General features: G+C 34.6%; 3 protein-coding genes across 3 annotated transcripts; 1 reads left to right on the top strand and 2 right to left on the bottom strand.

Annotated features, from left to right (window-relative positions):
* Positions 1–32,262: 32,262 nt before the first annotated feature.
* On the top strand, positions 32,263–33,923 carry LOC124453418. Its single transcript, XM_047004239.1, has one exon. It carries the CDS (start codon positions 32,263–32,265, stop codon positions 33,736–33,738), a length of 1,476 nt encoding a protein of 491 aa, XP_046860195.1. The 3' UTR covers positions 33,739–33,923.
* A 4,222-nt stretch (positions 33,924–38,145) lies between these two features.
* Positions 38,146–63,405, bottom strand: LOC124453741 (serine/threonine-protein kinase MRCK alpha-like). Its single transcript, XM_047004592.1, is given in 40 exon segments — positions 38,146–38,401; positions 40,117–40,163; positions 40,946–41,012; positions 41,091–41,139; positions 42,464–42,557; positions 42,906–43,032; positions 44,019–44,052; positions 44,884–45,028; positions 45,404–45,482; positions 46,077–46,167; positions 46,873–46,970; positions 47,063–47,143; positions 48,157–48,267; positions 48,410–48,521; positions 49,863–49,987; positions 50,078–50,161; positions 51,636–51,696; positions 51,699–51,721; positions 51,870–51,932; positions 52,010–52,085; positions 53,192–53,335; positions 53,647–53,728; positions 53,827–54,025; positions 54,406–54,477; positions 54,795–54,901; positions 56,011–56,072; positions 56,144–56,233; positions 56,327–56,438; positions 57,210–57,334; positions 57,794–57,899; positions 58,555–58,598; positions 58,833–58,889; positions 59,538–59,622; positions 61,596–61,669; positions 61,738–61,848; positions 62,405–62,472; positions 62,561–62,735; positions 62,869–62,942; positions 63,022–63,105; positions 63,280–63,405. Coding segments are annotated over 36 exon segments (3,180 nt in total). The 5' UTR covers positions 62,664–62,735; positions 62,869–62,942; positions 63,022–63,105; positions 63,280–63,405; the 3' UTR covers positions 38,146–38,401; positions 40,117–40,144.
* Positions 62,863–70,220, bottom strand: LOC124453417 (serine/threonine-protein kinase MRCK alpha-like). The gene is made up of 17 exons (XM_047004238.1): positions 69,640–70,220; positions 69,452–69,543; positions 69,277–69,360; positions 68,589–68,684; positions 67,342–67,490; positions 66,475–66,568; positions 66,338–66,394; positions 65,519–65,662; positions 65,374–65,435; positions 65,196–65,302; positions 65,052–65,131; positions 64,538–64,617; positions 64,388–64,481; positions 63,857–63,941; positions 63,280–63,480; positions 63,022–63,105; positions 62,863–62,942 (listed from the first exon to the last, which is right to left on the bottom strand). The coding sequence occupies exons 1-17, from the start codon at positions 69,806–69,808 to the stop codon at positions 62,863–62,865; spliced, it is 1,758 nt and encodes a 585-aa protein (XP_046860194.1). The 5' UTR covers positions 69,809–70,220.
* Positions 70,221–72,089: the final 1,869 nt, after the last annotated feature.

Genomic DNA, 72,089 nt, shown 5'->3' with positions numbered 1-72,089 from the left:
TGTCAAAATATTGTAAGACAATTGCTTCTAATTACAATATATCAACAGGTTTAGTTTCAAAATTAATACCTACATTGCAAAATAAATACAAATACGTTTTACATTATAGAAATCTTCAACTATATTTAGATCTTGGGTTAAAATTAAAAAAAGTACATAGAGTACTTGAATTCAATCAATCTCCATGGTTGAAAAAATACATAGACTTTAATACTCAAAAAAGAACTAATGCAAAAAATTCTTTTGAAAAAGACTTCTTCAAACTCATGAATAACAGTGTTTTTGGTAAGACGATGGAAAACTTAAGAAAAAGAGTAGATGTTAGACTAGTAACTAATAAAAATAAATTATTAAAGTTGACTTCAAAACCTACTTATGTAAGTAGTAAAATTTTCAATGAGAACCTTGTGGCTGTGCATAAGATCAAAGAAACACTAACCCTTAATAGGCCAGCATATGTTGGCATGTGTATCTTAGATTTGAGTAAAGTTCTTATGTATGATTTTCATTACAACTATATCAAAAAGCGGTATGGTGATAAAGCTAAACTTCTTTTCACAGACACAGATAGTTTAACATATGAAATTGAAACTGAAGATGTCTATAAAGATTTTTGGGTTGATAAAGATAAATTTGATTTTAGTGATTACCCAGAATACCATAAATATCATGATAAAACTAATAAAAAAGTTATTGGTAAAATGAAAGATGAAGCTGCTGGAATAGTAGTTAAAGAATTTGTTGGTTTAAGAAGTAAGATGTATAGTTATATTAAAGACAATAATAAAGGAGATAAGAAAGCTAAAGGAATTAAGAAAAATATTATTAAAAACAAAATAAAACATGAAGACTATAAACAAACACTATTTGAAAATAAACAAATACATCATACAATGAAAACTATTAGAAGTGTAAACCATCAACTTAGTAGTTATGAAATTAATAAAGTATCACTTAGCTGTTTTGATGATAAACGGTATATATTAGATGATGGTATAACTACTAGAGCTTATGGTCATTATTTAAATGATAATTAAAACTTATTTTAATATACAGTTATAATGTGTAGTAAGCATGTAGCGTGGGCCTCTGTTAGAGTAAAATCATACATACCTGCTCCTCATGTTTGACTACATATCACATAACTGTTTGTAATAAGTAATTAATACAAAAGCGATATACAAAAAGATTCAAAATCCTGAAACAATTATTAAAAACAATTTTAACAAAAATTATATGACACTCGCTTGACAGACAAATTAAAAAAAACATATAGATTCCATAGTTTTGTACAACATTGTATTATTATACATGCGTTGATGAAATGTGCTATTACATTAAACAACCATTGTTAGAAACATGCACTAAGACACGCGCGCCTTGGGGTTCAAGAATTTGCTACTGATATTTTAATAACACTTGATTATTAACACTTGATTATTATACATGCGCTGATGAAATGTGCTATCTATATTAAACAACCATTGTTAAGAACATGCACTAAGACACGCGCGCCTTGGGGTTCAAGAATTTGCTACTGATATTTTAATAACACTTGATTATTAACACTTGATTATTATACATGCGCTGATGAAATGTGCTATCTATATTAAACAACCATTGTTAAGAACATGCACTAAGACACGCGCGCCTTGGGGTTCAAGAATTTGCTACTGATATTTTAATAACACTTGATTATTAACACTTGATTATTAAAGACGGTTTTTTTAAGAGCATTTCTTAAGCCTCTGTTATTCTCGAATATTCTTCGAATATTCTTCGAATGTAAGGGGGCGCTCCGAATTTTCACTTCGTGAAAATTTTCCCCACCGTCGCTTAGAATTCTCGAGGGCTCCATTCCCCTGCTCAATTTTAGCTACGCTAAAATTTGCGCTGCCGAGCCCTCTCCGAAACTATGCTTGTTAACATTTGTTTGTAAAGACCGTTTTTAAAAACATATAGATTCCAAATTTTTACCCCTTTGAAACAATGACTTTTTTCATACAGCTTTCTTACATGACCTTTTACTGAGGGACGCCTTTTGAACCATGGTCTTATTTTATGCTGTTATAAAGAAAGTTTTTACTACTATATTGAAACAAACAATTTTTTACACAGCTTTTTTACATGACCTTTTTACCAGAGGGACGTCTTTGAACTATGGTCTTATTTTAAGCTGTTATAAAAATAGTTTTACTAATTATATAGTAGTAAGTACATGGGGATTATAGCGCACTTTCGTGCGCTAGAACCCCATGTACTATACTACTATTGTCAGTGATTCACAGTGACCCTAAAGGCCTTGTCTTGCAAGAAACATAATAACATCTATCACACGTTTCAAAACTGTTTTGTTTAAAACAACTTCCTTTACGTCTTTTAACATCCCGTTGAGTCACCTGAATTTTTCAGGTTTATGAGACAATTGCTTAAATTGTCCAGCAAAGTGCGAAGATCATATCTTCATTTATAACTCCTCTGTTGTTTGTAACAAAACGCATGGTGGGTAATTTTGTATAGGTTTAAAGTAATCAAGCAAAACTCCCCCAAGTTTTGAAAATTCTTCTTGTCTGGCTTTCTTTAATCTCCGATACTCAGCACCCGACTTTTTTCTCTTCGTGGTGTTGAAAGAATTAGACATTGCAGTTAGTCTTTAACATTGCACAATGATCCATGATGTACATTAAATAATATTAAAATAGATTTCCAACACAAATGAAATTATCAAATGAAATGTTTGTTTTGTAAATTAAATCTTTATTGCCAGCAATGGAAGCTCAAAATGAGAGTTTGAGCACTTTGAGACATTAATTTAATTGGTCTTCAAATGTTGTTGTTTAAAAAATATCTTAATTTCAATTAAATATATGCTGTTATGCACATTCGATAACTGCGGATAAATGAATCTTGAACATTTACGAAGAAGCTTTAAGTGATTTAAAAAAGTTTTACCGTATAATAACTTGCTTTACTACTGAAAATGACAAATGTGTGGTTGTAACGACGAAAATGTAAATAACACAATACGAACAATGCCGTACATGCTGCGGTATCATTAAAGGCTACTTCATGTTAGACTACACATTACGATAGCAATTTACCGATGACTGCACTACTGTCATTTTTAAAAAATATATTATTACGCTGGGATTAATAAGATACAATGCCAGTAACGATTACTGTCTGTGAGGAAGCAAAAACATTGATTAAGATAGGCAAAAATTACACATTTTAGGCCTTGTTGCGACCATAAGAGGACAATTTGGCCGTATATGCATAGGCGAAACTAGAATGCTAAATGGGGGTGTAAATATTCATGTATTCAGCTCTGCCTTGCTGTTGATTTCTTTGTTGGCGATGTTAAATTCAATAGATATCAGCAGGGCAAACCTGAATACATGAATATTCACCTAATTAGCGTTCTAGTTTCTCCCTGCATAATATGTTGTCTACAGTCATAGTGACAAATCATGCAGGCGTTGTGTCCGCAAACGAAACATCTAATTCTAGAATGCTCGTCAATATCTTATTCTTTAATCGACCCCATGACAAGGTTTCATTTTGGTCTGTCTACTTCCTTTCTTCCCTAATTCCCTAAAGTTAACTTCATTCACTGAATATATAACTGTGAAAATAACTGTTCTGTCTCAAATGCGTTTTTAACTTTTTATAGCCCATATTTAAAACTTGATGACTCGTATTCAATTCAGCGCCCCCAAAATCAACAGCTAGGGGGGCCCTGGCCCCACCACCACGCCACCCCTCGTACGGTTTTTCCAGGTGATACATGATTCTCTGTTGACCACAACAGTATTAATTTCTGCCAATAACACTTAAGAAAATAAGGTCTATACTACCTCTGTAATAAATTAAATATGTATCCATTGGGAAAAAGCGCTTCCTGCATTCCGAAGTTTTATATTAAGTTTTTCTCTTAAGTTCCAGTTTTCTCGATTGAAGTAACCGAGTTTTCAAGTGTTTAAAGATAATTAGTCATGAGGTCGCAGTTGTACTAGGAAAGCTACATAGCGCTTGGTAAAGGAAGTTTCCAGAACAATCCACTTTTAAGTCTGTAATTGAATGTGGCTATTTGATGCACTTTTCTACAAGAACTCATTTTTCTAACCAATACAAATACTTATAGGCAAAAAACGAATTGCCTCTGCGATTATCTCGTCAGAGCGAATACAAGGGCTAGAGACCGATTCTACGCCTGAGTAGATACAGCTAATTATGTAGTCAAAATAAATATATTTAGTTGTTAGAAGTAAAAATGAAGATTCATTTACAACATACGATTGTATTTGTTATGTTTGTTTGTCTGCTTCTTTTTTGGTATAACATACACTCAAATTCCTCGGATGTTAAAAGCAACAACGCTCACCCTTCGCCATTGCCCAGAGCGAACCTGGATGACCAACAAATTGTCGAAGTATTCGATACAATTGCCACATACGAAGGCGGCAAAGCAGTAACTGTCAACATCAACTATAACGGAAAATACAAACTGTTCGGCGAAAGTTTCGCGTTTGATTATTACGTAAAAAATGAATCGTTTGATGTAGCCAAGAGAGTGAAGGCGGTGATGAAGGGTAGTGAAAATAAACACGCACAAAATGGACTCGCTATCTCAAAGTCCACATCTACGGAGAAAATTATCCAAGCAAATGCGAATCTTTTCGGAATGGTGAATTTTCCAGGACTTGAGAACTTTAAACTCGTCGCCCGCATTTCAAGGGCAGGTCAGCAGTAAGCAATGGTCCGGACACGTTCGAGTCAATCTACAACATTCACGATCTAAACAAAGCATTTGTTCGAAATAATTTACCGCCTGTGGTATTAGACGATGAATACGACAAGTCGTGTGAAAATGAAAAAGAAATTTATGTTCTGATCGTCATCGATCAGAATGCCGGGCCAAGATTATTCGGCTACACGAAGTCAATCGCTGATCGTCTATATAGTAAGAATAGCAAAGGTTGGATTGACTGCAGTGAGAACAAGAAAATTCTTGAACGCTTTTCTGTGAACCTCGAGCAGCGTAAGATGATATGCATTACAGGTAAGTTTAATGTATCGACAATAAGAAACACATTACTTAAAAATGCGAAGTGTATCGAAATCGGCTATTACGGTGACCATGGCCTTTCCAAACTGAGGAAATCTGGCGGTCTAAGTCCTGACGAGCTCTTTCTTTATGCTCTCAACCCAAGTGATATAATCTTAAAAAGAGGTGGACAAAATTTACCAAAATGTTTCTTCAAAGACCGTATGTTGCCATACATATGCGAACCGGCCATATAAGAGCACTTCCATCCACCGTAAATCGCTGTTTTCAACTGGCGATGAAAATCGTCGACGCATTGAAAAAGAAGAGAGATGTAAAGTCGACATACTTGTCTACAGACATGACCAAGTACGGCAGTGGTGGCGCAGCTGACCCAGGTCACGAGGAATACTTGGCTCAGATAAGTGGTGCAGTTCTGTATTCACCCAAAGCAACAGGTAAAGTTGACGCAATCTCCAAGCAGCATATCAATCACTAATGTCATGTTAATGCGCAAAGCGACTTTCATTGCCATCGGCGCAGGAGGTTTCCACAGCTTTGTCCTGTCTCAATTCATTCGGAACATTTCGAAAAGATCCCAAGATTTGGTCCGCCATTAGGATGTGTGAAAATGCAAGGAATCGGGAGAAGCTAAAGAAGGACGTAGATTATTCAAATAAAAGATTGAAGTGCCATGCAGGGAATTTTGTTTCAAATGAAGACATACAACGGATAATTTTTTATTATATCGAATTTTTGAACAATAGCGTGGTGCTTGGCTGAATGTCTCGTCGACCTTACTTATTTTAAATCTAAAATTTACATTTTAGACATTTTTGTTATATTGTAAGATAATAAAGAAATATTTGCAAGTACTATCGATTGTCCTTTGCTGATTCACACTGGCTTGATCCATGCACAATAGAATCATCAAAACATATACTTTTTTTGTAAGAAATCCAAAAATGAAAATCCGACATGAAAGACATGACTCATGAATCCACTTGCCCGGCAGTAGCAGCATTACCTAGTCAATGGTGTGAATTCAAATTTTCCAAAGACGGCAAAAATATATACAAAATAATTTTCTTACTAACTCACAGTAAATCCTTAGCCGAAAAGCAAGAATAAGTTTAGTAAACACATAAAATATTTTCAAGACGGTGAACTGTGAATGCGGAGAGCAAACTCAACTAACCTAATGTATACGAAGGAAATGATTAAACAACCCACACTACTCTCACGAAACTCTGTGCCTCAGAAGGTTTCTCTTTGAATCTCAAGCAGAATGTTAATTTATATCCTACTGCTCTTTAAGTAAACAAAACTAATTGCTTCGGTTAATCGCATAATGACAACGAAGATTCAAGTAACATATACATTTATATTCTTTGCTGTTTTTTTTGCTTATTCTGTTTTGCTATAACGTACGTTGAAATGTTAAAAGAGTTGATCGGTTTTCGCCATCGCCATTGCCCAGAAAAAAACTTGGATGACAAAGAAATTTTCAAAGAACTCGATGCAATTGATGTATACTCACATAAAATAAATACATTGAGCCATAAACGTCACTTGGTTGTATTAACAGCACCTAAAAGCTTGCGGTACAAATCACCTACCGCGAGAAGGGTCTCTTCCGCTTAAAACTGAAACGCAAAACCGCAACGTAAAACGCAAGCCATGATCACGTGATATTTCGCGGCTTACCGTTTGCCGTTAGCGCCTAAGTAAAACTCGTTATTGGAACATAAAGCCTACGATAATGAAGAACGGCAAAGTCACAAATGCCCTAAGATGCGCAATATTTCCTTTTTGTTTATTTAGATTCGTTGATAACTACAGCGATATTCTTTTGAAAATTGTGCCAAAATAAACATTTTCAGAAGAGATTTCACGAAAAAACATTCAAAATTTGCAAGCATGCATGTATCTTTCCCGATACTCTTCTTTATTCTTGGATTGCAGCTAATCTCTAGGAATTATGAGACAATGTAACCCTCCCACGTCCGCTGGTGCCAACTATAGTATTAATAAAATATTCTTTTGTACTTGACCACAAACATGGCTGACGTGACGTAACATGAAATCCACCTATAGTCCCCATACTTTGATGTAAACTAGAATATACGTTTCGATTTCAAAAATTATTGTTTGTGGTGAGAGAAAGGTCTTTGTTGGGTAAACGTGTAACTGTTTTGTGTTCATCTTCAACTGCTTGACATTCGTCAAGTGCTTGAGCATAACGATATTCGAAATCGAAATATATAGATGACTTGCCTTGTTTACGTTTTGCAGGCAAGCAAATTAATCCTAAGAGAGGTTGACCATTGTTGCAAGTGCTGTCCAAAACCACTCGACCAAATCTGCCTGCCTGCTGCAGACACACGGACATATACATGCATGCTTGCAAATTTTGAATGTTTTTTTTTTGCGATATCTTTTCTGAAATGTTCATTTTTGGCACATTTTCAAAAGAATGTCGTTGTAGTCATCAACGAATCAAAATTACCAATAAGGAAATTGTGCGCATCTTACATAATCCACCTGTAAAAAAATCTACCCGTTTACCCGTGTTTTCCTGTTAACCCCCAAAAAAAAAATCTGCCGTGTTTAAACGGATGCAACTTGAAAAGCTTCCGCCAGTAGACAACTTCTAGATATCATAGTAGCGAGCGGCTCAATGTGCAAAAATATCATGTTTAAAATCCGATTTCATATTTTCATCTTGTTACCTGTGCAGTTTATGTGTGACAGCCCTGTTTTCACCACAGCCCGCTATCGCAACAACCTGTAGACCACCAATTCATTTTTATTTTCATTTTTATAGGAATTGATGGAAATGGAGTATTTACCTTTAGTCATACAAGGTAGCCTTCCGTCGATTAATTAGTAATAGAGTTTTTTGTTTTGATGAATGTTCTCGATTTTAGGTATACAGCAATCGTCATCATAGACGTCATAAACGAAAATTTGCGTGAAACGGTGAAGGAGAACTGGTCGGAGCTGCCACCTTTTTTGTATATTTTGACTTGTATTGTGCAACTCAACCCGTTTTCTCTGAACTTCAACGTACAAACCCGTCGGAATTGCTTCCTCTCGACAAGCGAGACTACCAAAGCGACTTTAGATAAGTTTCTTTAACAAAAAATTTTCGCGATAAGCGAACGTAGTTTGACATATTATTGAGCGCAATAAAATTTACTTTAAAATTAAAAATTGGTCATGTATTTGATCGGAAAAAATTCAATCTTTAAGGTGTAAACCGATATTTGATCAGCAAACCCCCTGCATTCTTTTTGGAATTTTGTATGTGCTGGGGGTTGTTTTATACAGTATTTATGCAAACGACTATTGCATGTCATATATGGTCATATATTATTTTTATAAATGTGGTTTCTGTGATATGGCCATGGTGACTTTCATATACCATACCAGGGTATGTTTTTGATTTTAGTATACTAACCATATAACATCTATTGCAAATTAGGGTGTATATTACCTATTTTCCTATTATATATATGAGACATGTCTACTCAAAAGTAGAGAGCCTTGCGCTACATACAAGTCACCGGTTAATGACCAGTATAGAAGTTAAACAGTTCATATGGACAGAGCTGAAATTCCATGTTGAGTATACAGTAATATAATCCTATGTTAACGTTAGACAATACGTACACCATTGCCCTTCAGTGAAAGCATCCCAAATGTTACTGTATATTTAATATGGAATTCGAGCTTTGGTTATATGAATTGTTTAACATGTTTACCAACAAAAATGAACAGAAATATTCAGTTGATTAATCTATGATAAACCTTTTACCTTTTAACTCTGCTATATCGGTCACAAGCCCGGGACTTGTAGTGTAAGACTCTCTCCTTTTGAGTAAACTTGTCTTGTTCACAAGGAAGAGGATTTGGAAGGTTAACATTCAAATGTTGTTTGATGAGGTCATTATATAAAATAGTAGCGAGAGAAGTGCAGAGCGAAATCGAATTCGTATGATAAAAATTAATGCCCAACATAAAGCTTTAAATAGAGCCATTGAGATAAACCAAAAAAATGTTAAAAGGATATGAAATTGAATTTATTGGGACGTTTCGTCTTTACTCAAGACATCTTCAGACAAGTAATAGTTAACTTAACAACCAAGCGCGAGGTCTTTACGGAGAAATATCGGACCGAGGTCTTTTTGTACAGACCGAGCCCGTAGGGCGAGGTTTATACAAAAAGATACAGGTCCAATATTTCTCAGTAAAGATCGAGAAAGCGAGGTCATTAAAAGGTTTATTATATGGCATTATTGGACCTGAAACGAAGCTTTCTTTTTTTTTCGTCCTTGCTGTCTTTTACAGGTTGGCTTTCACTTTTCTAGTTTTCGTCCATAAAAAATAAATCGTTTCAAATTGTATCGTCTGGATGGTTAAACTGTTTTCCAAGTGTTTTTCCTTCGAATCACATTCGTAAATGGTTTTTGTTTCGTTTATTTTGCGTTTTGCTGTTTGCATTACGAAGTTTGTTTACATTTGACTGTAAAATTACGCGTTTTGGACCGTGGTCGATTAAGGGAAAATAATGGATCGGCAAAAATGTTTCTGAGCCAATCAAAGCGCGCCATTTTGCCGGAAGTGACACTTGCCATATAATAAAAGGTTAAGTCTAATGGAGCTTCTTGCATTTTAAGTGAAGGCTTGTGTTTATTGATTAGGATCCTCTCCTGAATGGAGAGTTCATAGGAATCATGAGGAGAGAAATTATTTTAAAGTTATCTAGGTTGAAGGTGTGTCCAGTTGCGTTAATGCGAGCAAAATGCTCAATAGGGGAATATTCCCGCTCCGAAAATCTGGTGTGTAGATTACGTGTGGTTTGACCCACATACGAGGCGTTGCAGCTTCGACACTTAAATAGACTACACCAGATCTCAGAAGTTTCGGAATTTTGTCCTTAGAGGAGAAGAAAGAAGAGATACGTTGGGAAGGGCGGAAAACAATTTAATGGATACATGTGAAAAGGCTGCAGCACAAAGGTTATTGATTGTGTGCAAATTTGAAGGGAGTGCATGCCTGTGAAATGAAGACTAAGATAGATGGGCTTTTTGGGAGCAGTTAAGACAAGTGGTTTGGGGGCAAAGGTGTTGGTAAGGAAACAACGTGTGATTTTGTCAAATATGCGTGAAGGAAAACCGTTTTTGGTGAGCGACTTTTTGGTAAAGTCGAGTTGCGTGTGAAAATTTTAGTAAGTAGAACAGAGGTTGAAGATGTGGTGAAGTAAACAGGAGACTAGTGAAAGTTTGCATAAGCTGTGGCAGTTGGTAAAGGCCAGTGAAAGTGGCTAGCGGTAAACAGAAGTGGTGAATTTTACATTCCTGCTTTGTTCGACTTCAGCTATTAATGTTATGTTCGCGTGTTGTTGGTTCAGATAGTCAAGAAAGAGGGACGTGACCGGAGGAATGAAAAGTAAGAAACAGTTGTCAATGTAGAGTCGGTAAAGTAGTGGTTTGAATGAAGAAGGACATTGATTCAGCCAGGATTGTTCGTGAAAAGACATAAATATATCAGCAAAGAGTGGGCCCAATGGACTGCCCATGGCCGCATCATCAATTTGCTGATACATCTACCCCGTTAAAGATAAAAACAGTGACAATTCATAACAGCTAGAGAGAGTAGTTTTCAAATTCAGTTGAAGTTAGTCCGTTGAAGTACTGGTGGTTGTAAAACTGTTATTGGATATTATTAGGTCATAGTTGTTTATAGTTGTTGGATAAAGCAATGTAAACCGAGGAGACCTTTGGGAGAACTCAAGAGCAGATCAGTGCAAGCCCGAGACCGAAGGTCGAGGATCGCACATGCTCGAGAGTTCTCACAAACGTCTCCGAGGTCAATGCAAACACCTCTCTACACCAATCACCGCACGCGTTTTATTGTTTTTATTTTATAATATGAAATGATTAACTTTGTGTAAATTAATTTCTGTGACTGACCATATAAAATACGGCAGTTAACTTAGAAGTCACAATAAATCACTATATGCTATTAAGAACTCAACCTCTACCTTACTTGTATTAAAATTCGAGTCGTACTCATTTTCCCTCAGCTTTAAATTCGCGCGATTTAATTTCGCGCACTTTGTTGACAATTATTCGCGAAGCTTTAAATTCGCGCGATTTAATTTCGCGCACTTTGTTGACAATTATTCGCGAAGCTTTAAATTCGCGCAAGTAGTTTTATGTGCTTGTTCTTTTTGGTTTGTTCAAAAGAACTATTAATAATTAACGCATATATATTGAGCTTTCTTTATTAAGAAATACCTCAATATTCATCAAAATAGCGATTGGGTGGCCTCAAAAATGGCTTCAAAATAAAGCGTGAGTTCACTATCCCAACAAGAACTAAAAAATGTAATAAATTATATTGCCTAATAATATACTTTATAACCAGGACAAGCAGACAATTTCAAATAATTCAAAATAAAGCAAAGTCCGAAGAGGGACATCTCGTTTTCTTGATATTCAAGATATTACAGAGTTTGAAACAAATAATTGTTTTAAGACATCATCAGACTTATGATGTCTTTGGAATAAAGACGAAATATTACACATTATTTTGTTTTATTTTGTAATATACTTTATAAGTCAAACAAAAGTTTAGCTACAGTTCAAATGGATCCTCTTTTCGTTGTGGTTCCTCCAATGCGGCGCTCACACCTGATCGTTGCCAACCTTTGACGACAATGTGCTTGTTCGATTGCATGTAATCATAGAACTGCACTATCCAATTTGCGTGAAGTGGTTTGAGCACGCTAATTCTCAAATCAACAGAAACTTTATCAGGTTGAATACCTTTCTCTATTTGGGCTTGGACTTGCTCTGAGTACCATGTTTGCGTCTGGTTTCGAAGGAAATTTGCAAGAGCGATTGACCGTTAAATCTAAGGGCTGCAGGTATGATGTCATATTATTGGGAACAGGTATCATCTTCCCATTATTGTCGGAAATGATCTTCTTTACGGCATCCGTCCTATGTGCTTTAAAAACATCGGCGATCAAAACCCATTGTTTTGTTGCGCGAAAACCAAGCTCTTCTCTAATTTGCTTAACATAGGGGATAAGAATGCGATTGACTAATTCAATTGCTTTCGTTTCATTTGACCAATGATTTTCCGTGTGGGTAACGTGGAATCCTTTTGGAAATCTGAATTTAGGCGTCTGGTCAATGTTTATAATGAGATCGTCGGGAACGTCATAAGCGGTAACCACTTCCTTAATAGAACGATGAAACGTGAAGCGAATTTCTTTTAAGAAGCCAGGTGATACGGGTTGTTTTGCAGTTGTTGCTCTACGTTTACTGAAACCCAATCTTCTGAAAATGGACTGGCACCATGTATAGTGGAATTCTAGGGTTCCTCCGTTTTCTTTCAACAAAGACCGATCATTAGCCAGTACTATCCCCTTCGCTATGAAAATAGCAATGTTGTAATTGACAACACAACCGGCCGTTCTCATGCTCTTGATCATGGCGATAACTTTCTCGTCGATGTTCTCGGGTAACAAAGTTTTTGCTCCACAATGTTTTCTTGGCATTGTTCGAGTTCAGTGCGCTCTTTTCGTTCCTTATTGTACGATTTGACAAGTCCACGAACAGTTGACTCTGGTACGGAATACTTTCTTGTCGCCGGTCTTATTCCATGCACAATTCCCCATTTTGCAATTTCTGCTCGTTGAAAAGCATCATTTGCTCCATATTTGCCCCTCCTTTTCTTTGGTTCTGGAGCGTCAAGAAATAATTGCTGTTTTACTACATTTTCTTCGGCAGCATTTAATTTGCTGTCAGACGACGCGACCGAAATATCGTCTTGGGAAACCTTTTTGAAATATTTTAACAGAGCCATGTGCGTTGATTTCCCGCACAATGTTTTCTGTTGGCAAAACTTGAGTGGTAGAATATGTGTTGCCGAAACGTTTGACGTATTCGGCAATTAGTTAATAAGGAGTTAAAATCAGTCAGTAAAATAATAATAGAACATCATATCTAACACCTAAAGAAACGTGACTCATCATTGACTATTGTGTTGGAGAAATGGAAAGCATTTGCATCGTGTGCAATGATTTGACAAAATACACTTGTCTAAAATGCAAATCATTTGTTTGTAATCGAGGAATCATGTGTTCAATCCCTGCATCTGAAAACTATCCTGGATGGAAAAGTGGTTCTAGTGTTGCTTTATGTGAAGCGTGACGCGAAAGAAAATTACGCATCTGATTGCTTGCTTCAGAAAACCCACGATTCAGGAACGGATGATTCTAATTCAGTGAAACTGAGCCCCGAGGGGACATCGTTTTCTGGCTTGCGCATCACGAGGTTTTCATGAATACAGAAAATCTGGGCTCCAAGAATCAAGCAGCAGTTAATAATAAAACCAGAACCAGGAAACCTATTCGACCCATATGCTATTGGTCTGTTTACCAAAATCAGAGGCAAGATTGAACCATTGTCACTGGTCGGACATTTGCCTCGAGAGATTTCCCGATTTTGCAAGTTCTTTTGAATATAGGGCAATATAGAAGCATGTGTGTGTGACATCAAATTTCGTCGATCCCCATTACCACAAGGAGGCTTGGAGATTCCTATTACCCTAACAGTCATGCAGAAAATGCAAGTTTTAGGATATACAGCAAAATGCAGGCATTCGTGACGGAATACTACGTAGAACCTGAGAATATCCCGACTGAAATTGTACAGGATGAAAATGAAGACATTTTTGATTTTAATGTTACCAAGACAACTAAAACATATGTCAATATGTATATGCGTTAATAAAACAACTGATTTGCATAACCAACAATGAATGTCTCATATTACACTACAAAGCTTTTCGCACGGATTATAATTCGCGCAGTACTAAAATTCGCGCACTCAGCGCTGCGCGAATTCTAGTACTGCGCGAATTTTAATACAAGTAAGGTATCTAAATGAGCACGACTAGAGTTTAGTAAAGCTAATCACTCTCTTGAGTATCACGTGTTCTGATACTTCATTTTTAAATTTTGACAAAGATTTTGCATATTCTCATAGGATACTTGTTTGTAGAACAGAAAAAGAAATCTTTGAAAGAATGCCAGAATTTTTCTAAACTCTTTATTGTTGACATAACTAGCCATAAAATGTTAAATACCCTAGTTACTAAAACAATAAAATGCCTTCGTCTTCAACTATTTCTTGAATCTGAATGGCCAAACCTCAGTCTAAACAACCAACAATAACCAATGGAAATAACTGCTAGACACATACATACGTAATTACACATATAATTACATAATTACAACATTTTGGTACAACAATGTCCAACTATGGCAAGGTTTATGGTCAAACAAATGGTTTTATCATAAAAATATGTTGCCACATTTCGCCATTGACGAACTTACGTTCGCCTACCCACGTGAACAAAGTAAAATTGTCACGAACAAGTTTAGTTCTACAAAACCTAGCAAAATACTCAAGTAATACTTCTAAATAATTCAAATTACTTTTCTACGATATAGCTTCGCCATCATGGCGTATATCTTTAGTTATTTCTCTGTGATGGCATAAATGGTTTTGATTCGGTGAAATGCAGCACATTTTTTTGAAAATGACACGAAAGAAAACGGAGCGACCGACATTTGCGAAAGTTGTCTTTAAAATTAAAAACTTTACAGACGTATACTTCATGTAAGACAACATGAAGTTCTTTCGTCAAAAATAGACTTCGCATTCAGGGCAACCTTAAAACCTCAAAGGTAACCCATCTGCCCCTCCAGTGGCGTGGTGGCATAGTTTTACTGCGGTGGCCAACCCAAATTTTGCGCCCCTTTCACCTTTTCTTATAGCTATTTTCAAGTATTTTAGTTATTTTTATTTTATAAAACACAAACATGAATCTTCATAAAAAAGAGAGTAACTTAAAAACTAAGTATCATCAAGCAATTATTTGTCTGTTACGTTATTTGTTTTTTATAGAAAAATATATTTTTATTAATGCCTTTGCAAGCGTTGGGGAGGTTTTCCCAAGTAAAGTTATGATTCTATCTTTGTTGATAGAAAGGAGAGTTTCCCTTTCAACTTCCATTAAAAGCAATGATTCCAGGCGTTCCTGTACCATCGTAGATCGAATCCTCGTTTTTACTCTCTTCAGCTAAGAAAAAGAACGTTCAGCAGTTGCTGAGCTAATGGTATGGCCACTGCAATTGAATAAACTTTGCATAATGTTGGGTATGCGTCGACTAAATGGTACTTTGGAAAACAAAGCAGCTTCAAGGCATCTAAGAATGACGGAGTTTTAGACTTCTCGGTAATTGACGCATTATTCGAAAGCTTACTTATGTCAGTATCAGAATGATTTTCATCATCACCATTACCATCATCAATAGTTTCAAAGTTCCGCTCATTATGATTATGGTCACTTTGAGTTGTAAACTGAGAACAGTGAAATTTCTTAAATGTTTCTGCAAAGCTTAACAGTTCAGTAGCGCATCTTTGGGAATCTATCTTATACACATCACAAAAGGCTTTCACTGCAGATTGAAGATCGTGAGGTGTCTTGTACTTGCTCGAGAGCTCGTCAAATTGATTAGGTACGAATAAAGCAAATGATTTCCTTAGTGGTCGATTCTTTTCAAAACGATTCTTCATTGAAGATTGAATGGAATCTAGCACTTTATAAAATGTGTCTCGCCTCCATTGTGCTTTTGGTGAATCTGCCAAATCATCTCTGGCTTGTTCTCCGTCCATTGGTCGTCGACGACGAGGTCGTGTAGACCTCCATTCGATATCTAACGCAAAAGAATCGGACATTTCAATGATTTTTTTCTGGTTTGTTACGTATGATTTGAATTCTAGAAATTGAGCTATCAACCATATCCATTGCTTTTCCAAAGTCAGCATTTACGCTAAGTAGATATCGACTTAAATGTCCAGTAATTCCAAAATTTCTTGGAAAGACAGGCAGTCGCAATAAAATGGCTTTATCTGAAAAGCTGCTTGCAATCCATTTGCTGTTGCTCGCTGACTTTCAGTGAATGATCTTTCCTCAGCCACTTTTGGAGCACTCGCATGATGCACTCGAAACTCAAAAGTACGTTTAGACAAAATTCTCTTGCATTCCATCGAACTGTATTAAGACGTTTAATTGAAAAATTTGAGGTTTTCATTCTTTTGAACCAATTGAAACAATTCGTGTACTTTATGAGAATTATTAAAGAGAACGTGCCGTTTTCGAGAGAGTCAAAAGAGTAATGACATCAATAACAACACAAGTTTAATCGGACAAAACAAGATTTAGCGTATGCGCATAGCAGTGAACAAATATGATGTGGTTTCCGATTTTCTCTTACAATTGTCTGCAAACCATGATAACATCCGCTCATACTGGATGCTCCGTCATACGTTTGGGCAACAAGCTTTTCAAATGAAACTCCATGCAATGTAATGTTGTAATAGCAGTGTAGATCATGTGCAGTTCTTCCAATTGCTTTTTGGCATGACAAAACGTGTTCAGAACACTCGCCAGTTTCATTAACAAGCCTTACATATACTCAATTGCTCTGTATGAGTTATATCGGGTGTTGTATCAGCAATCAATGCCCATGCTTTGCAGTTGCGTATTTTTGTACAATTACAGAACATTTCTTTACCAATGATATTGATTAACTTATTTTGAATATCGTTGCTCAAAAACGTTAGCCATGAGCCACGTTCTTTGATTCCTTTTCCATCAGTTTTACCACCATCCTTTGTCGATTGCTTTCACTTGGTGATCACGAACTTTCTCAAGATGCTCATTGATTGGTTGATCGTACTCTGAAAATAATTTAAGCGTTTCCAAAAAGTTTCCTGTATTAAGATAGAATTTGTAGTAGTATACATTTCTAGCGCACGAAGTGCGCTATAATCCCCATGTACTATACTACTATAACCTGGCTATTTTTATAACAGCTTAAAATAAGACCATAGTTCAAAGACGTCCCTCTGGTAAAAAGGTCATGTAAAAAAGCTGTGTAAAAAATTGTTTGTTTCAATATAGTAGTAAAAACTTTCTTTATAACAGCATAAAATAAGACCATGGTTCAAAAGGCGTCCCTCAGTAAAAGGTCATGTAAGAAAGCTGTATGAAAAAAGTCATTGTTTCAAAGGGGTAAAAATTTGGAATCTATATGTTTTTAAAAACGGTCTTTACAAACAAATGTTAACAAGCATAGTTTCGGAGAGGGCTCGGCAGCGCAAATTTTAGCGTAGCTAAAATTGAGCAGGGGAATGGAGCCCTCGAGAATTCTAAGCGACGGTGGGGAAAATTTTCACGAAGTGAAAATTCGGAGCGCCCCCTTACATTCGAAGAATATTCGAAGAATATTCGAGAATAACAGAGGCTTAAGAAATGCTCTTAAAAAAACCATCTTTAATAATCAAGTGTTAATAATCAAGTGTTATTAAAATATCAGTAGCAAATTCTGAACCCAAGGCGCGTGTCTTAGTGCATGTTCTTAACAATGGTTGTTTAATATAGATAGCACATTTCATCAGCGCATGTATAATAATCAAGTGTTAATAATCAAGTGTTATTAAAATATCAGTAGCAAATTCTTGAACCCCAAGGCGCGCGTGTCTTAGTGCATGTTCTTAACAATGGTTGTTTAATATAGATAGCACATTTCATCAGCGCATGTATAATAATCAAGTGTTAATAATCAAGTGTTATTAAAATATCAGTAGCAAATTCTTGAACCCCGGCGCGTGTCTTAGTGCATGTTTCTAACAATGGTTGTTTAATGTAATAGCACATTTCATCAGCGCATGTATAATAATACAATGGAATCTATATGTTTTTTTAATTTGTCTGTCAAGCGAGTGTCATATAATTTTTGTTAAAAGTGTTTTTAATAATTGTTTCAGGATTTTGAATTCTTTTGTATTAATTACTTATTACAAACAGTTATGTGATATGTAGTCAAACATGAGGATTATTCTTCATCTTAAGTTTTAGCTTGATAGTTATTTTTAATAAATTTTTTTAATTTTTCGATTTCATCATTTACAAATTTTTAGTTAATAGAATATTATCTTCTATAGTAACCCGAAATTTTGTGAAAACCATTAAATGACATAGATAATGTAGATTGATGTTGTGAATAAACTTGAATTTTTATTAATCCATCAAATGCTGCCAGCCATTTTTTTTTCCATTCGTCATAACCTAGTGAAACTGAAGATTTTTTTGGTTCAATAATGAATAAAATATTTTTTGAATCATCATCAACACAGTATACGTGATATAAATCTAGTAATACATTAACTATCTTTTTTCATTATCATTTGTTACTTTAATGATAAATTTTTTTTTAATCTTATCTGCCATCATATCTAATTTAATTGTTTTAGAGTTATCAGATGGATTTATTAATAAAAGTGTAAATTCAATAAATTTAACATTAGTAAAATAAATTCTGATAATATCTTGTCGGGTATTAAAATTTTTATAATTTAATTGATTGCTATGGTGTACTACTTTTACCATTTACTCTGCTATCAATCTCATTCTTTGTATAATAGTTAGTTAAATTAGAAGTCAAAGCATATTTATTATCTGTTTCATTTTTGGTATAATATTTATTTAAATTAGCAGTCAAAGCATATTTATTATCTGTTTCATTTTTGTATAATATTTATTTAAATTAGCAGTCAAAGCATATTTATTATCTGTTTCATTTTTGGTATAATAGTTGGCTAATCTTGAAACAAAAGCATATTTATTATCTGTTTCATTTTTGGTATAATAATTATCTGATAGATGTGTTTTATCTACAGGTCCTTGTATATTTACATTAATATCTGTTTTATCATGCCCATAAAATAAGCTCATTTATATTATTCCTCAGATTTTATATCCGGTTTATTATTTTTATGTTTGTAAACATGATTACCTATTATTATACAGCCAGTTAGGACTCCTAGGAAAGGTAATAGGGGTGATATTTTTTCTACTAAACTGTACACATCTCGTTTTAAAAGGTCGTCTGATTTAAGCTGTTTTGTTAATTCTTTGAGTCTTCAATAGCATCAAACCCTTTAATATATCTGAAAATTTTGATATAACTAAATCAGTTAAAACTCATTAGCTTTTTGTAATCGTTTTTTCTCGTATTCAGTGTACAATTTATCAATAATTTTTTGGCTAGCTTTTTTAATGTAAGCAACTGACTTATTTAAATTACCATCTTCAGCTAGTTTAAGTAATTGATCTCTTTTATTAAAACCCTCTTGCGATTTATCTTGCATATTATCATCACATACAGCATCTTTGATAATATCATTTGCGGAATCAATATCATTAATTATATCATCAATTGTTTCAGGCTCTTTACGCTTTGGCATATATATATTAACACATGTTTTATTGCGGAATAACTATTTTCCATTGGTATGGATATATTAGTTGAATAAATAGATGAGCAAATTTATTATTTTTCAATTTTTTGGTTATTTCTTCTATATCATCTTTCTCAACACCATAAAGATAATCATCAAATATTGTTTTCATATCATTGCGGTTTGTATTATAAAATGTAACTAAATAACTTATATTTTCGCGATAAGGCTTAGAAATACTAGTCAATTGCTGGCTAACCACAATAGTAGAAAGACCATAATGACGAGCACTGAATGCTAAACGAACTAATTCAGATGTTCTATTTTTAACTGATAAGCCAGAAGCACAATCATCAAGTATAATAAGACTATTTGTACCTTTATATACCTCACTAACATATTTTAAAATAATATCTACCTGATCTTGGTCACATTCTACTTTAATTAAATCAGAATCATTTATATATTTCCATTCTTGATAGGTTTTATTATATGATAGCGTTGGGCATAATAAAATAATATAATCAAAATGTCTATTAAAGTTTTCTTCTAACATTCTTAAAGAAAGAAGGTTTTACCGCAATTTGTCATACCTAATATAATCATATTAAAGGGTGTGTTCATTTATATATTACTGGTTATTCTAGTATTGAATACTTTGTAAATCATTATTAACAAATTGAACAAGAGCATCACTGATAACATAGATGTAACAGTTTAAATCTTTTGTATATGTTCTTTTTTTAATTTCAAGCAGAATGCCGTTTTGTGTAATGATTTTTTACCGTTACCAGCAATATTTTTTCTTGAAAGGTGCGTAGATCGATAACTAATGCAAATTTATCCTTATAGAATTTTTCAATTGTCATGAAGCAATCTATTGTTAGTTTTATCAAAACCGTCTTGCTTCTTCATAAAATACTTTTTATCCATGCCTTGTGCGAAAATACAATTGGGTAAGCCTTCAATAGTGATTTTAACTGAATCGATATTGGGATATATAAAATTTTCACTATCACTAACTGAATTTTCTGTAAATAGTAGTACAATACCTTTCATACTTTTACGAGGCACATTAACATTAATATTCTGTAATGTGCTTGATTTATCCCATTTTTCCTTTTTTAAGAGGGTTATATGATGGTAAAATAGGGTTCTTCCTATAGAATATAAATTTGTCACCTCATCAGCAAGGTCTTGGTTATCAATAGTTTCATATTCAAGTTGAATATTTTCTAATTCATAATCACCGATACTTTGGCCACTTTGAGGAATAATTATTTGATCACTTGGTGGTAATGTTATTATATATTGAGGGTTATTATTCATATTGAAAGGGCAATACAACCCGTGGTCTTTAAGAATATAGTCAATATTAATTTTTTGCCTTGTACCATAAATATCATACATTAATTTATCTGACACTTTTTGAGAATCTCCACTTGTTGAACCACTATCATCCTTTGAAATAAGTTTTCTTAAATTTTCTTCAGCTATTCCATATTCAATAAGGCTTTGTCTATCACTTTTAGGTAACCATAAGTCTTTGTATACACTTATAACATTATGTTCACTACAATCGTAAAGGGTTTCCCCACTCAATTTAATTTGTAGTCTATGCTGTAAAATCTTACTGAGATTATTTAGAAAGTGACTTTTTGTATTACTGATTTTAAAATCAAATGATAGATTAATCGAACCAGGAACTAAACAACTATTTGATTTTAATTTAGGCACATTAATATAAACTTGTTCATTCGATTTAAGACTATTAGGGTTAAAGGTTATACTATAAAAAGTACGGGTACCTTTAATTTTTGTCATATTAATTCTTTTAAAATTAGGTAAAAGCTCTTCTTGTAATCTGTTCATATATATATTAAAACATATTTTATTTTCTTCTTTGTTTATACTGGTCATATATTAACAAAGCAGCAGCAATAGCTAAAATCCATAGATTAGAAGCTACCCATGCTAGACCTTTAGCCCCCCATGATATAGCCTGAGAGATAATATTCAATAATGGTCCTAATACTGGCCATAATTTTTTTACTATATTTGCTACAGCCTTAGAAAATTTACTAGTAGCTTGAGCACCTTGCAGGATTGCTTTTCTAGCTCCTATAACAATGGTTGTAATTATCCCAGCCACAGATATAGCTAAAGCTGATAATCCTGGAATATTTTCCTTAACCCATTCTTTAAATCGTTGTAATCTAGTAATGTCTTCTTCCTGTTTCTCTCGTACATCCTCTTTTTCTAATTGATCTTTTTCTTCTTTAATTATAATTTCTAATTCCGAGGCCCTTTCGTGTAAATTAGTTAATTCATCAATATTATTGTCAATACCATTTTCATTTTCTATTTCATCTATTCTAGCTATAGTTTTGTTTAGCTCTTCAGAAAAGTGATTTATTTGTGCTTCTATAAATTGTGGGCGTGTTCTTTTATCAATAGTTCCAGATGGAGTCATTACACCTATATGTTCTCTAAGTTCTTGATTAGTTATTTGATTGAAATTTTCTGTATATTGATTATTTAATTCAACCATAGGCATACTCTCTTCAGTTTTTATAAATTCATTTTGCAACCTAATAATTCTTTTAATTTCATCTTTAAATTTTTCAACAGCTTCTTCTGATTTTTTTGTTTTATTGTATTGTAGTTCTCCTTTCTTATTACGTGTTAAAACAATTTTTTCAACACCTCGCTTATTTCTTGTAGTTAATGGTTTATATTTAATATTATTTATATCAGTTTTACTTAAATTTAATCTAAGTTTTATACCTTCATCATATGCCACACCTTTTAAATTATTAAATTTAAACTCTTGTTTAAATTTTTTTGTAATAAACTGTTCAACAGCAAAAGAAACTTCATTTTCAGGTCTATCAATATTTGTATAAATAGGAGTTGAAGTAGGAATATCAGGAAGAGTATTAGTTTTATTTGTCTTTTTTCTTATTGTTACACCGTAATTATCATCATTAAATAATGTTTCATCAATAAATTGAAAATTTTGCAAATCTTCATTATCATCGTTATTATCTTCATTATCATCGTTATTATCTTCTTGCTTCTTATCTTCTAATTCAATATAATCAAAACCTCCTTCAGCCATTATATAGATTACTCTATATTTTGTATTTCACTTTCAGGAATCCAACTGTTATGTTTATTATCATAACCTAACCATTTAACTAAAACCATCTTTTTACTTTTAACCTTCTTACGTTTTAATATCTTTTCAACTCTATAAACATCATCTTTCTTATTAACAACTGATAGTTCCTCTTCATAAAATTTACCAATTATAGGCTCTCCTTCTAAATCTTCTATCTCATATAAATTCGGGTCTCCTCTAATAACTTTAGTCACTTTAAACAGCTCTTCTGTAAAATTTGCTTCATAACCTTTCGTAAATATAGATTTATACTTTGATATTCTAACCATATCACCAATTTTAATCTTAGGTAATGGTAAATAAGGAACTTCATGACCGTATAATGTATTCCATACTTCATCTTCATTATTTTTATTAACATCTTTAGGCTTCATCAAGATTGTACTGTGTTTTGTATTGTTATAATTATATACTAAATCATCTAATATATCAATCCATTTATATGTTCCTTTACTATAGAAATATTTCCACATAGATGTTTTAAGCGTTCTATTAAATCGTTCAACAATCGCAGACTTTTTATCATTTTTAGTAGAGAAGTACTTAATTTCATGTTTTTCTAATAATGATTTGACACCTACATTAAAAAATTCTCTACCATCATCAAATTGCGCTAGTTTCGGGTAATCATTAAATCTATCTTTAAATTGACTTAATAGTTTTGCAACAGCTTTTGTCATATTATTTGTGTCTTTCCTATAAACAGGGATAGCAAATGCATATCTACTTAATATTTCAACAGCTGTTAATATCCAATAATAACCATTGTTTTTATACTTATAAGAACCCATATCAACTAAATCCATTTGTATTTGTTCCCCAAGATAGTTTACCCTTGTTTGTCTGAATTTATGTCTCCTAATAATAGGTTTATATCTAGTGTATGTATCTTGAGATATTAACCATTCTTTAACCTGTTTTCTACTAACATCTATACCTACTTCTAATGCTTTCTGATACAGCCTTTCTGCTGATTGATATCCTGTTTGTGGATTATAATAAATATCTCTTAAACTTTGCTCAATTTTAATGTCTTCATCCATTTAAATTACTCAAGATAACATTCAAGGAGAATACTGCCTACATTAACAGGAGTACCATCTTGATCTAATATATTAAATTTTAGCTCGTTAAAGGCTCCTTTTACAATTGTAACTTTAGATTCAATATCGTTATATGAATATAAATTACCAAATAACGACTGAATTGTTATTACTGGTAAAGTTAAAGCTATATTACTTTTTTTTCCTTCAGGGTTATAATTATAACTTGAATTTACAAGATTAGAAGAAATTTGTAAAAACGTTAATCCTCTGTTTATATCCACTTTAGAAACACCATTTTGTACGATACCTTTTTTCATAGTTTTTATAGTATCATTAAAGCCTAACATTTTAATAAGAGTATCAGACAATACTAATACCTCGTCATTATTATTAGTTATTTTACAAGTTCCATTGTTTTCCACCATTTCAAGCTTTACGTTAACAGACTCAAGAAACGTTTTAAGCATTTTGAAAGTCCAATAACCAGAATCTATATTATATTTTGTTGCACCTATTGTAAAAGCTAAAGTATTATTTAATTCGATATTTTTGAATTTCCAATAGATATAAGCTTTTTTGATATATAAATATGAATAATTAGTTGTAACTATACTTTCTTGTAAGTCAATTTTTTTACTATCTCCGTCTATAAAAATAGTGAACTTCATATATAATATAGCTTATATTATATGTCAGACAAACAAATTGAAGAAAATTCTATAAAATTAAGTGATGATAATTCAAAACATATACCAACATGGCCTAAAATATATTTAGAAACAACTAAAACGCCTTTGTTTTCAAATCTAATTCCTGCTATTAATGGAGATGAAGGTCATTACCAGGATTTTTTCAATCATATGCTGCATAGGTGGTCATCAAAGTTTATTGTAAAACCTACATTTCAAAGACCGGTAAATGTTAATATCTGTAACTTCAGATTGTATGTCACAGAGAATGATTATTTTATGAGTAGTTTACCACCTATAACAGCCACGTGGACAAGTGAAATTAAAAGTAAAAAAGAACAACCTACTGGTATAAGATACAATATTAAAAGTCATTTAAATTATAAACAAGAAGCATACTATGCTATGATTTGTGGATGTTATGTGGCTTCGTTTCTATCTGGTATTGGGCTTAATCATTTAAATTTTGATAAAAGTAAAATTATACAAAGCCTTGTTAAATATCATTTATATTATCAGATTAGGAAATTTATGAAACATCCATCGTTATTAGATAAATATGACTTTACGGAATTGAAAAAGCATATACCTTATAAAGGTATTTTAAAATTTGATAAAAACAATGATGGTTATTATGTTAATTTTCAATATTCGACTACTGATTATCGTAGCTTCATTGCATATCATTCGGAAGGGATTACATTAATTGGAAAAATTCTTTTGCAAGAGTCTATTGAAAGTTTTGTTTATACAATTCTAGGCAGCCAAGCCAATACTAGATGGGTAATAGTTAATCATGGAGCTAAGAGCATGCAAACACAAAAAGTTTTTAGGAAATTATTAGAGGATACTATAGTACAGAATGATACGACTGTATTTATATCTAACATGAGGAAAGCTATAAAAGACACGAATGTTATTTTAAATATGGCAATCAGCCCTGGTATGATTTTAATACCCAGCCGTATGATAATATTAGATAAAAAGATTGATGGGTATAATAATATTTTAACATTAGCTAATAAAACTATGAAATTCGGTATTAATTCTAAAATAAATTATTATGGAGTTAAAAAGGAAGAACCAAAAAAAGTACATCAAGATAATACACCATCACAACACCTAGATACTCTAGATGAAGTTCATAAAAAACCATTAGTACATAAACATACAAAAATGATAGTAAATAATCCCCATCAAACAGATATGATTACTTTACTCGGTATATCAATGCTATCATCATTTATATTAATTAAATACGTCTTATAATATAATATGAAAAAAGTTCTAGATTTTAATCATATTTCGAGTGAGTTGAGTCAAGATGAATTTCAAAAGCTGAAAAAGTTGTATTTGTACTACCACAAAATGTATACCTGTTATAAATGGAAGTATAATAAATTAAATAAAATTAAACTATCATTAAACATGGGAAGTATTTTTCTAGTCTCGACTGGTGGTATTGTTGGTAGCGTAACCCTGAATCCGATAGTTATAGGCATCCTGAGTGGTCTAGGTGCTTTAATTCAAGGTTATATGGTTAAAAGTAAGATTAATAATAACTTAGAAATGTGTAAATTTGGATATACATCATATGAAAAAATACTTATGAATATAAGGTCATATTTAAGGGGATTACCTTATGATGAAGTGATATTTCTATCAGACATAAAAGTTATCGATGATATTATAATTGACTTTTGTACTCCTATAGATAGTATAGTTAATAAATATAACAAAAAATATAAAGATCTGTGAGTTATCTATAAGATTATGTATAAGATTATCTATGAGTTATCTGTGAATAAAATCTACAGTATTATATAACATGTCTGAAGAAAACCTAAAAATTACTACAGTTAAGAAAGAGAAAGACCCTATTAGAGTCGAAGCTGGTAAACGCTTAGCTGCTATATCGAAAGTTGCTAAAGAACAAAAAATGAGAAATAAGATTGAATTAGAAAATAAAAAGAAAATTGAGGATAATAGTTGGAATATTAATTATGGATTCTTATTTGGAGCAGTTGGAGTATTAACTGCTATTGCTAGTCTCTATTATACACGGAAAAATGATAAAAGGCAGGAAAAATTAACAAACGATAAAGCAAAAGAAGAAACAACTAGTGAAAAACATGTTTTGATACAAAAAAATAAACAATATAATTTAGACTCATTTGAATAAAATATTTCCTATTATATATGAGTAATACTATGAATAAGAAACAATTTATGAATGAAGCTTTTGATGCAGTGCTTGTGACAACAACTATTGTAGGTCTTTCTATAACGTCTAAAAAACTACTAGGTCAAAAATTAACAGATACTGATAATATTAAAGATTTTGCAAAATTAGCTATTGCTATTACAACATCAACAATGCTAGTTAAATATGCTCAAAACAAAAAATGGGTCCCTGAAAATCCATTTAAATCTGCATAAATATATATGACAAGTGTTATTACTAGTGGGGTAACAACCGCTTTTGGTGCTGTTGTTAATGGCCTAGGATTTAGTCTAGCAGGCTGGCTATTTCATAAACTTGATAAAAACGGTTACACTGAGGAAATGAAAAGATACCATGATTCTTTAGTAAACTACAAAGGCTAAAGAGGCGTTCTAAAAATGAAGTCAAGCAGCATGATAAAATACAACAGTTAAGACAAGAACTTCAATATGCCGATAATGATATAGAACTTACAAACAAAGCTTTAGATGCGCTTAGAAAAGTAAAAACGATACATTACAATGGATTAACATTTCATAGAGAACCACAGTTAATGACTTTTAAAAAGATCTAAGAATATGAAAAATTATCAATCTATTACAATGGGTGGTTGGTGTTATATGGATATTTATAATAAAATACTTAAAAAAATGAAAATATAGTATATAGTATATGTATTGTAAAAGTTATTCATAAAGAGTTAGAAGATTTTTGGTTAGTAAATTGTTGCTTTTGTGATAAAAAGATTGTGATAGTTATATTAAAGATCTCTAAGCATATTATAATTTGAAAACAAGAAATTATTTCAATAACAATAAAATGGTTTAAATTGTGATTCTGTTCATTCAATACTAAGATTGTTAATGAATGGATACCAGAGATTTGGAAATGTCAAAATCAGTTCATTCAAGGAGAAAATGGTTTTATAATAAAATTAGATTAAAATAACTTTTGAATATGTTGAAATGATTAAAATGATTTTAAAAAGGTTGTTAGTACTATGATTAAACAAAGTTGATACAGAAAAGAAATGTTTCTATGTATAACTATTATATATACCTTAGCTAGTAGGAGGTACTACCATTAACTATGTTAAAATGAAAATAGTAAGACAAAGAGGATTTTGATGATAGATTATTTGGTGAAGTTATAAATTCATTGAATGGGATAAAGGTGTTAACTGTATATTATAACAATTGGATAAGGCTAAAGAAATAAAAATTTATATTAATAAATCTTAAAGATATATTAAAAGATTAAAATTTGTATTTTATGCTTGTAAAAAAACTAGTTACTAATTTTAGAAGATGTTTGAAAACAGATTGAAAAAACATTGCTAAAACAAAGATAATAAAAGCACCTTAAAAATAATTTATACTAGTATACATATGAATAAGATTATTTAAATCGAAAATACTTAAAGACAATATATATTGTAAACATGCAAAATGAATAAAGATAAAACAAAATTAAAGTACATTAAAACATAGATATTTTAATTATAGAAATATGAAAAAATATTAATCTTCAAAAGTACATAGAGTACTTGAATTTAATCAATCTCCATGGTTGAAAAAATACATAGACTTTAATACTCAAAAAGAACTAATGCAAAAATTCTTTTGAAAAGACTTCTTCAAACTCATGAATAACAGTGTTTTTGGTAAGACGATGGAAAACTTAAGAAAAAGAGTAGATGTTAGACTAGTAACTAATAAAAATAAATTATTAAAGTTGACTTCAAAACCTACTTATGTAAGTAGTAAAATTTTCAATAAGAACCTTGTGGCTGTGCATAAGATCAAAGAAACACTAACCCTTAATAGGCCAGCATATGTTGGTATGTGTATCTTAGATTTAGTAAAGTTCTTATGTATGATTTTCATTACAACTATATCAAAAGCGGTATGGTGATAAAGCTAAACTTCTTTTCACAGACACAGATAGTTTAACATATGAAATTGAAACTGAAGATGTCTATAAAGATTTTTGGGTTGATAAAGATAAATTTGATTTTAGTGATTACCCAGAATACCATAAATATCATGATAAAACTAATAAAAAAGTTATTGGTAAAATGAAAGATGAAGCTGCTGGAATAGTAGTTAAAGAATTTGTTGGTTTAAGAAGTAAGATGTATAGTTATATTAAAGACAATAATAAAGGAGATAAAAAGCTAAAGGAATTAAGAAAAATATTATTAAAACAAAATAAAACATGAAGACTATAAACAAACACTATTTGAAAATAAACAAATACATCATACAATGAAAACTATTAGAAGTGTAAACCATCAACTTAGTAGTTATGAAATTAATAAAGTATCACTTAGCTGTTTTGATGATAAACGGTATATATTAGATGATGGTATAACTACTAGAGCTTATGGTCATTATTTAAATGATAATTAAAACTTATTTTAATATACAGTTATAATGTGTAGTAAGCATGTAGCGTGGGCCTCTGTTAGAGTAAAATCATACATACCTGCTCCTCATGTTTGACTACATATCACATAACTGTTTGTAATAAGTAATTAATACAAAAGCGATATACAAAAGATTCAAAATCCTGAAACAATTATTAAAAACAATTTTAACAAAAATTATATGACACTCGCTTGACAGACAAATTAAAAAAAACATATAGATTCCATAGTTTTGTACAACATTGTATTATTATACATGCGTTGATGAAATGTGCTATTACATTAAACAACCATTGTTAGAAACATGCACTAAGACACGCGCGCCTTGGGGTTCAAGAATTTGCTACTGATATTTTAATAACACTTGATTATTAACACTTGATTATTATACATGCGCTGATGAAATGTGCTATCTATATTAAACAACCATTGTTAAGAACATGCACTAAGACACGCGCCTTGGGGTTCAAGAATTTGCTACTGATATTTTAATAACACTTGATTATTAACACTTGATTATTATACATGCGCTGATGAAATGTGCTATCTATATTAAACAACCATTGTTAAGAACATGCACTAAGACACGCGCGCCTTGGGGTTCAAGAATTTGCTACTGATATTTTAATAACACTTGATTATTAACACTTGATTATTAAAGACGGTTTTTTTAAGAGCATTTCTTAAGCCTCTGTTATTCTCGAATATTCTTCGAATATTCTTCGAATGTAAGGGGGCGCTCCGAATTTTCACTTCGTGAAAATTTTCCCACATCGCTTAGAATTCTCGAGGGCTCCATTCCTGCTCAATTTTAGCTACGCTAAAATTTGCGCTGCCGAGCCCTCTCCGAAACTATGCTTGTTAACATTTGTTTGTAAAGACCGTTTTTAAAAACATATAGATTCCAAATTTTTACCCCTTTGAAACAATGACTTTTTTCATACAGCTTTCTTACATGACCTTTTACTGAGGGACGCCTTTTGAACCATGGTCTTATTTTATGCTGTTATAAAGAAAGTTTTTACTACTATATTGAAACAAACAATTTTTTACACAGCTTTTTTACATGACCTTTTTACCAGAGGGACGTCTTTGAACTATGGTCTTATTTTAAGCTGTTATAAAAATAGTTTTTACCCAAGGTTATACGTAGTATAGTACATGGGGGATTATAGCGCACTTTTCGTGCGCTAGAACCCCCATGTACTATACTACTATTTGTCAGTGATTCACAGTGACCCCTAAAGGCCTTGTCTTGCAAGAAACATAATAACATCTATCACACGTTTCAAAACTGTTTTGTTTAAAACAACTTCCTTTTTACGTCTTTTAACATCCCGTTGAGTCACCTGAATTTTTCAGGTTTATGAGACAATTGCTTAAATTGTCCAGCAAAGTGCGAAGATCATATCTTCATTTATAACTCCTCTGTTGTTTGTAACAAAACGCATGGTGGGTAATTTTGTATAGGTTTAAAGTAATCAAGCAAAACTCCCCCAAGTTTTGAAAATTCTTCTTGTCTGGCTTTCTTTAATCTCCGATACTCAGCACCCGACTTTTTTCTCTTCGTGGTGTTGAAAGAATTAGACATTGCAGTTAGTCTTTAACATTGCACAATGATCCATGATGTACATTAAATAATATTAAAATAGATTTCCCAACACAAATGAAATTATCAAATGAAATGTTTGTTTTGTAAATTAAATCTTTATTGCCAGCAATGGAAGCTCAAAATGAGAGTTTGAGCACTTTGAGACATTAATTTAATTGGTCTTCAAATGTTGTTGTTTAAAAAATATCTTAATTTCAATTAAATATATGCTGTTATGCACATTCGATAACTGCGGATAAATGAATCTTGAACATTTACGAAGAAGCTTTAAGTGATTTAAAAAAGTTTTACCGTATAATAACTTGCTTTACTACTGAAAATGACAAATGTGTGGTTGTAACGACGAAAATGTAAATAACACAATACGAACAATGCCGTACATGCTGCGGTATCATTAAAGGCTACTTCATGTTAGACTACACATTACGATAGCAATTTACCGATGACTGCACTACTGTCATTTTTAAAAAATATATTATTACGCTGGGATTAATAAGATACAATGCCAGTAACGATTACTGTCTGTGAGGGAAGCAAAAAACATTGATTAAGATAGGCAAAAAATTACACATTTTAGGCCTTGTTGCGACCCTTAAGAGGACAATTTGGCCGTATATGCATAGGCGAAACTAGAATGCTAAATGGGGTGTAAATATTCATGTATTCAGCTCTGCCTTGCTGTTGATTTCTTTTGTTGGCGATGTTAAATTCAATAGATATCAGCAGGGCAAACCTGAATACATGAATATTCACCCCCCTAATTAGCGTTCTAGTTTCTCCCCTGCATGTATGTTGTCTACAGTCATAGTGACAAATCATGCAGGCGTTGTGTCCGCAAACGAAACATCTAATTCTAGAATGCTCGTCAATATCTTATTCTTTAATCGACCCCATGACAAGGTTTCATTTTGGTCTGTCTACTTCCTTTCTTCCCTAATTCCCTAAAGTTAACTTCATTCACTGAATATATAACTGTGAAAATAACTGTTCTGTCTCAAATGCGTTTTTAACTTTTTATAGCCCATATTTAAAACTTGATGACTCGTATTCAATTCAGCGCCCCCAAAATCAACAGCTAGGGGGGCCCTGGCCCCCCTGGCCCCCCCTGCCACCACGCCACTGGCCCCCTCGTACGGTTTTTCCAGGTGATACATGATTCTCCTGTTGACCACAACAGTATTAATTTCTGCCAATAACACTTAAGAAAATAAGGTCTATACTACCTCTGTAATAAATTAAATATGTATCCATTGGGAAAAAGCGCTTCCTGCATTCCGAAGTTTTATATTAAGTTTTTCTCTTAAGTTCCAGTTTTCTCGATTGAAGTAACCGAGTTTTCAAGTGTTTAAAGATAATTAGTCATGAGGTCGCAGTTGTACTAGGAAAGCTACATAGCGCTTGGTAAAGGAAGTTTCCAGAACAATCCACTTTTAAGTCTGTAATTGAATGTGGCTATTTGATGCACTTTTCTACAAGAACTCATTTTTCTAACCAATACAAATACTTATAGGCAAAAAACGAATTGCCTCTGCGATTATCTCGTCAGAGCGAATACAAGGGCTAGAGACCGATTCTACGCCTGAGTAGATACAGCTAATTATGTAGTCAAAATAAATATATTTAGTTGTTAGAAGTAAAAATGAAGATTCATTTACAACATACGATTGTATTTGTTATGTTTGTTTGTCTGCTTCTTTTTTGGTATAACATACACTCAAATTCCTCGGATGTTAAAAGCAACAACGCTCACCCTTCGCCATTGCCCAGAGCGAACCTGGATGACCAACAAATTGTCGAAGTATTCGATACAATTGCCACATACGAAGGCGGCAAAGCAGTAACTGTCAACATCAACTATAACGGAAAATACAAACTGTTCGGCGAAAGTTTCGCGTTTGATTATTACGTAAAAAATGAATCGTTTGATGTAGCCAAGAGAGTGAAGGCGGTGATGAAGGGTAGTGAAAATAAACACGCACAAAAATGGACTCGCTATCTCAAAGTCCACATCTACGGAGAAGAATTATCCAAGCAAATGCGAATCTTTTTCGGAATGGTGAATTTTCCAGGACTTGAGAACTTTAAACTCGTCGCTCCGCATTTCAAGGGCAGGTCAGCAGTAAGCAATGGTCCGGACACGTTCGAGTCAATCTACAACATTCACGATCTAAACAAAGCATTTGTTCGAAATAATTTACCGCCTGTGGTATTAGACGATGAATACGACAAGTCGTGTGAAAATGAAAAAGAAATTTATGTTCTGATCGTCATCGATCAGAATGCCGGGCCAAGATTATTCGGCTACACGAAGTCAATCGCTGATCGTCTATATAGTAAGAATAGCAAAGGTTGGATTGACTGCAGTGAGAACAAGAAAATTCTTGAACGCTTTTCTGTGAACCTCGAGCAGCGTAAGATGATATGCATTACAGGTAAGTTTAATGTATCGACAATAAGAAACACATTACTTAAAAATGCGAAGTGTATCGAAATCGGCTATTACGGTGACCATGGCCTTTCCAAACTGAGGAAATCTGGCGGTCTAAGTCCTGACGAGCTCTTTCTTTATGCTCTCAACCCAAGTGATATAATCTTAAAAGAGGTGGACAAATTTACCAAAATGTTTCTTCAAAGACCGTATGTTGCCATACATATGCGAACCGGCCATATAAGAGCACTTCCATCCACCGTAAATCGCTGTTTTCAACTGGCGATGAAAATCGTCGACGCATTGAAAAAGAAGAGAGATGTAAAGTCGACATACTTGTCTACAGACATGACCAAGTACGGCAGTGGTGGCGCAGCTGACCCAGGTCACGAGGAATACTTGGCTCAGATAAGTGGTGCAGTTCTGTATTCACCCAAAGCAACAGGTAAAGTTGACGCAATCTCTCCAAGCAGCATATCAATCACTAATGTCATGTTAATGCGCAAAAGCGACTTTCTTATTGCCATCGGCGCAGGAGGTTTCCACAGCTTTGTCCTGTCTCAATTCATTCGGGAACATTTCGAAAAAGATCCCAAGATTTGGTCCGCCATTAGGATGTGTGAAAATGCAAGGAATCGGGAGAAGCTAAAGAAGGACGTAGATTATTCAAAATACCTAAAAGATTGAAGTGCCATGCAGGGAATTTTGTTTCAAATGAAGACATACAACCGATAATTTTTTATCATATCGAATTTTTGAACAATAGCGTGGTGCTTGGCTGAATGTCTTGTCGACCTTGATTATTTTAAATCTAAAATTTACATTTTAGACATTTTTGTTATATTGTAAGATAATAAAGAAATATTTGCAAGTACTATTGATTGTCCTTTGCTGATTCACACTGGCTTGATCCATGCACAATGGCATTAGCAAAACATATACTTTTTTTGTAAGAAATCCAAAAATGAAAATCCGACATGAAAGACATGACTCATGAATCCACTTGCCCGGCAGTAGCTACATTACCTAGTCAATGGTGTGAATTCAAATTTTCCAAAGACGGCAAAAAGTTATACAAAATAATTTTCTTACTAACTCACAGTAAATCCTTAGCCGAAAAGCAAGAATAAGTTTAGCAAACACTTAAAATATTTTCAAGACGGTGAACTGTGAATGCGGAGAGCAAACTCAACTCTAACCAATGTATACGAAGGAAATGATTAAACAACCCACACACTACTCACGCGAAACTCTGTGCCTCAGTAAGTTTCTCTTTGAATCTCAAGCAGAATGTTAATTTATATCCTACTGCTCTTTAAGTAAACAAAACTAATTGCTTCGGTTAATCGCATAATGACAACGAAGATTCAGGTAACATATACATTTATATTCTTTGCTGTTGTTTTTTTGCTTATTCTGCTTTGCTATAACGTACGTTGGGATGTTAAAAGAGTTGATCGGTTTTCGCCATCGCCATTGCCCAGAACAAACCTGAATGAAAAAGAAATTGTCGAAGCATTCGATACAATTGCCACGTACAAAGGTGGCCGAACAGTTACTGTCAATATCAATGAAAACGGAAAATACAAACTGTTTGGTGAAAGTTTCGCCTTTGATTATAACGTTAAAAATGAATCATTCGATGTAGCCAAGAGAGTGAAGGCACTGACAGCGATCAATGCAAGCAAACATAGAAACGCACAGGAATGGTCAGGCTATCTTAAAGTCCATATGTATGGCGAAGAATTATCCAAACAAATGCGAATCTTTCTGGGAATGGTGAACTTTCCAGGACTTGAGAACTTCAAAATCGTCGCCCCGCACTTTAGCGATGGAAAGGCTGTCAGTAATGGTCCCGATACGTTCGAATCAATATACAATATCAACCATCTTAACAACATATTTGCTCGTAATCAATACCCACCTGTGGTGTTGGACAAAGAGTACGACGACTCGTGTAAGAATGAAAAAAATATATACGTCATAAATTTTATCAAACATCTAGCGGGACGCACAGTTTTCGGCTATTCGTGGTACTTTGATAAGATTCTTCAAAATGGAAGGGTAATGGCCAAAGTTGGGTTGACTGCGACAAAATGAAGCATATTCTTCGACGCTTTTCAGTGAACCTCGATGAGCGCACAATGATATGTGTTGCAGACGGTTTTAACGTATCGAAAATACGAAACACGCTGTTTAAAGATTCCAAGTGTATCGAAATAGTATATTTCCCAGACCATCGCCTTCAAAGGAAAAGAAATCCAAGTGGTTTAAGTCCTAACGAGATCTTTCTTTATGCTCTGAACCCAAGTGATATAATCTTAAAAGAGGTGGACAAATTTACCAAAATGTTTCTTCAAAGACCGTATGTAGCCATACATATTCGTGCCAACCATATAAATACACCTCCAACCACAACAAACCGCTGTTTTCAACTGGCGATGAGAATCGTTGACGTGTTAAAAAAGAAAAGAGGAGTAAAGTCGATATACTTGACCACAGATATGGGGAAGTATGGTGGCTCCATGTCATATGACCCAGGCCACGAGGAATACCTAGCTAATATAAGTGGTGCAGTTCTGTATTCACCCAAAGCAACAGGTAAAGTTGATGGAATCTCTCGCACCAGCATATCATCACAAATGTCATGTTGATGCGCAAAAGCGACTTTCTTATTGCCATCGGCGCAGGAAGTTTCCACAGCTTTGTCCTGTCTCAATTCATTCGGGAACATTTCGAAAAAGATCCCAAAACCTGGTCCGCCATTAAGATGTGTAAAAACGCGAGGGGACGCGGGATGACGTACGACGGGGTCGACTATTCAAAATACTTAAAGGATGAATGAAAATGTTTGATCCCATTTATAAAAGATTGTGAACGTAAAAAATATTTCGCGTCGTTGGTATTCCTGCGTCTTGTAATCAGTCAGAGTGTTAACCATGGTATGAAGGAATGCTACCATTAAACATGGCCGCTGCAAAACTTTCATGCAAGAAACCGCTGACAATTTCGACACTTCACTATTGCTGACGACCATAGATATAATAAAACTAGATTGCTGACGAGTGTGACGTACTATAAGACTTATTAAGACGGCAGCGTGACATTCATAGATAGTGACATTCATGATAAATCCAAGATGGCGCTGGAACAGGGCAAAAAACTTGAGGCTACTCCAATCGAGTTTTATTGGAAACAAAGCGTTATTAATAATGTTTTGAAGTCACATTGGACAATTTTATTGAAATACGGGCGAAAAATATCGCTAGAAAGTGTTGTGTAAATTGGTCGATTTATTGTTCACCAAAATAATCAAAGAAGTAAATTGCGAAAAACATCAATTGCCCCGGTTCCCGCGCCATCTTGGATTTATCATGGAATATCAATATTGTAAATAAATATTGTAATATTTAAATAATCTGCTCTTTTTGCATTGAAGATAACGTAATGTCAATGGAGAGGATTATGAATTAAGTTCTATTATTGGGATGATCTAGCACTGAGAATTGCTCTGACAAATAACTAAAATTAACCCTGTACAAATAACAAAAAGATTGTTCTCATAAAAGTTCGAAGCTGCCATGTTGATAGATGTAGATCACATCAAAGTGTCGATAGCCGAAGGTGGTAATGTGAAATTCTATGGTTGGAGCTGTTTATTATTTTCTCTGACGAACTGTCTTGGTTCTTCAAATTATTGTATCAACATATGCCAAACCACGTCCATCATCATAACTACGCGCCGCTCACCTTTATCACTGACCCAGTGCTGTAGAAGTGGGGGCGCTTGGGGGAGGAGCCCCCCTTCTACCTATGAAATGGGCAATTTTTAATTTCATGGCTTCAGCTTCGTCAAGAGAGCCCCCCCCCCATCTGAAAAATTTAGTTCTACAGCACTGCACTAACCCCTTGCTCAAAGTGTTAATGACATCTAACTTTACAATAACGTTTACTTATTGCATTGTAAAGGCAATTAAAAATGACTAAGTTAACTTCTTCTATAGAATTGTGTTATTTTACTTCTTTTCATTCCCCTGCAAAACAGCATCTGGAAATAGTAGTTTTTGTCGAAGGTTAGCATTAAAATATCAAACCGCGGCATCTTTACAAATATCAATCGATAATTGTACAATTAAATTGTTTTATTATATGGCAAGCGTCACTTCCGGCAAAATGGCGCGCTTTGATTGGCTCAGAAACATTTTTGTCGGTCCATTGTTTTCCCGCAATCGACCACGGTCCAAAACGCGTAATTTTACAGTCAAATGTAAACAAACTTCGTAATGCAAACTGCAAAACGCAAAGTAAACGAAACAAAAACCATTTACGAATGTGATTCGAAGGAAAAACACTTGGAAAACAGTTAAACCATCCAGAGGATACAATTTGAAACGATTTATTTTTTATGGACGAAAACTAGAAAAGTGAAAGCCAACCTGTAAAAGACAGCAAGGATGAGAAAAAAAGAAAGCTTCGTTTCAGGTCAAACCTCGCTTTCTCGATCTTTACTGATAAATATTGGACCTGTGTCTTTTTGTATAAACCTAGCCCTACAGGCTCGGTCTGTAAAGACCTCGGTCTGATATTTCTCCGTAAAGACCTCACTCGGTTATTAAGGGCTTAGTATTCGTGCTTTGAACATGGACGAAACAGCGAGGGTGTCAATTAGTATTTTCAATTTTGAGAATACTAATGGCGAAATGAAAAATAATACAAAAACTAAATTAGTATTCTCTACATATTCTATATAGAGAATACCAAGTAAGATTTAGAGCATGATCACGTGGGCTCTATGGGATTTAGAGCCCCAAGCATTCGACAGAAACTCACGAAGGCTGGAAAATTGATTATCTTTGAAGTGTCATATATGCTCTGTGATGTCATAACGATGTTATTTGCATGACGAATATCTCTGCGGAAAAAAGTACAATAAGTCAATTTTACTGAAGAGGTTGTTAAGTCAATTTGTGAGTTCTTTGCAATGAGATCAAATAAATTCTTGATAAAATTTCGTGTCATAAACGCTTTGATGTTAACTCGAAACATTTATACATCGTGACATGAAAAGCGTTATAAAAGAATTGCACAAATGTCTTAAAAAAGTTAAAGACCTTGATTAGCATTAGAAGTGTTAATTATGCACAACAACCTTGCTATAATTTACAGTAAATTCATACAACTACGTCCATCACTAAGCATTAATACATAATTATAAAATCGGCATAAAAATATAACTACAAGTTGGTTTAACATATATTCATTGCTTCCCACGGGGTTTACTCAGCTGAAAAATATTGATCCATCGAGGAGGAATTGCTCACAAATGAAGACGACGTACAGTTGAATTTATCTAAATCAGAAAAATCGCATGACGATGGTAAATTGAATAGATGTGTTGAAAAAATTGGTATAATCATATTTCCATAAAGTTCTTGGGCGTGTAGCCAGTCCAAAAGTTTGCTCGCGTTGTGTAAAAACTTAGGAGAAAACATCCAAAGAAATGAATAATATAATATTTTGAAATTTAAAAAGCATGAGATAAATTCTAGACTGACTATGCAAAACCGGCAGTTTCCATTCAAAACAACAATAGTTTAGGTAAGCAACACGGAACATTACGATATCACCGACATGTACATGACCACTTGCGTAGTGTAACCATATGGACATCAAATATTACTTATATTATAATCATCATTAAAAAGGGCCTTTTAATTTTTATAGAAATTGCAATAAAAAGGTTGAAAAAGCACGAAAAGAGGATAGCATACATTTCTCTATGACTGACTACGGGATAACATACATTTCTCTATGGCTGACTACAGGATAGGATACATTTCTCTATGACTGACTACAGGATAACATACATTTCTTTATGACTGACTACAGGATAACATACACTTCTCTATGACTGAGAAAAGGATAGTATACATTTCTCTAAGGCTGACTACAGAATAACATACATTTCTCTATGACTGAGAAAAGGATAGTATACATTTCTCTATGACTAAGAAAAGGATAGTATACATCTCTCTATGACTGACTACAGAATAACATACATTTCTCTATGACTGACTACAGAATAGCATACATTTCTCTATGACTGAGAAAAGATAGTATACATTTCTCTATGACTGACTACAGGATAACATACATTTCTCTATGACTGAGAAAAGGACAGCATACATTTCTCTATGTCTGAGAAAAGGAGAGCATGCATTTCTCTATGGCTGACTACAGGATAGCATACTTTTCTCTATGACTGAGAAAAGGATAGCATGCATTTCTCTATGGCTGACTACAGGATAGCATACATTTCTCTATAACTGAGAAAAGGATAGTATATATTTCTCTATGACTGACTACAGGACAACATACATTTCTCTATGACTGACTACAGGATAACATACACTTCTCTATGACTGAGAAAAGGATAGCTTACATTTCTCTATGACTGAGAAAAGGATAGCATACATTTCTCTATGACTGACTACAAGATAGCATACATTTCTTTATGACTGACTACAGGATAGCATACACTTCTCTATGACTGAGAAAAGGATAGCATACACTTTTCTATGATTGACTACAAGATAGCATACATTTCTTTATGACTGACTACAGGATAGCATACACTTCTCTATGACTGACTACAGGATAGCATACATTTCTTTATGACTGACTACAGGATAGCATACACTTCTCTGTGACTGACTACAGGATAGCATACATTTCTTTATGACTGACTACAGGATAGCATACATTTCTCTATGACTGAGAAAAGGATAGTATACATTTATCCGGACTCATTAATGGTACCATACACTTCTCTATGACCAATTCACAGACCAACATCAATCATCTATCACCTAGCATACACCTTTTTACTAGCACAAACACACACACCTAGATTTCTGATAGTAACATTTCACTGCAGTATTGGAAACAACCCCGGGCTGATGAGAAAAGCCTATAGGTATGATAAAAAATACCGATCAAACAAACAGCACACGCTGTCAAAAAACTCGTAGTTTTTATATTACTTATTATTCCACAGAAATTTACCTTAGATTCCAAGAGAAGGTGTCTGCCATTAAAAATGCATTTCCGAGCTAAAATGACGACAAAAATTCATCATAAGAAGTAGATTTCCAAGACATAATTACATATATAGTAACTCGGTGAGTGAACACTCTACATCCTCGTTTAAAAGTTTTACAATAAACAATTACTTAATGGTGTCAGTGTTTAGATAGCCTGATGCAAAACCAGGAATAAGGCGAGAGTTAAGAATAACGCACTAAACACGGGCCGAAGCCGAATGATTTGCACCGTTTTTCTCAACTTTTGAGCAACCGTGCACGCACCTGAAAACCAATAAATAATTGTTCTATAAAGTAAAAAAGATCGTCTTCATTCCCAACGTGTTTAAAATCCTCTTAACAGCAATTTAAACTTCACTGTTTGGATGAACAGATCAAAACACGGGCATCGACCAATCAGAAAACGCGTTGTATATATATGAATCATACAAAACTCAACATCAGAAAATTTGAAAGAAAGTTTTAAAACCATTTTGATCAAACGCTTTGAAAATCAAACCTAGACTATTAACTTTGCCACTGTATATCAACTCAGGAAAAGAAGATATTAGTCGTAAATATCGTCAGTTTTGCCACCTTTCAAGATGGCGGCTTGCCTCACTCGTAACTATAGAATTTTTGGGGAGTCAGATATCTAGTAGACTGGGTTGTAGGTCGTTAGTTTCACTATATACAGAGAGCTGTGGGTTATTGCACACCCAAAACAATCACAGGCAAATATATTCACGACGAAATAGTTTTCGAGTTGTCGTTGAATTGCTGACGCGGTTCACCTGTGAACTAAGGCTCACCTGTTTGCCGTAGTGTCTTCATTGCTTGATGATTGTGTTAGTTCACTTGGCATTAAATTTATTGAATCTTGAAATAAGAAAAAAGAGAATTAGAAACTGGAAAATGATCATTGCAAACACAATGCATAGAGGAAAAAACACACACCGAATTCTGATATTGTTTGACTTGCATCTGGCGAGGGTAGGTTAGGTACCTATGAAAGAGAAACGATTTATATTTATGTATACGGATGGATTACAGCATCGTTCATTTGGTTTATATGACGTATTACCTCTTTCATGTTGACGACTTTATATTTATTTTGACCTTTGCTTTTATTCTTGTTCAAACAATCATATTTAAAGATTTTAAGTTTCTTGTAATATATTTCCAAGATTTAACTCCTATCTTTACTAAAAATATTCAATTTATCGAGTTTAAAGTCTGTGAAATTAACTTTTTTACATTAGTTAAAATATTGGCTGCACGCGTAACGATTATTAACAGCACACTTCACTATTTAAATATATTGAAACTTTATTCATTAACCAGTTAAATTATTTACCATCTGTATGTAAAATAATCAAATAAATAAAATAAATAAAAGAGAGAAATACTCCATTTTAACGCTTTAAAAATGTCGAGCCTTCAATGGCAGCGACCAGCGGAAGAGAATGATCAAACTATTACAAGAAATATGAGGAAATTTTGTCGTGAAAATTGAGAATGGACTTATTCTTATACATCATGAGAGAAACTTATTACAGACTCTCCAAAATCGCGATCACGAAACCCGGGTCGTCACTGACGCTATTGCGAAAGTAGTTTTGTGAAAACCTCTCAAGTTCTTAAGAGTTTGCAGGAAGATGAACTCAATAGTGCAGGATAGAAATTGTGGTGATGTATTAAAGTTAGTGATGTTGATAATTAATAACTTAAGATCAAAGTAAACTGCGGCGATGTTGACATAAGCATTGTTTCAAATGTTAAAGAATATTTTAGTTAAGGCTACTTTCCAAGAGCATCAACGTACTAAATATCTTTACGGTAGCCACTCTTTCAAAATTTTTTAAGTTTAGAGATCTAATTTAGAGGTTTAGAGGTTTAGAATCTCCTTGAAAGACTTAGATAAATACAGGTTACTGCCAAAGCGATTTTCACCCAAAATTGGTTTCCACTATGCAACCGATTTTAACATGCAACAAAAATAAAAAATTTTTTTCCATACATCATTCTCTTCCCGACCATCCACTGCGACATATGTTATTACTTGGACGTGGCATCGAATTAAAGTTCTTTTAATGTTATTATATGATTACATAGTTTATATCTAAGTGAGGCTTGCGACAAAAAATATAGATGGCCTCATACCGACAGACGGCAAATAAAAATTAAAATGTTTTGCAAAATAGTGCTAATGTGTTGATACGATTTTTGAAGCCCTGGAAACTACTACACCGTCATTGCATACATATAAATATCGATGATTTAATCTCGTACAACATTTAAACAGTACTTGCAGCGGTTTAATCCTCTACCTTGGTAGAATATTTCTCTAAATCTCCAGATAAACGATTACTTCGAATTTCTTCACTGGAGGTCGATGAAGGCGAGCGGCTTACATCCTCGTTACTGAACGGAATAAAAAAATCAAGAAGATAACCATGAAGAATCATGAACAACCATCAACAATCATGAAAAATCAAGAACATAACCATCAACAATCATGAACGACCATGAACAATCATGAAAAATCAAGAAGATAACCATGAACAATCATGAACAACCATGAACAATCAAGACGATAACAATCAAAATTCATGAACAACCATGAACAACCATGAACAATCATGAAAAATCAAGAAGATAACCATAAACAATCATGAAAAATCATAAAGGGATAACCATGAACAATCATGAAATATCAAGGTAACCATGAACAATCATAAACAATCTAAAATTTGAAACATATTAGTCTACCTGACTCGGTAAGATGATTTTCCATTATGTACAGGCGGCGCAGGAGCAACGCTTTTCGGTCGGGGAATGGCACTAATTGGCCGTTTACTTCGTGGGACAACCGAGTAATTTCCCACCATGTTTCCATCTATAAGAGTAGAAAATTCTTCAATACAAGAAGCATAATAAACAAGTATTGATTGATGAAATATTTCCTCTATTAAGCAACCTAGGTGGTTATTTGTGGCTAATTTTCAAGTGCAAGATTATTAAATGAGAGTGAGGGGGGAGGGGGTAGCCCGCAATTTTGCTCTTGCTTTGTAAATACTCCTGCGTTCACTCACTGTAAAAACAATACATTTCTAAAAAAACGATTAATGCAGATGATCTGAATTTGACATGGCACGACCAAACTTGTGGGATGGTAACGCCACGGTGGCGGGGGGTGGGGGTGAGGGGGATAAGAACAGGCTGTGGGGTAAATAGGAGAATTAGGGTATTTACAAGTGAAATCATGGTAGTGACGTTGCTTAGTGATTAAATGCACTCGAAAGACAAGTGAGGTTGAGTAACTCTTACCAGTAACTAAGTAACCAAACTACCATGATTTTACTTTGTAATACTATGATTGCAGAAATGTTTTAGTCAGTGCTTCACACACTGTCAACGATGGTGTAAATTAAATGTTTTTGCGTTTTTGCAACACTTTGCGGTAATTTTTATTACTTTAAACTCAAAATTCGGGATAGTTTGTAATACTACCATTAAGGACGACGTGCAAGGTCGTGTTACTTGTAATGCAACCTTTGAATTTGAAAAGGTGAAGCAACCTAGCATCTCCTAATTTACAACTTCTTTACTTTCATTCGTATTGAACAAACATGTATCATCATGCATGCGTTTGATTTCAGTAACATTCACGACTTTTACATAAAACCAAGGCAGGTTTGTAGCATAGCAATGAAAATAAACATTTCAACAAATGAATACATCAAAAGCTTCCAGACGTAAACACACAAAAGTAAATGTTAAACAAAAGTCCGATACAGTTCCTTTATTTGAGAAGAAAGACAAGAAAAAATCATGCATTAGAGGCATTTCAACGAGCAAGAATAGAAACTTGACAGATCTTACCGTTTATTTCATCTTCGTCTACCCTTTGGGGATTCTACAAACAAAATACAATAAAAAACACGCTCAACTTTATTGTAGGAGAGCCAAAACCTCTATCTCGATAAAGAAAAGCAAACACTTCTCTTTTGCTGATTATGCGATGCAACAAACTTCACTATGAATAACTTACACTTTGCTGTGGTATACAGAGTATTATACACGTCTCTATATGACACGTCTCTATATGCTTATGGATATTGGAATTTGTCCAGGTTAGTGGAGTCGTGAGAACTGTTGGTGTTGGTGGCCATTTTAACATCCTTAGCGGTAGTCATCTCCCGAGTCGAGTTTCTCAAAAAGTCATTCAACAGCAACAAAAATAGTTTTTCACGACTCCAATAACCTGGACGATCTACGTATACAAACATGTAACGATACTTCCAGGTTCAAACCATTCACTTTATACAATTCACTACCGGTCATTTCTCTATGATCGATTACAGAATAGCATACATTTCTGATTACACTTCGCTTCATTAAAACATTTTTGCCGTTGCACTCAGTAACGCTCATTATTTGAAAAACAGAGCACAACGAGGAAATCTAAGCAACGCTATACTTCAACATATCCATGACGTAAGGCAAGTAATGTACTGTATTCTTACCAAAGACAAGTCCTTCAATATGGGAATACATTCCCAGGCCTCAATATGTCAAAGTAATGTATTGTATGCTTACCAAAGACATGTCCTTCAATATGGGAATACATTCCCCAGGCCTCAATATGTCAAAGTAATGTACTGTATGCTTACCAAAGACATGTCCTTCAATATGGGAACACAGTCCTCAGGCCTCAATATGTCAAAGTTATGTACGGTATGCTTACCAAAGACATATCTTTCAATATGGGAATACCGTCCCCAGGTCCCATGTGCGTCTTGTGTACAAAGTCAGTCGGAAGAGAAATTAATTTAGATTTTGTTTCTTGGTCGAGATCTTGGAAACCCATTTCTCTCGTCTTAAACGAAAATCTACTAACAGAAAAACAAAGATCAAAAGATCATTTAAACGTCATACATTATAAAGCATCGTTCAAGTATTGTCTGTGTGTGGGAAGGCAGGTTATTGATCAATATTCATATGTGCATGTTCTGCTGAATTAAGATCCTTTGAAATCAACAGTTTCTTGTGGATAATCACATGCATGTATGAATATTGCTTTTTCTTCACCTCCACCCACCCCCAACCAATTATTCAGGCTACCTACGCTACTGAGGCGTACATATTCAAATGTGTAAATATAATGTGTAGACATAATCATACGTACAATTATTATCTACCCTGGGGGTGGGCTGGGGCGTGGGACTCCTGACATTACGTCAACATATGATCAAAATGAGACTAACCTATTCTTGCTTCTCATTTTGAGGACTGCAGCAATGGCCTTTTTCCCTTTGGTTGGATCAGGAATGATAAGTCTTTCTTCTATAACCAAAATACACAAAAACATGGTGAAAAATGAGTGACAGGAGGCTGGAGAAATTATTTACACTATGTACTATCAACAGCAGCAAAAGCCCTGTTCACAAAACAAAGTGACAGGAGGCTGCAAGGATTTACATAATGCTTCATCGACTGGACCAAAAGTCTCATTCTTCCATAAGAACAGACAAAAATGCTCTACTTAAACAAAGTCCATTGTATTGTTCGTTCTATTTGAAATATCCCAGATTTGTATTCTGAATAATGTGAAAATAACAAAACCTCATATTCGCGCCCATCATTCAAATTAAACAAGACAAATAACAAGCCACGTGTGCTTTCATATTTAAGACAGCCTACTTTGGTCGTGGAGAACTTTTCAAACTCGACTATGTTTTTCTAAATGTTTATCCGTCAAACAACAACACATTTAAATGTTTCACATTGATGTATTTATATAGTATTCCTTTTTGTGTTTTGATAAAGATAAATATCCTTTTCCGGTTTAAATTGATACATCTATTTTTGAAGGATATTAGCAGTTAAGAACTTCTCCGCGACCGGAGAGAACATTGTTCAATGGAGTAATTGCATTACCTTGCATCGTTTTGTCCTTCAACAATAGCAAATTAGGAGATTCGTTCGCGAAACATAAACACAAAGTTCCATCACTGGCCAATGACTGACACTGCATAAATAAAACATTGGGATGAGCTTACTGCGAAGTGAAGAGAGGTGATAGACGTGGAGTGCAGTGTGGACACTTATGAATAATTTAGGGTGAGCTTACTGGGAAGTGAAGAGAGGTGATAGACGTGGAGTGCAGTGTGGACACTTATGAATAATTTAGGGTGAGCTTACTGGGAAGTGGGAGAGGTGATAGACGTGGAGTGCAGTGTGGACACTTATGAATAATTTAGGGTGAGCTTACTGCGAAGTGGGGAGAGGTGATAGACGTGGAGTGCAGTGTGGACACTTATGAATAATTTAGGGTGAGCTTACTGGGAAGTGGGGAGAGGTGATAGACGTGGAGTGCAGTGTGGACACTTATGAATAATTTATTATCGAAAATGCGTTGATCCGTGCAGAATGTTTCCACCTGTTCGAATTGTTGCAATTATTTAAAATCAGGTGGAGTTGTCTAAGCTCACCGGAGAAGATATGGTATCAAGTCTGGTCGCACTGGTGGAGTGTACACAAAGAGATAAAAATTCCCATATGATGACATAGTGAAATAAAATTTGGGCAAATCAAGCAAACTACATGATGCATACACATTCACACCACGCACCATTACAAAATCGAGCAGTATCCAAACCTACACTTCATACAGCCACCTCCCCCGCAACCCTGCAATATCCATTCTTGCTTTAAGATCTTGCGTACAACAAACCTTTTTAAAGGGAAACGTTTGAATCCATTTTCCTGAGTTGGCCTCAAAAATATCGATGCCACGCTCGCTGTACGAAATGATATATGGACCACAGAAAGCTGAAATGGAATAAAGCTCTTTCATTTCATAGGTCGAAAAAAGGTGTTGACCCGAAATCGACAACAGCAACGAATCAAAAACATGTTCTTACCGACGGATGTTGGTGGCGATGGCCACACTAGTTCCTCATCTCTCGATTTCCGCCCCGCGTTATCCACAAATATCCCAATTTCTAAAAGATATTCACAATAGAAAACTTTGTACAGTCGACATGTAACCACAAGTAGCAACATTTATCACCAACATACCACGAAACTGGGGATCACATGACGATGCAATTAAAAAAATACGGTCTCTCGACTGGTCTTTGGAGTTAGCCATAAAATGTTTCATTTAATGTTACATTTCATTTCACCATTTAATTTTGATGCATGGTATCATGAAGTGAACACCCACTTACTTCATAGCAAAAAATATCTTTAAAAACAACCTATCACAGGCTATAGTGTAAATAATCAGTTGTTGTCTAGTTGTCCACTGTGTAAAGCCCACGATTGTGTAAAGCCCACGATTGTGTATTGCCTACGCTGCTTTTACGCACAGCGAGGGGAAGCCGGGTCGACAACGTTAATTGAGGTCACGAGTTTGAAAATGCATTGATTAAAAAAAGCAGACGAAGCCAGACAACGCGCCAATAATTTATGACTGAAAACTCGTGCAGTGTATTTGACCAGCTAATGTAGTTAAAACCAATCAACTGGATCATTTTGCACTGCTCTGAGAGGAACAATCTGTGTATTTAGACACACGGCTAAATACATATATAGCACACGTTAAATAGCGGTGCTAGCTGGGTGTCATTAAATTGCAGTGGCTTAGTCTTCCCGACATAAGTCGCAATAGCACTCTCCCTGCGTACAACCTCGTTGGTCTGATCGGCCGAAGTTTACTATTAGCATATACAGCACAAAAACAAACAGCAGTCTCACTTCACTGTACAAATTACTGATGTATATTTAGCGCTCATATTCCTCAGAAAATACAACTTAGTGGCTGCCACTATGCTGATCACATGCGTAATAAGAAATGCGTGGTACAAAAAAATTCAATCGAGTGGCTCTACTGTATATTCACTATAATCATTTAATGCAACTTAGCCTTATACAAGTTCATGCATTATTGATTAGTAGATATCATACAATGGTCCAAGAGGAACAATCGTGATAGGAAAAAGAATATACTTACCACGAAAACAAAGTAAAAATTCTTTGTTCGTTGAAATCTCGACCGCAAGTAGCGCTTCCATTTGACTGGAGAAAACAGACGACAGCCGTGAATCATCGGTGTTCACTAATTCTGTTTAAAAAATGTTTATTAAACAACAGGTGTGCATAAAATGAGCAAGTATTAAACAACAGGTGTGCATAAAATGAACAAGTAATCCCGGAGTCCAAAAATGAACGAGCGTAAAAGATGTCGGTGACAGTGAACAACTTACTCAGCGTTTCGCCACCATTCAAATTGATGACATCAAAACCGGAGGTGTAGCCGACAAAAAGTCTACCGGCGTGCAAGCCAAGCCACTGACAGTTGACAGGCGATGTGAGAGTCTACGTTAAAATAGCATTGATAAGTCAGATAGCAGAAACAATGATAACAATACCATATGCAAGCAATGACAGTTAAAAGAAAACTAGGAGATGGCGTTGGAAACTCGTTAATTATGTGCGTGGAGGGCGGGATTCATACATGCATGTCTTACGTGTAAAATAATGAATTTCAAGGAACTTGCATAACATGCATAATATGAGTATGTGCATCCCCAACAATTATCGAGTTTGATTCGCCATTGAAATTGAGTATGTTTATATCGAAGCTCTACATGTTGATTACCATGTTGTTAAACTTGTACGATATTAGGGTGAAAAAATGACCTAGAACCCAATCTACTATAGATACCCGATTCTGTTGAAATTCTATAATTACGAGGGAGGCAACACGCCTTACTAAAAAGCGTCGAAAATTGACGATATTTACGACTACTATCTGCTACGTTGACAGTAAATAACAGAGTTGATAGTCTAGATTTGGTATTCAAAATATTTGATAGGATTGTTCTTTACGCTTTCTTTTAACTTATTTTTGACCACTTATTTCCCACTTTTTACCACTCTTCAGGATGACATTTCACCTCAACACGGTACTGACGGTACTTAGACATGGCTTTCAAATCATGGGGGTTTAACTAACACCAACATGACGAGAACATTCAACGGTAGCAGTTTGCAAATTATGGTGTTTTTTAGACATAAATTGTTTAATTATACATTTACATGACGTCATGCCGAGGTGGGGCATTAAAACTAAACATAAGTCACAAAGCGGACAGGTTTGGATAGAACAGTGCATGAAATCACAAGACACTTTCTAAATTTGAGCCAAAAATGTAATACAACAGAAAGTAGCCTCTTCGTCAGTTTACTTGACCATTACATAAATGCAAAATACTCCCCAAGATTCTTCACTCGGCAAAACAAGTTTGGGTTCACATTCTTTTCAATTACTAATGTTTTAAACGAAATTCATAAAAAATCACACACGCATGACGTCATCCTTGTTTCGTAGAACTCGACCAATCAAAATACTCCGATTTGATAAAAAATCACATACGCATGACGTCAATCGTGCTCCGTAAGTCTCGACCAATCAAAATACTCCGAATTGATGACAAAATAACATGTGCATGACGTCAACCGTGCTTGGTAAGTCTCGACAAATAAAAATACTTCAATTTGATGAAAAATCAAATGTGAATGACATCAATCTTGCTTTGTAAGTCTCGGCCAATCAAAATACAAACACGTGCATGACGTCATTATCCGTGCTTTGTAGGTCTCGGACCAATCAAAATACTCATTTACTTAATTACTTTAAGTTATTGTGATCATCACCTGAATCTTTCTATGTCGGATCTGCGTTTTATTGAGCTCGTAGATGAAAATCTGACGTCTCATCGACACACAAAGACAACTAGTTCTTGCATCAAGCATATAACCGGTTGCGAACATTGAGCAGTCTGCAATGAGAAAACGACAGTGATGCAAACATTTCGTGAAATAAAGTCAAGCGAATGACAAACAATTTGGTTTATACTACGACTCCGTACTTTTTGCTTCTACAATCTTGATGGGAGCAGTTTCGTGACCTTCGAGTATCGACAATGGATACAATCGTAGTTGACGATTTTTACCTGGAAATGAAGGAAACGACATTCGTGAAACATCGAACAATAAACACACTTTCAAAAAACATGGACGCTGAATGATGGAATGCTCGAAAAATCCATGTTTCTTTAACTCTTTTCATTAGCATCCCAGATGGAAATCAAAAGGACGAAAATTATCTTAAATACATAAATCAAAATACATAGCCATTTCATGAAAGCAGGTTTTAAGGTTATATTGCATAAAAAAAATTTTTTAATAAAAAGAACTCGAAATTGCTTGGAAACATACGCACTTCGCGCTCGTCTTGCCACGCATGACTTTCCCGCGTGTTTCTAAACTCTATAGAAACTTGGAAAGTGTTTTCATTCCTTGAAGTGCCCTCTTTCAGCAAATTTTTATATTGGCGATACTAAATTTAGGTGCGATTTCTAACGTAAAATGAAAAAAGTTTTTAAGTTTGTCAAATCGTTTTTATGGCTTTCAAAGTTGGCATAATATCTCCTTTTAATGGAAGTTGTCCGTCATCCGCCGAAAAGGCTGGAACAACTACTTTTGTGACGTCAAGGGGTTCCTCAATACAAAATATGTACACAAACTACCTAGGATGACGTCAAAATTTGGCTAGACCCAGGCTTCGCGCTACAACGAACAAGGTCCGTTGTGAGGCAACTTTAAACCGCCTTAAGCAAGAAGATGATCTGACCAAATTAAAAAATTTTTCGCCGATAAGTTAGACATTATACCTCGATTTGATATTGCAAATAAGTTTTTGCTGATAGGGGCACTTAAACCGGTACCTATGATTATTTCAAGTCGTCACGCCACACTGACGATGACAATAAGTTTTTGCTGACAGGGGCACTTAAACCGGTACGTATGATTATTTCAAGTTGTCACGCCACACGGACGATGTCAATATAATGAAACTTTGGACATAATACACTACAACAATTTGTATTTCAATGAAAAGCAAGAATACAGCTCTACGAAATAAACCAACATATTTGTAGAACTTGCTACAAAGTAATCGATGATTCAAATCACCAAATGTAAAGTTTAAAACTTTCCAAAATTATAAAATAACAAAATCGAGATAAACTTACTCGAAAACATAATCTTTAGTATCCATCGATAAACTTACAAGACAAACGCCATCACAAGTTTCAATCGTTTACATCGATAAACGTGCTGGACAATGCAATCACTAGTTTCCATCATTTACATGGATTCATTGGACAATGTAATCACTGGTTTACATCATTTACATGGATCAAATTATTGGACAATGCAATCACTATGTTCGATTACTAACATCAATAAACTCATTACAAAACGCAATCACTGGTTTTAAATCAATAACTTATTGGACAATTAACAATTGTTTCGATCATTTACATCAATAAATTTATTGGACAATGCAATCACTAATCGATAAACTAGGTGGACAACGCAACCATTAGTTTCAATCATTTACAATACAATACAATCAACACTTACTGTATAAAACAACCAGTAGCTCTTCTTCTGGAATCAGTTCTACCTTGATTACTTTCTTTCTTTAGCATCCCCAATGCGAATACAAGCTGTCGAAAAGAAGAGAAATATTCTTTATATTTAATTGAAAAATATAGCCATTTCATGAAAGCAGGTTTCGAAGTACGTCAACCAATGAAAAATAGCTTATGTATAACAACAAGAAACTATAATCAACACAATAAAATGCAAACGTACATTCTTTCATCAACTCCAGCAAAAACAGACCCTCTTCTGTACCGACCACAATCTTATCGGTGTCTATGAATAAAACAATGCAAAAAATCATTTATTATCGGAAGCATGAATGTGAACTGGAAAAAATAGCTTGTACAAACCGATAATAGTTGCACACAAGGCCATTTTCAAAATATGTAATGATGCATCACACACTTCCCTTGCTTGGAAGATTTGCTATACAAAAATACATCAACCAATCAGTTGCCTGGAAAATTTGTTTTAAAAATTATAACAACTAATCTGTTGTGTGGAAGATTTGCTATACAAAATACATCAACCAGCCAGTTGCATGGAAAATTTGCTATACAACAATATAACAACCTATCTGTTGATTGGAAGATTTGCTATACAAAAATACATTAACCAATCAGTTGCCTGGAAGATTTGTTTTAAAAAAATATAACAACTAATCTCTTGATTGGAAGATTTGCTATAAAAATACATCAGCCAATCAGTTGGTGGAAAGTTTGCTATACAAAAAATACATCAGATTTCGTTTTGAAAACACGTCAGGCAGCAGAAAAAAAATCCAGAAAGCCGTGCGCGATCTATTGTCGTAGTGCAATGTATATAACTGCTTTAGTCTTTACTTTTACTCATTCACATTCAATTAGTCAAAAATTCTACTCTGAAAGTACTAGAAAATAGTATGGGATGAACTTAAATTGCATACTGTAGAAAATAATTTTAAACAATGTTGCCAGTTAGCTTTGCACGTAACACGGCCACTTAGAGTCTAAACATTTCACACTCACGAAACACGTCTAGGAGTTTCTTAAACATTGGATTGACTTAAACGTCTAGGAGTTTCTTAAACATTGGATTGACTTAATCATTGATTTATGATAACTTTGTGATGAGTTAACCTTGGAATGTTTTCAGGTGGCGCACAAATGAAATCATTAGTTTCAACATCATAGACCAGAAAACGCTATTTCAAAAGCAACGTTATTCATTCTTCTGGTAATTCTTGTTCATTGGCATTTCAACAAAGAACGAGTCTCAAGGTAAAGCTTTGCGCGCTTATGTTTACTTCCGGTATTAACGTTCCGATATTTGACACCGAGTTTGGGATTGCACTCCAACTGACCAAATGTGAAATAACGTCTTTCTTTAAGTGAGCTCTCCTTATTTCTTGGCCCCACCGCGCTTTGATATTGATAGAAAAGGTAGACACAACAACCTGTATATGCTGTCGTTTAGGGATGCCCCAAAATAGCCATTGATCGCTGGCTAAGCGCGCAAAGCACTACCGCGAGACTCGTTTTCAAAGTTCTTACCGTCTTTGAGGTATCGTGATTTGCAATCAAAATTTCTCGTAAATGCTTCAGCGCGTTAACCCACTTGATTTTCTCCTGTTCACTTTCTGTCAAGACTAGTTGTGTAAACATCCTTCCAGGGGGGGACGTCTGACAGCATGTCACCTAATGACATAATAAATTGTTGAGATTTGAAACCAGGAGGGTGTTTTAACAATACACGACAAACATAATTGAAAGAAGGTTGCTTCGGGGGCGTCTGCTAATGTATTATAGATTAACAATCGCGTGAGGATCGTTCCAGAAGGGTCATCTGTCAATGTATAATTGAATGACAAGCATAGTTTGGTGAGAATTGTCTCGGGAGGGGGGGTCGGACTATCAAGAAACCAAGACTCTTTGTATTTGGGGTTATGGTTTCCTTGTACAATATTGTACTTTATTGTACTCCAAGTATCCCTACTTTAAAAGCTTACTTTGAATATACACGGGATCTCCTTCTTGGTCGCGTGGATGACGTCAGCGGGAAGAACAGTACACACGGAAAAATCTTCGTCCCTACAGAAAAGATAACACGTGACATAGACGTCACCATTAAGCTTGAAGAATCAGCAGGGTTAACGTCTTTACCATGAAACATAAGAATTGTATTTTACCTGAGATCGAGGACGAGACTAGGAGACGGCAACGTCTGGCGATCAGCGGTATCATATAAAAACAGTTTAAAATCACGGACAACTGCAAACTGTCTGAGCCATCCTCGTTTTATGCCGCCGGGCTTCGGTATTCTCACGTGACCTTCGTAAGCCTTACCAGTTCCTCGTATTGGATCAATGTCAAGCGTTGGACGATTTGCTGAAATACACAGCAAATTGTTAGCGGTGAGTGAAGAAATGGACAGATTATGATTGACCATCAACGAAGCAAGTTTCATAAAATTTAGTGATGCATCATTCGATCATTTGAAAATAATTTCGTAATTAAAGAAAATATTCATCATTTTATTTTCTAAAATAATTTTGAATTCAAAAGATCAAAAAACATTAAAAAACAAAACTCGAGAAAAATCCACCTAACTTAAGCAACTATGAGCACGAGTTTAAACTGAGAAAAACTGACCAAATTCATCGAATTTTTACCAATCATAATCTCTCTGTTGCACGAACCAGGAGTAAAAAGAGTGTCCAGTCCCCAAACCAAAAGCCCTGACTACGAGGTAGTGTTAACCGACATACCTTGTTCGGAGGGTATTGCAGAGACAGGCGCCGCCTTATCCGTGAAAGTATTTTGGCTAGTGAAATTACCACCTGAAAAAAAAGACATTTAGCAATGTACAACAACATTCGATAACAAATTTCCCATTTGAGTGAGGGTGTGTTCAATTTGGAGCTGCATCTAAGTACTTGGCTTCAAGTTTTAGCATTCCCCATGTCAGGAATACACGATCCATTTAATATACGTATTAATGCCGAGACGACAAATTAATGCCTTGTTTGACATTTTTCACACCTTGAAAACTTTTGACCTCGGTCAGCCATATTACCACAAGATTATTAAGTGACAGAAGCTGAAGTCTCGTAAGACATTAAAAAGCAAATAGAAGAAGACAATAATGACATCATACCAAAGTCGTTACGAAATCCTTGAGCTTTTAATTTCTCCATTTCGTTTCTTAGTTGATGTACTTCCTCTTTCAGAGAAGCGTTTTGCGCATCGCTCTCGCTCAGCTTTCTGTGTTTAATCATACAAAAAAAAACTATTTGAAATCCCAGTGTTATATCAGATTACTGAAATAAGGAAGGTTGACATTTCTCGTAACAAAAGCGGACAATAGTAACGGTGGAGTTCTTAAAAGAACTGTGCAAAAAATAAATCATAGATGCCCTTAGTAAACGATGTATTTCGATAGACTTCACTACAGGAGATAAACTCCTTACACAGTGACGTGGCAAAAAAGTAGCTCCCTTATTGAAAGTACATATTAAAAAAAGGCATCAATAGATTACGTAATGTTAGACGTTTGTATATGTAGATCGTCCAGGTTAGCAGAGTCCTGAGAAAGACTGTTGGTGTTGGTGTTGTTAACGATACTCCCGGATTCAAACCATTCACTTGTTTACTTAACGGTGAAGAATTAGTTTCATTATACTTTAGTCTGCGCGTAATCTTTAAAAATGAAAGTTTTTCTCCGATATATTTGAATACGTGTGTTCAAAATGGCAATGATCACGAACACTAGAGTGAAGTCGTTTTTAAATACATAGGTTCGCGGTTATGCAATGGTTAAACCAATTTACCACATTTAAACGTCAAAGAAAACTTGTAATGGCTTGAAAAAATGAAAATCGTCAAATGATGAGCTTTTTCAAATGCATGGAAATTGATGAAATGAATAACCCGCGAAGGATATCTAGTTGTTGCATTTCTTGCAGAAGCATGACCACATTATTATTCTTGCTATATCTTGATATTTATCTTCGTCTTTGAATCATTTTTAATCACTTAAATCATTTTTGCTGGGGTGACAAGGAAATTTATTATACTATTAAATCTTCACAATGAAGAGGACTCTGATCAGTTGAAGCAAAATGTCAGCAAATGTACCCGCTCTTTCAAATTTACATTATGCAATGTGACGTTACAAGATGTGGAAAGCGTACATTACATAAACTACGATATGCTGAGAACGAAAAATGCTACAAACAAACTGTTTTAAAAGATACACTGTCATTTTCAAAGCATTGTTAAAAGAAATAATAATCTAAACGGCACAATTTTCCGGTAATATGCACTTTAAATTCAATGTGACATTGAAAAAATAGTAAAAAATGTTCACGTACTTCTCAGTCACCGCACTATTGGCTTTGACGCGGTTTAACTCATCAGCAAGATTTTGTTTGGCCTGAGAAAAGAAAGAAGTTGGATCATTGTGACCATGAGCTCTGCAAACTTCATGTAATACAAACGACTAACCTCGAGTTCCTTGTTTAATGTGGCCTGCAAGGCCAAAAGCTCTTGTTTATTCATCTTGTGCGATCTCCTTGCTTGCCAATCTTTGTCATTCTGTACATAACGAAAGAAATCAATATACATTAAAGGATACAATGTGATATGAGGGGTGACGTGACACATTATTTTCAATTAACCATGGCTCACCTTTCCAAGAGTACCATAACCGGAAGCTGAAGGTTTAAGTGCTTCCAGTTCTTCGGTCATTTTCGTTGCTAAAGCCTGAAGATATCCTCGAGCCTCTTTTTCATCGCTCACCCTGAAGGCAAAGATCGCTAGCATTGAAATATATACATGGAGAATTCAACTGAACATAACTGGACTGCTAATTCCCGCAAAAATCTGAGGCAAGCGAATTCCAGTCTTTCCAGGCTGTGCGCAAACCGTGTGTCTTAGGTAGGTTTAGACCGAACATGACAGAGCATTTCAAAAATATTTTTCATAGACATTTTCCCAAAAAGATCAGCTGTTAATTTGGCATTTTTATTCAAGACGTAAAACCACTCTACATACGTATCACGTACGCAAGAAGCACTTATCTTCATCGTAAAAACTTCACCATTCTACATACGTATCACGTACGCAAGAAGCACTTATCTTCATCGTAAAAACTTCACCATTCTACATACGTATCACGTACGCAAGAAGCACTTATCTTCACCGTAAAAACTTCACCATTCTACATACGTATCACGTACGCAAGAAGCACTTATCTTCATCGTAAAAACTTCACCATTCTACATACGTATCACGTACGCAAGAAGCACTTATCTTCATCGTAAAAACTTCACCATTCTACATACGTATCACGTAAGCAAGAAGCACTTATCTTCATCGTAAAAACTTCACCATTCTACATACGTATCACGTACGCAAGAAGCACTTATCTTCATCGTAAAAACTTCACCACTCTACATACGTATCACGTACACAAGAAGCACTTATCTTCATCGTAAAAACTTCACCATTCTACATACGTATCACGTACGCAAGAAGCACTTATCTTCATCGTATAAACTTCACCACTCACCATTGAATGATCTCGCCTATCTGACTTTCCCAGTGAGCAACTTGATCATTTTTCTCCCTCATGTCTTTCAATTCTTCGTCATTACGACGTTGAGATGCGATTGATTTGTTAAGTCGTTCGGTCAGCTAAAAAAGACACATTACTACACGTCATACGGTGCGACATGAAGTGTACACAGAGATACCGCTGTTCTAAAACATTGCACGTGTACGCAGAGATACAGTAGTGGTACAATCAATGACCTAGAACCCAATCTACTAGACATCTGACTCCGTCAGAATTCTATGGTTACAAGTGAGGCAAGCCGCCATCTTGAAAGGTGGCAAAACTGACGATATTTATGATCAATATTTACTTTTCCTGAGTTGATATACAGTTGCAAAGTTGATAGTCTAGGTTTAATTTCTAAATTGCTTGATAGGATGGGTTTTTAAAACTTCTTTTAGCTTTTTTTTCATTTTGAGTTTTACTTTCTGCCACCTTTCAAGATGGAGTCCTTGCCTCACCTTGGCAGGTTAGTGAGACATCTAGAGGATTGGGTTCTAAATCATTGGGTATAACAGGTAAAAAAACATCATGAAAACCTTTTCAACTTCACTCTGCAACTTTCTGTTTTCTTCCTCTAAAATGCTTCGGTCCCGTTCAAATCGTCTCTGCATGTCACTGATGACATCTTGCTGATCACTGAAGCTGCGGGGATAAATAACCGGAAATTAATTATCTGTTGCGCTGCATTGGAGGAATGAATTCAAGATGAATTTTGATGATGGCAGTTTATAGGTGTAGTCGTGCTAATGTCTATCTTTTCTTGTAAATTTTTTCGGCTACTTTTATACCAGACCAACAAAATATAAAATCGGCAAAGTATTATACTAAGCCAATAAATGCCAGTTATTTCACTCTCAAAACATTCTTTCATTAAATTTTCATTGCTAACACATCGTGTTTTAAAGAATGTGCGTCAATCAAGATGCACCGCGCCCTTTTTTTCATGTTTACATTATTATAATCCACAAAAAATTGCCTTTCCGCAAGCCTATTTAAAGCGGAACTTTTCAAATTACCTAGAAACGCTATTTTACTGTATTCACAAACATTTGCCTTGACTTTATAATGAATTTTTCAGCATCATTCATTACAACATCCGCCATTTTCTAGGCCATCTAAATGACCGTCATGTCGCGAATTTTCTAGGCCATCTAAATGACCGTAATGTCGCGAATACCAAACGTGATTTAAGCGCAATGTTGACACACAAGTTCTTTCAGTATGAGAGACACGTACTTTGAGAAACAAGGGCAATCAAGATTTTCCTATTCTGTATTTGAAAACGTTCAGTAAATACCTGTCTTTCTTTGCTTGGCTTACTTTGCCAGTCAACACAGTAACCTGCAAGAACAACAGAAACTTATCTGAAGTCTTAAACTCAACCAACGAAAGTTAATGCTAATGTTACAAGGACCATATAAAGGACGACATTTTGAAAGCCTTTTCGTCGCATTTTGAGTAAATTGCATGAAGTCAAAATCAGTTTTCCGAATAATTATTTGTGTAACATTTTCCATGAGAAAATAACGTAAATAGAAATGATCTATTAGGCTCCAGAAGCATATATGCGCTCACCTGACTCTTGAGACTCTGCGAGGCTATTTCCTGATCATGTAATTTCTCTTTGAGCTCCTAAGAGAAAGACAGTAAATGTTACATGAAATAACAACAAAAGTAATGAAACAGCCAATCAAGTTATCAATATTCAAAACGCATAATCCATATCCGTTACGTTGATCCATATTCGTATAATTGAATCCGGATAATCCGAATTCGTATAATAATCTCACGGCAATGCTTTGCGCGCTTGTGTTTACTTTTGGTGTTGAACTTCTGATATCCGATACAGAGTTTAACGATTATTTTCTCACTGACCAGCAAATATGAAAAAACGTTTCTCTTCAACTTAATCCTCGTTATTTTTTATTTATATCCCGGCCAACAACGCTTTTGCGTTGATGGATCAGGTTTGGTAGGAGAAATAGACTTGTCTTATTGCTTAACAAACAACGTAATATGCCGCCATTATAGAGTACCATGAAAATAGCTATTTATAATCTCGCGCGAAGCATTAGCGCGAGATTGAAGCGTTGACCTCAATATTTAATCTAAAAAGTTTTTGCCTTTCAAAGTTGTTCGCTATTCATAAACGTCACTATTTGAATCTGAATCAACAAATAAAAAGTAAACACTATGTAACTGCAGGGCTGTCGTTTCATAAAAATATCCTGGTTGCGTTGATACATAACAATTAACTGAAGATACAAAATAATTAAGTACCTTCACTTCTGCTAGCTGTTCTTTCTTTTGTTGAGACAAAATATCTTCATGATCAATCTTTGCTTTCTCCAAAGAAGCCTTCAGTCTAAAATAAAATACATAGGATAAGCGATGTTTAATATCTAGAATCACAGCGGAAAATCACTAAACTGAGTTACTAGGAACGAGTTGGAATTACAGATGAAACAAATACGACGGGTTTGGGTGTCAAGTAATTTGTATGATATATTACTGATAATATAATAACTTGTAATCGCGGCCATTGGTAAAATAAAGGAAAATGACAAGGAACAGTTGCAAATAAAATGGGCCATAAGACAAAAGAAAATGGACCACAAGACCAAAGATAGTGAACAACAAGACCAAAGAAAGTAGACTACAGAACTTAACAAAGGAACAACAAGACCAAAGAAAGTGGACTACAGAACTTAACAAAGGAACAACAAGACCAAAGAAAGTAGACTACAGAACTTAACAAAGTGAACAACAAGACCAAAGAAAGTAGACTACAGAACTTAACAAAGGAACAACAAGACCAAAGAAAGTAGACTACAGAACTTAACAAAGTGAACAACAAGACCAAAGAGAGTAGACTACAGAACTTAACAAAGGAACAACAAGACCAAAGAAAGTAGACTACAGAACTTAACAAAGTGAACAACAAGACCAAAGAAAGTAGACTACAGAACTTAACAAAGTGAACAACAAGACCAAAGAAAGTAGACTACAGAACTTAACAAAGTGAACAACAAGACCAAAGAAAGTAGACTACAGAACTTAACAAAGGAACAACAAGACCAAAGAAAGTGGACTACAGAACTTAACAAAGGAACAACAAGACCAAAGAAAGTAGACTACAGAACTTAACAAAGGAACAACAAGACCAAAGAAAGTAGACTACAGAACTTAACAAAGGAACAACAAGACCAAAGAAAGTAGACTACAGAACTTAACAAAGTGAACAACAAGACCAAAGAAAGTAGACTACAGAACTTAACAAAGTGAACAACAAGACCAAAGAAAGTAGACTACAGAACTTAACAAAGTGAACAACAAGACCAAAGAAAGTAGACTACAGAACTTAACAAAGTGAACAACAAGACCAAAGAAAGTAGACTACAGAACTTAACAAAGTGAACAACAAGACCAAAGAAAGTAGACTACAGAACTTAACAAAGGAACAACAAGACCAAAGAAAGTGGACTACAGAACTTAACAAAGGAACAACAAGACCAAAGAAAGTAGACTACAGAACTTAACAAAGGAACAACAAGACCAAAGAAAGTAGACTACAGAACTTAACAAAGGAACAACAAGACCAAAGAAAGTAGACTACAGAACTTAACAAAGTGAACAACAAGACCAAAGAAAGTAGACTACAGAACTTAACAAAGTGAACAACAAGACCAAAGAAAGTAGACTACAGAACTTAACAAAGTGAACAACAAGACCAAAGAAAGTAGACTACAGAACTTAACAAAGTGAATAACAAGACCAAAGAAAGTAGACTACAGAACTTAACAAAGGAACAACAAGACCAAAGAAAGTGGACTACAGAACTTAACAAAGGAACAACAAGACCAAAGAAAGTAGACTACAGAACTTAACAAAGGAACAACAAGACCAAAGAAAGTAGACTACAGAACTTAACAAAGGAACAACAAGACCAAAGAAAGTAGACTACAGAACTTAACAAAGTGAACAACAAGACCAAAGAAAGTAGACTACAGAACTTAACAAAGTGAACAACAAGACCAAAGAAAGTAGACTACAGAACTTAACAAAGTGAACAACAAGACCAAAGAAAGTAGACTACAGAACTTAACAAAGTGAACAACAAGACCAAAGAAAGTAGACTACAGAACTTAACAAAGGAACAACAAGACCAAAGAAAGTGGACTACAGAACTTAACAAAGGAACAACAAGACCAAAGAAAGTGGACTACAGAACTTAACAAAGGAACAACAAGACCAAAGAAAGTAGACTACAAGACCAATGAAAATTGACTTAAAGCAAAATTCAAAATGGACCACACGGTGACATTCTTAAATGCGTACTTGGTAATTTCTTCTTGTAATTGATCAGTTGTCGTATCAAAACTCGTCAATTTGCCAAGGTTTCGCTGCCGTATCTAAAACAGATATATTCTTACGTAAAAAGAAAAAACCCCACGACAAAAATTCCCAAGAATATGAATACCTTAAGAATATCAATCTCTTCTTCGAGTTGCTTCGAGTACTGTTCACTTCTAGATCTCAGTTTTTTTTCTTTACTCACTTCGGCCGTAAGTTCGTCGATTTGACTATTCAGCTAAATTTTCATCAAATCATGTTTACAGTGTCATCAAAATAATATTGTTGCCAGCGAGAATCGATTTCCCAAAATAAAAATTAGAGCCCAAGAGATAGTGTTCAAAAAAGCCATAAGCGGTTTGATCATTATAATTTTTATTAACGAAAGACACGAGACCTCTTCAAACAAATTACAGATATTGCGTTACAAGTAAGTACATTAAAAATGATATTCAAATAAAGTTCTAACAATGTGAATATCTTAAGCATTATTTTGTATACACTTCCTTGCAACACAATACGCATCTATAACTAGACGAAACGTCACTTGTTTCCTTCAATAAATGTCATATAATCAAACCTTTCGGAAAACTATCTTTTGGTCACTAATGTTTTCATAATATGAGATGACAAACGATCATACAAAATCGTGTTCGATCATACGGTACCGTCATAGTACCTACATGATCTTCTAATCTCACGATGTTGAATGGTCATGCCAAGATACAAATTGCAGGCTCAAAAAATAAAAAATAAGATATACGGGAGATCTGGAATAACAAATAAAAACTCACTTCTCGCTTCTTTTTATCGACATTTCTCATTTCGGTTTTCATATTTTCAACCTTTTCCAACGCACTCTCTGAAATTGAACACAATTATTTTTACAATCACAAATGTAGCAACAACGTCATCATCCAGTTATGTAGAACGCATTAAGCCCTTTCTACCTAATTCCTCTTCTTTCTCGCGTTGTGTCCGGCTTAGTTTTGTTTTCAGCGATATCATGTCGGCTAATTTATCGTTGAGTTCGCTAAACTCGGCCATCGCCATTTTACGTTGGTTCTGAGCTTCTTTCAATTCTTTTGATAAAGTTGTATTTCGTTCCTTCGACTCCGCAATTTCCTATAAAATGGTTTCGCTGTGCGTTAAAACTTCACTGCACGCTTGAAAGTAAGATTTCAGTTTGTGCGTTAAATGACTTTATCTTAAAGAACTTGACATCGTGATAGGATCTGTCACTAATTAATACTTATACCTTTTCCAAAAGTTCTTTTTCCTCTTTTAATGTTTTCTTCTCTTTTTCGGCAGATCTCAGTTTCCATTTCACGTCTAGAGACAAAAGAGTCCAAAGGGTTACGAGGGATAGAAAGATACAACGGGGATTACCCTCTCTACGTATATACAGCACCTTCTGAGGAACTTTCTGCCGACTTCTTTTCGTTAGATAAGTCGGCAAGTTCTTTCTCCTTAACTTTTAATTTCGCTTCGATTTCTAGAACCCATCGAAAACTTAGTAAGAATAAAATCGAAATACACGTCCAAATGACACCATAATACTATTTGAACAGTTTCGTAGCTCGAACATTCGCTACGAGCTCTAGAACCGTACTCTGAGAAGAGACAAAAATGGTGAGTAAATAATCCAACTTGGAAACCCAACTCTTACCGTCATTTCTTCTTTTCAAAAGTGACAGTTCCTCAGTTAGATTCCCCGATTGGGATTTGCTTCCACCGCCTCCAGATTTATTACCGATTGACTGCTCTTGTAAGACTTTCGTTGACTCTTGAAGTTTCCAGCTCAGTTCTGATTTCTCGCGTTCCAATTTCTTGATGCGCCTCTCAAACGCTTCTACCGAAACACTGCTTACTAAAAGGCAATATTGAATGTATGAGGAGCACACAACTGATGAAAATGAGAACTGATAGGTACATAATGCTACTCTAGTAGTAATATAGGATATAGATGAACTTCACTGATTCACATGAGAGCTGATAGGTACATGATGCTACTCTACAAGTAATACACGATATGTGAGGAACTTCACTGATTGAACTGAGAACTCACAGGTACATAATGCTACTTTAGGAGCGATATACGATAAGCGAGGACCTTCACTAATTGTCATGAGAACATTAAGGTACATAATGCTCAATGTTGACGATTACAATACTTCAGAAAAGTTATAGAAAAAACCCTAAAAACAATCGTTGGTACGTATTTAAGTCAGAAAATTTAGTCAAACTTGCCTTCCTTGGAGGAGTTCTGAGGAGTAGTTGTCGAGTCTGAAACGTGGTTTTTCTATTTTCAGAGCCAAATCTGACAACATGCTATAAAAATATAAAAAAAGCAAGCTGATATGACATGAAGTGGCTGTACGTCGTTACGAGAAAAGTAAAACCCGACAAATCGTAAAGAAAAAAATACGAAATAAACAAAAATGAAGTAGTCCTTTTCTTGTTGATACTAGAAAAAAAAACAAACTAAAGACTTAAACACATTCTACTCAAAAAACGATGGTCAAAAATCTCGTCATAAATTTAGCACGTGAATTCTAGCATCTAGCACGTGCATTCATGCATTTATCACGTGATCACTAAATTCACCTACGTACATTAACTAAATACGTCAATTCTCTACAGTATGGTACGATAGTAGGAACCAAGGCCATTGGCCAACATAAACTTTACTATTCACAACCAATTAAGGAATGTCTCTAGCATTGTGCGAATGTAGCGCAAAAAAGTTTTATACTTTCAAAAAAAATTTGTTAAACTTTATGGAGTAGTTTCAATGTCTTGGTTTCTCCGTTACTCATGCATTGACTCAAAAATCTTGTATTTTTAGTTTTAGAACCAACTGAATAAGGGCTACATAGAAAAAAAGAAATTTGAAAGGTTAGGAGAAAGCAAACCAATTGTAATACCTGTTCTTCGTGAATGTGAATCCTACAAATGGTAGATGATGTCCAGTGAAAGAGGACAGGGATTTTGGTTGAGTACAAGTCTAAAATGACAATTATAATTACTTCAAACGAGATACTCTTCACCTGGAGTATCCCAGAGTATCATCTAGGATATCACCTGATACACATCAAACATTCCCATTCATGAGAAGAGAATGCGACTTCATGATACAACTCACACATTCCCATTCATGAGAAGAGAATGAGACTTGATGATACAACTCACACATTCCCAATCATCAAAAGAGAATGAGACTTGATGATAAAACTCACACATTCCCATTCATCAGACAAGAATGAGACCTAATGATACACGTCACACATTCCCCTTCATCAGAAGAGAATGAGACTTGATGATACACCTCACACATTCCCATTCATCAGAAGAGGTTTGAGACTTGATGATAAACCTCGCACATTCCCATATTCATCAGAGAGAGCATACCACACCTCACATACAATATTCATTACTTACATTTCCTTTTCCATCAATTTCAACATCAAAATTTGATGTATCTGTTGCACCACTGACTTCAGGAAAATATGGTGGTTCACCTGTGAAGCAATGTAATGCAAGTAAATCTAAAGTGAAACAATAGTTTGCAGGTAGAAATATAACACTCACTTTCAGAAATATTATCCCAATCAATGCCTTTGAAAAATGGATGTTCTTTAAAGTCAGCAATCCCATTCTGGCCTAGTCTTCGTGCTGCTCGACAGATCAATCTGAACAGCCATGATACAGTACTTGAGTAAACCATGCACTGTGTCATCTATCCAGCACTCCTTAATCATACCTTTGAATCAAATCTTTAGCATCGGCAGAAACTTCAACATGAGAGGGCCAATCGTAGAAAGTCTACAAGATGTTGAGCAATTAAGCATGGATGGATGAGAATTAATTAAACAGTGAGAAAAAAGAGTCTACACACACACACACACCTTGTGATTCATTATTTTGCCATATGTTTCCACCAAGGACTCTGCATAAAATGGTGTCTCGCCAAAAAACATTTCATACATACAGATCCCCAAAGACCACCAGTCACACTCCTTTCCATACTTTCCTTTTCCATCCTCCATAGCCTAATGAAGAGCAAATGTAAAATTGTGATAATTCCAAGTCTCGAAATAGCACCCAAGATGACTGGTGAACTGCAGATTGGCTCAATCAAGATCAGTTTTTTACCAATCCTTAATACGCATAACTTGCACGAATAATGTGAAATGATTTCTTTGAGACTACTGATTCTCAAGATAAATTTCTAAGTGCATATGACAGCACCACATATTATTGTCTCACTGCAATACTGTTGGAGAAATCCTCATACATCATGGCAAAATTGGCCAACACACAAAATAAATATTTATGTCTTGATGGATGAGGCAAAAACAATCTAAACAGAGCACTTTATGAAAACAACATTGCAGAAAACATTATGTTACTGCTTAATTGGTACTCATAATTTCTGGAGTACACCCTTTCAGAATTTCATTGTCCTTCTGACTACTTTGATCATAACAGTAACATTCTTATCAGAGAAGGACAGTTGGTGTTGATGTTGACTGACGTTTTGACAACCTTATCAGAAGTCATCTTCAGAGTCAATGGTGAGAGACTACCCTTAAGGTTGTCAAAACGTAAGTCAACATCAACACCAACAGTCCTTTTCTGGACCCTATTAACCTGGACAGTCTACATCTATATACAAACATGTAACAATATTCAAGGGTTCAAACCATTTATTTTAACATTCTTACCTGTAGTATTTCTGGAGATATATAATCAGGAGTGCCAACTGCAACAGCTGACTGGACCTGATAGTGGTAAGGAACAAAAAAGGATAAATATGAACAGACCAAAACAACTCACATAGCAAACATAAGAAATTCCTTACAGTTCCATCTTTACTTAATTTCAAACATGAACCAAAATCAGCAAGTCTCACATGACCACTGACATCCAATAGAACATTATCGGGTTTGACATCCCTAAAATGAAATAAAGTTGTATTTCACTGACATAATCAAAATGTTTACAAGGAAATTGTTAATACATGTGAAAGGTGGTACATAACAATTGACCATGGACATATATGTAAGTATAACGTGGTAGTAATACTTGTCTATGGACATATTTGTATAATGTTGTACATAATACTTGCCTATGGACATACAGTGTGCGAATTAACGGTGTGCAATGTGCAATTTGCACATCGTTTTAGCTAAAATGAAAACAATTGCACATCACTTTTTCAAACGATGTGCAAAAATCAGCAGTTTTAACAAAAACACTGTCGTAAATCATATAAATTTGTTCACGTTTGAAAATATTAATTTAGCAATTAGCGCTATATAATAATTAACGTAATATCGATTTGATTATGCATATAAAGAAACACTTTTGTCAAAAAAATTGCACATCGTTTTTTCTGAACTAATTCGCACACTGTGGACATATATGTATAAGGTGATGTATAAGAATTCCTATAGTCATATATGTATAAGGTGGTACATAAGAACTCCTATGGTCATATATGTATAAGATGGTACATAAGTACTTGCCTATGGAGATATATGCATAATGTGGTACATAATACTTGTCTATGGACATATATGTAGGAATAACGTGGTACATAATACTTGTCTATGGACATATTTGTATAATGTGGTACATAATACTTGTCTGTGGACATATATGTATAAGGTGGTACATAATACTTGCCTATGGACATATATGTATAAGGTGGTACATAAATACTTGCCTATGGACATATTCCATTTCATGTAAGGAGTTGATGGCCAGAATCATTTCGGCAAGATAAAATTTTGCCATTTCTTCAGGGAGGTGATCTTCAAACTTGCTGAGTAATGTCAGTAGATCACCTCCACTGTAGTAATCCATCACAAAGTACTAAACATAGACAAGCATTTCAACCACAATCCTTTTCCAGTCGACAATTTCAAAAAATATATGATAAAACACCCCCCAAAAAACATTATCTTGTAAACTCAAGATTCGAGTTATAACAGCAAGAGACGAGATTTAAAGCAATATTTTGACTTTATTAGGTAATGACTTTGAAATAACGTCAAATATTGATTTAAAACTTATCTCTTGCTGTTATATAACTCAAATCTTAAATTTACAAGGGAAATTTCCATGTTTCTAGAGTTATGTGTGGAACACAAATTTTTGAGCATACAACCAATCAGCACCACTGATCTCGATATAAGACTGGATCAAGCATCAAGCACAAAAGTTGAAGCAAAAAATAAGGAGCACCACCATTACTAAGGTACCAACTTTCGAAAATAAGGAGCAAATATATTGTGGATTTATACAAGAATAATCAAGAATTTTCAACATGTAACAACATGAACATAACTAAGAGATAAATAAGTTTATAGAAGAGCTAAAAATACAATGAAATGTGATGAAATATGATAAAATGCAACGATTTTTGTTGTCATTAACTCTACTGTGGTATTGAATATGTGGCATTGAAAACTATGGAAAATAGCCCACAACTGCATGGAATAACCTAAAATTGTTGGAATTGTAGTTCAGAAGTACAAACTGATTAAATAATCTCATTTCCGATCATAACCTGATCAATCCTTTAAAATTACAAGTGAGACCTATATGCGTTTTGTTTCATACTGCCGATTATTCTTTCCGACTTGCTTTACTATTGCCATAAAGGTTGTTTTTCATCTTCTGCATTATCTTAAAGCATAATTTGGCCATGTGTTGCCATGCTTTCCATAGTTTTATTTAAAAATCTTTCGATGTGTTTGTCCCTTACTAACGGCAGCGGTGGCTTCAAAACTTGTTTACTACTAATATAGAGTTGCTTGATCCAGTCTTTTTCGAGATCAGTGATCAGCACCCATGTTTTTAAATGACTGTTATTAAAGAGGTGTTCATAGTACAGATCACCATTTTCACACTTGATTAGACATAAATATCATATAACAAATAAACATAGTTAATGATCCATTGACATACCAGAAAGCTATCATCTTGAAATGCATAATGTAGGTTTGTGATCCATCTGTGATCCCCATTAACAAGCACATCCCTCTCCTCCTTGTAGCAGGCAGTCTAAAATGACAATACAAAAAAAATAATCAAGATTTCATCTCAACTTGAAGAGGTCAGGTTCCTTAAAACATCCAAATATTTTTCGAGGAACAATGCAACTGTCTAAGGAGAATGTCACAGTTAAAAGATTAAAACATTTTTCATATCAGTTTGGGAAACTCCTCAAATGGGAATTGGACGGTAGTTACTAAAACTATGTGGGGATGAGGAATTCTTTAACATATTTAATTCTTTTTATAGAAAATGCCAGGTGCAGATAATAGGTTCCACGCTGCTTATTGAGAATAGTTGCTAGAAAATTCACAGGGAGCAATTAAAAAATTCCAGGGCCTTCAGTTAGGAGGAAGTTAAGAACAAAATGGGCAATATATCTTGTGACATGGTTAAGCCACATACAAAATGCGCAATTACCAAATAACCGTAAATCATACAAGCCGCGTGGTGAAAAAATAACATACACAAAACCAACGTTCGGAGAATAATGATCAACTTGTAAAGGTCACATATAAGCGACAGATGTCACAATAAAGAATCGAGGCTTTTGTCAGATGCTTCCTTAATGAATAAATAGGAAATAAATTTTCGGACGAACCTCGGCTCTTTTTAACATTTCCCATTTGTTGAGCGTTTTCAAGGCATATACTTGGTCTGTACTTTTCATTTTGACAACGGCGACCTACAAAAAGAGAGAATATCGATAATAATTGCATGGAACGTCACGCCAAATTTGAGAACTGTCTTTGTTGTCCATATATTTTCGAGCTTACTTCGCCAAATGCCCCTTTCCCGATGAGATTAAGCATTTCGAAATCATCGCGAGACAATCTAAGTTCTTTTACACGCTTCGCAATAGGTTTAACTTTAAGGAAAAAGAATAAAACATGTTTAATGGTGAGATAGGAATATTCGATACAAACAAGCCGGGCCGGGGAAATGTCAAAAAATTTTCACAAACCTTTCTCGACGAACTCCGAAATGTTTTTGTCCCTTTTCAAAGACGAACTGGAGCATTCGTCGTACAAGACGAGAAATACATCGAGCAAAGTCTCCGTGCTCAATGCAGTGTCTTGAATACCTTCGGTGAAGATTTTTTCCAAAGTTTTCAGACGCTCTGTAGGGTTCATGTCTGAGTGTTTCGCAAACTTCGTACGAAAGATTTCACAGTGAATTTTAAGCGAATATCCCTAAATTTAGCTCAGTTTCGTGTCACCGATAACAGAGAGCCATTTAAACTCATAAGCTCGTCATTAAAAGCTTTAAATGAGAGTCGGCATTGGCGCACATCAAATTCACTCAATTCAGTGCACCTTCAAAGTATGACAAGAGAATCAATAACTCTTCACTGTTCCCGCCGCGAACTGGCCATGGCTAAATCACAAGATGTAACCCAGTACGAATAAGAAGACGTTTAACGTAGCAGGCAAAACGTGAACGAGATGGAAATCTGATTTTCTTTGCTAGAATAGTTAGATTCGATACGTTATGTACATACTCTCGAGTCTCGATTTTGCTCACTCCTCATATCATGAATGCCGGCAAGGGTATGGGAAGGCCCTTCCTTTCCGAAGGACAGACGTGACGTACTTTCCATTAGTAAAGTATGACTCAAGATATGACAAAAACATAAATGACTCTCGGATGCCAGAGATTCTTTGAGTTTAAGAAATCACAAAAGCTACTAGAAGACACTTAGGACGAATCCCGTGGACGTAATTAAAGAGTTATAAATCGTATAATGTATTAAGCTAAAATTTCTTTCTCTAAGGAAGTGCATATTGAGTACTGAAAAACGTTGTATACTGTCAATGCCAATGGGGAACGTCATTTTTATGAAAGAGAGGCAGCTCTATCTCACTTTACAACAAAATTGGAGATTAAATATGCAGGAGAAACTTTACTTTGATATATTTTGACTGTAAAACATACGTATCGATTATCGACATTAAAACCGACTTGGCTTCTAAAATATCCTGAAGAAGCCTTATGCAATTTTTTTTCATTGTCTTACATACATGTTGAATGCATGTCATGTATTCTGCACATGTAATTATTTGATCAAACTGAAGATAAAATGTACGGGACAAAAAGTAAGTTTAACGAAAAAAGCATTGAAAATAATTCATAATCTTGCATTTTTATTATTGAAGACGTTACTTTCTTTGCTGCATAATGTTAGGAGAAAGCCTCGTTTAACGCCAGAAAACACTCATATTTTACATAAGATGAAGGGAACACCAATCGTCAAATTCGTTCATCGTCGAGTCTGTCATCCTTCTTCATTAAATAATCTCTATTCTAGGCAATAGGGTTGTGAATTCAACATCAAAGAACTACAGATGAAGAAATGGAAAGATTAATTGAGACATGCATAAATCCTATGTCAAAAAAAAAAGAAGTGGCATTTGACTGAAACGATTAACTACTTTGACTTGGCGGCAAATCTAGCATTCATCAAACTAAACATGGCCGGGTCATACTAAGGCCTCTCGTTTTCCAAATGGGCACTTCTAATAGGAAAATGAGTAGATCTACAACCGTATGGGCAGTTATTCATCTAAAGCTAGTTTTGAAAAAATATGTCGGATTGGCCTGATGTCTAATAAACAAAGCATTCCAGACATATTATTGAGTTTGTCTGTAAAACATAACATAATATTTAAAATAACAATGTATAAGGTTTAATTATGACTTAAGTTGTTTGTCCATGTAACAAAATTTAAAAACCATAAATTTGAGTTTGAATTTGTCTTCTTTGTTGACATATTTTTTTGCAAACCAAATAACTTTTTTAAATCGTGCTCTCATAACGCCTGAAAGTTCCATTCTTCTGACAATACCAACCCCTGATCTTCTCGAATAAAGTCGTCAGATTCAGAGCTCGGGTAATTCTTAATTGTTATAGGATAACCACAACAGAGTTTAAAACCAATGGGTCAAAGCTCAAAACTTTGAGAGTTCACAACTAATGACATTATGAAGATGTTTTTAATTTTAACAATATCATACATGAAAAAATTTCTCAATTCTGACTGGTTGAGAGCAGTGCAATTTATAAATACCAGTGCAAAAAAAGCGAAAGACCTGGAAACACCGGCGCAATTTATTTTCGAAAAATGTGCTCTTGATTGGTTGCTCAAACAAAGAAATGATGTGAGAGCCAATAAAAATTTGGAAAGCGGGAAAGTTAAATTAATGTAAACAAAGCAATTATAATTGCTGGCGTAAGTTTAAGTAGATTTTCTTTGGCGAATGAGCTTGAAGTTCACCGTTTTAAAGATGATTCTGTATACAAATATGAACACTGCTAAAAGTAGATACCTTGTTCTAGTGGTGTGTGTGATGAAGCTATGGGGATGTGAAAAGTAATATCCGAAACAGTGCTATAGAACTGGGAGGCGCTTGGGG

This window comes from Xenia sp. Carnegie-2017, unplaced genomic scaffold (genome assembly GCF_021976095.1).
Source record: "Xenia sp. Carnegie-2017 unplaced genomic scaffold, XeniaSp_v1 HiC_scaffold_25, whole genome shotgun sequence".
NCBI classification, from domain to species: Eukaryota; Metazoa; Cnidaria; class Anthozoa; order Malacalcyonacea; family Xeniidae; genus Xenia; species Xenia sp. Carnegie-2017.
Note: the sequence above shows the minus strand (reverse complement) of the source record. Positions and strands in the feature narration are given on the sequence as shown.

What these genes read in the sequence shown, in the direction of transcription:
- LOC124453418 (XM_047004239.1), top strand. Translation starts at nt 32,263, where the DNA reads ATGAAGATTCATTTACAACATACGATTGTATTTGTTATGTTTGTTTGT.
- LOC124453417 (XM_047004238.1), bottom strand. Translation starts at nt 69,808, where the DNA reads ATGAACCCTACAGAGCGTCTGAAAACTTTGGAAAAAATCTTCACCGAA. An exon ending in GGAAAGGGGCATTTGGCGAA is followed by an intron (nt 69,361 to 69,451) that starts GTAAGCTCGAAA and finishes CTCTTTTTGTAG; the next exon opens with GTCGCCGTTGTCAAAATGAA. An exon ending in AAATTGATGGAAAAGGAAAT is followed by an intron (nt 64,618 to 65,051) that starts GTAAGTAATGAA and finishes TTGTCATTTTAG; the next exon opens with ACTTGTACTCAACCAAAATC.